This window comes from Lathyrus oleraceus, chromosome 7 (genome assembly GCF_024323335.1).
Source record: "Lathyrus oleraceus cultivar Zhongwan6 chromosome 7, CAAS_Psat_ZW6_1.0, whole genome shotgun sequence".
NCBI lineage: Eukaryota > Viridiplantae > Streptophyta > Magnoliopsida > Fabales > Fabaceae > Lathyrus > Lathyrus oleraceus.
Window position 1 is genome coordinate 300,834,729 of NC_066585.1, and position 69,756 is coordinate 300,904,484.

Below are 69,756 nucleotides of genomic sequence, written 5' to 3' on the forward strand. Positions count from 1 at the left end.
TTTTAGACGATGGCGAGAGTTAAGATTGGCGAGGCATACGTCTCGAATCTTAACCTCAGGAGTGCATGGTATACACCATGTTCCATTTCCACCTTTACTGGAAAAGTGTTAAGTAAGAATTAAGTATTTTGGTTTTTGTTGTGAAAATGACTTGACCCTAGATCAAGTGTTGATGGACGTTTAATAGAAATTTGAATGAGTGTTTGAGAGAAAACAAAGTGGATAAATTTGGATGATGGCGAGAGCTAGGATTGGCGAAATATACATCTCGAATCTTAGTCTCAGGAGTGCGTGGTATACACCACGTTCCACTTCCATCTTTATTGAAAAGGTCTTAATTATGAATTGAGTTTTTATTAGAAAAAATGGCTCGACGTTGAATCAAGCGTTTGATGAAAGTTTGAAAGAAATGGAATGGAATAGGAGGGAGAAATGAATCGATTTGTTTATTGAGAAAATACTCGACGTTGGATCGAGTCATATTTTTGCATTTTTTGGAAATGGTTGATTTTATTCTTGTGTTAGTATCTAACTAAACAGTCAAACAAATAAAGAAATAAAACAGTACAAAATTATTACACATCGGGGAAGTGGGGTACATTTTGTCAAATGGGGATTCAAAATCATGAAATAATTAAATCGGGCCTAAACAACAAATGATGCAAAGTATGAGTGTAAGTGCAAGAGAACTGGCTCATTGTAAGAAAGCCCAAGAGTAAGCTATGTGAGGTTGATGGCGATGCTTAAAAGTAATCGACTTACAAGGGTATGGAAATGGGCTCGATATTGAATCGAGAAAAGTGTGATTTTAATAGTTTAAAATGGTTTTGAATGGATGATGAAATTAAAAGAAATCAAATCTATGTTATGATAATGAAACTATGAATACGGGAGAAATTAAAATAAAACATAAACATGAAAAAAAATACCAAAAGAAATAAAATGCCAAATACGGGTATCGAACCCAATCCACTAAAACCTAGAAACTACCCTCTCTCCACTAGACCATTTATCATTAGTTATTATTTACCACAACCCTTTGAATATATAAACCAGAAAGGATTGGAACAAAAAATATTAAAAATAAAAACTAAATAATAATAAAAAGATTTGTTGGATTACCCAAAAGAAACCCAGCCGCCTGGCTGTTGGGTTCTAGAGGTTAATGGGTTGGGAACTCTTAAACAAAATTAACAATCATTAATAAACACTATATAAAAAAAGAAATACTAAACATATTAAAATTTTTTTATGGTTTTTTAATAACTAAAGGGTTTGTTTGGCTTGAACTAAATAAAATAAAAACAAAAAACAAAAGCAACAGCAACAAAATGCTTCATCGTCCTCCTCTCTCCCAATCTCACTTTCACGAAATCAAAACTCACAATCTCCGTTTTTCTCTCTCGCTTCCCTCTACGAATCTCTTTCAATCACTCTCAGCAAAACTCTCTCAGTCGCGTCTCTCTCAATCTCACTCACACCAAACCCTCTTTCAATCGCGTCTCTCTCAAACATACAAAAGGTCATGGCTGAAACAAAAACAGGGAGCTCACCTCCGGACCTTCGACGACGACGACATTATCAGGTAACGATCGACCCTTCTCACTTCGCCTCTCTCAATCGATTTGATTTCCGGATTAAGGTTCTTGGTGGAGTTTTTCTTCGCCTCTTTTTCTTAGGGTTTTTTCCGCCTCCGATTTTGTCTTCGTTAATTTTTTTGTTGTTCTCCACTGATTCGCTCTCTCTATTTATGCTCACAGCTTAGGGTTTTGATTTGGTACTCAAAAGTTCAAAGAAGAAAAATTCCAGAAGTGCTTTTGTCTGCTCAGAATCAATTTTATCCTATTTGATGCTACAATTTGGGAAAGGTAATCTGAGCTCAAACTTTCTCTTTGAGTTTTGTCTCTATTGCCTAATCGGGATATTCTGGATTTTTAACGCTTGGGAATTTTCTCTGCTTTTTTTTACTGCAGTGAAATTGGTGAGAGTTGTTTTGATTTTGCCTTGATTTCAATGTTTTTGCCAAATCCATATTGCAATTGACCGTTTGCACGATCTCTGGTGGCTGAAAATGTTGAATGTGAAAGAAGGCTTCCAACATGACTTGAATGCAACAGCCAATGTTGAGCTTTTAGGTCCAACTTTTGCCTTCAGCAAGAAGTTCTTATTGGCTTGCCAGGACGCACCTATTTGAAAAGTGGAGTCTGAGATACTGTTTGCTGCTATCGCATCATCAACACTTGTTTGTAACTCAAACCCAAAGTCAATGTAGTTTGTAATTCCCACAACAGAATTCTCTTCGAGGGGGTTCTTCACCCGTCTTTGAACAACCATATGCTGATAAAATGAGGCAACAAACTGAGAGCTTTTGACAAGCTCAAGACTGAAATTGAAAGACGGGCTCAAAGGGCTGTCGGACGGACTTGAAGCCAAAGTAACAAAAATCATGTCTTGTAGTTCACATCATGCCGACACTCATTTACGGTAGGCTTCTTCTTTGCCCATGCCATCCAATGCATCGAAACTTGGTACATTTATGCAGAAACTCGTTGTGTTTGATGTTGCAGGAGGACATACTGAGTTTGGTTTGCGAGCATAAAGGTCTCGTTGTGTTTGATGTTGCAGGAGGACATACTGAGTTTGGTTTGTGAGCATAAAGGTTGGAAGCACCTGCTGCTGAACCAACAGAGACTGTTTTTGAACCAGAATTAGAATTTATCCTTTGAGGAGTACTTGGTGCACTTCCAGATATTTTCCTTCCTTCAAGGGGTCTGAATCATGAGAAATTGACAACCTTCCAAGAGATCTTGTTTCTTTGAGTAATGGATCCGGATTTTGTGAGCTAGATAGCCTAACCTTAGCTGTGATTTCAGTCAATACAGTTGTATTTCCACTTGAGGGTTTAGATTCTGCACTGCCGTTGATGAGCTAGAGCATATGCCATGGCTTTCTCGCGTTTTGCTGCAGCCTCCTGTCTCTTTAATATTTTGGTTTGAATTTCTTCAACAGATCCCAACACTGTCACACCAACCTTCTTCAATTTCTCGAACACGGGCTTCGTTTACAAGCTGTTGCTGAAGTTTCTGTTGTGGGGAGCCAAACAATTATCAGCGGTTACGGTGAGTTTTTTTGATGCTGTCATGTTCTTTCCAATTTTCTGTTGTGGCCTTTGTAACCGAAATATGGACTGCTGTGATATTGCAGGTTTATTTGGAAATGAAGAAAGGTTTCCTCTTGGCAAGCCTGGTTGCTTCAAAGACAGTGAGGGAGATAGCCAACAGATGGTGACATGCCAAAACTTGGCCCAGAACCAATGGCACGTGAAGGAGGAGTGGCAATTTGAGATTGCTGATATTAGGTACCGGAACAAAACCTGGGATACGTGATTACAACAAGCAGCACTGTAAAGTTTAAAATGCCGGTGATTAGCTTTAGTGCCTCAAATTTGTAGTTTACGGTTGTTTGTAATTAGATGCATATTATAATCCTTAATTTTTGGTAGCTGTAATTGTTGAGTTCCAAGTAACAACATCTCTATATGCCATTCCTTTGAAAACCTTGTTAACATCTTCTATGCTCAGCTTGTTGGGGAATCCCCCAGATCTGAAACAGCGGTGAGAATCTTAGCTAGAGCAATAGCATCGGGTCGAGTTCCGCTAGAATCATGTTGCGAAAAAAAACCTCCCTTGAGTCGTGCACCATTCCGATGTCAGCATAGCCACTAAATAATACAGCCCAATCAATTACATCCTTCTTGGGCATTCTATAGAAAAGATAAACTGCTTTTCAGCTGAAAAGCAATTCATGTACATGTCGATCAAAGTTGCAGAGAGAGTCAATCTTATTTCAAATACCATATTTCACTGCCAATTCATGAATCTTCATGCCTTATTCCAAATTGGAGGTGTAAGCACCAACTCGCAATGCACTAACCACAGTAACCCAGTTGGGTTATTGGATATTTGATTATAAAAATGGATATGGATTTTTAGGAATAATCCAAGACTAATCTAAATATCAATTTAAATAATAATAACAAATCAGCAAAAACCAAATTAAAATCAAATTAATCTATAATTCATTAAAATTACTTTGATATCAACTCTAACATTCATTTGAAAATTAAAATCAATTAGAGTTTGAATCATTAGTAAAATAAACAATTAAGATTAAATTGAAACTTGGAATTAAACTTAATTCGAACTTAAAATCAAATCGAAAATTAAAAAAAGTCAAATAATTAAAATTCATTTTATAATCAAAATACACCATGATCAAGAAGCTAGATAATGACCAATGTCTATCAATAAAAAAATGGATTTGGGAATGAATGTATGCAAATGAATTTCAGGCCAAGTGCCAAATAAAAATAAAAAATTCAGGACCAAAATCGGGGTATGACAGTTGCCCCTATTTAAGCGTCTTCAACTAGAGAATATGAAGCAGGACGTTCTTCATATGATCATAGTGGGAGATGGTTAAATACTAAGAAGACCCAGATTTTGATCCTGAATACCTATGACATGGTGTGATATGATATGATATGCATGACATGATATGCGTGACATGATATGCGTGGATGCATGATTCTCTTTTTTAATTTTTAATTTTCTTCCCTGCTAGGGATATGGTGGACCCTTGACAGGGGATGCTACTAGACAGACCAAGTTGTGGGGAATGCTGATGGTCCACAGGAAGACAGACAAGTGGTAAGAAACAAACTCGCTGGGGAAAACAAAATCCTGCTGGAGAGTCAAACACACACTGGGGAGTAATCGAAGTGGAATTTGATAAGCAGCATTCAGAGTACAAGAGATATCGGGAGTAAGTTCACATATGACTTGCCAGACCTGAATAAGAAAGAAAAATGCACAACAGGTTCAGACACAACAAACAGGTTCATATATGACCTGACAATGCTGGGGAATAATCATGGGGAAAAACTCTTCAGAACAGGTTCATATATGACCTGACACCGGAATAAAGCTCAACAACAGGTTCATACATGACCTGAATAGTATTGAACAAACATAGGGAAAAATCTTCAGAACAGGTTCATGTATAACCTGACACCAGAATAAAGCTCAACAACAGGTTCATACATGACCTGAATAGTATTGAACAAATAGATAAAGAATCTTCAGATCAGGTTCAAGTATGACCTGACACCGGAATAAAGCTCAACAACAGGTTCATACATGACCTGAATAGTATTGAACAAATAGAGAAAGAATCTTCAGAACAGGTTCAAGTATGACCTGACACCGGAATAAGGCTCAACAACAGGTTCATACATGACCTGAATAGTATTGAACAAACAGAGAAAAAATCTTCAGAGCAGGTTCAAGTATGACCTGACACCGGAATGAAGCTCAACAACAGGTTCATACATAACCTGAATAGTATTGAACAACATAGGAAAAAATCTTCAGAACAGGTTCATGTATGACCTGATACCGGAATAAGGGTTCAACAACAGGTTCATACATGACCTGAATAGTATTGAACAAACAGAGAAAAAATCTTCAGAACAGGTTCAAGTATGACCTGACACCGGAATAAAGGTTCAACAACAGGTTCATACATGACCTGAATAGTATTGAACAAACAGAGAAAAAATCTTCAGAACAGGTTCAAGTATGACCTGATACCGGAATAAGGCTCAACAACAGGTTCATGTATGACCTGAATAGTATTGAACGACTGGGAAATAATCTTCAGAGCAGGTTCAAGTATGACCTGACACCGGAATAAAGCTCAACAACAGGTTCATGTATGACCTGAATAGTATTGAACGACTGGGAAAGAATCTTCAGAACAGGTTCAAGTATGACCTGACACCGGAATAAAGCTCAACAACAGGTTCATACATGACCTGAATATTATTGAACACAGGGAAAAAAAATCTTCAGAGCAGGTTCATGTATGACCTGACACCGGAATAAAGCTCAACAACAGGTTCATGTATGACCTGAGTGGTATTGAACAAAAATTGGATTTGAGAATGACTGCGAAAACCGGATGTGGGTTTAAGGGCACCAAATACAAACTGGAATCAAAGGTCAAAGGATCATAAGATCGACAACAAGACCCGAGTCAATGCAAAATGAGCACGAAGTACATTTCGGCTATGCATGATTTGAACTTGCTTTTATGCATGATATATGAATGATCATGATTATGAGAATGCTGACACTGGGCAGACTGGGAGTTTGTAAAGGCTTTTTATGGAAGCTCATGATTCCTCAACACCGAGAACTCAACCAAATATTTTATGATAGACGTTGTCAAAGGAGGATTCTATCCAGTTTGATAGCCACAACTTAGCCAATGGATCCTTTTGGAGGATTAATGAATCGTGCTAGCATAATTTTCGGGCACTCGTCTTAAACTCAATAGTTGTTGACGTATGGCAGAATTTGTTTGGACAGTTTGAAAGCACGAAGAAATAGGTTCTGCCCCTCTGTGGCTCATCTTGCCCCAGTCTGTTGGGTCTTTGGAAATGTTCACCTTGAAAATGGGTTTGGAAACAACTTTCCATGAGATTACCTCGAGATGGCTTGCCCCAAGTGTTTGAGACTTGCAACGGTCCGAACTTGACTAAACAAATGCTGGAATGGCAGACTCTTGGTTGACTGTCTTTTGGATAGTTGGACTCATTGAGCTCTGAGGTGGCTTGCCCCAGTCTAAGTCTTGAAGCAAATTACTCTTGGCAAGATGGCCCTTAGGGTGACTAGCTCGAATTAACTGATGCTCAAAGTGATTTCCCCTGTTTGGACTTCTTTCACTTTATCAATTTCCTCAACTGTGTACTGTTGGAATTTCTTTGATTCTAAGTGTTGAATCGCAAATAAAATTGTTCATTCAAAAAATGGTAATTTTAATGCAGTGTTTATGCAAAAATTTGAAATCAAAATTTATTGATATGAACGGGTGAAATACAGTGAACGAGTCGTTGATAAGAACACAATGGTGATCAAGTCATTCACAGTATGCAAGTTGGTGTCATCACATGATTAACAAAAATCGTTTGGAGTCAAGTTAACACAACCTTGTTATAGTATGCTTTCAAAATAAACCCTGCCTCAATTAGGTCTTTTAAGGGTTATAACGTGGTCTGGTTCACGATTTTTAAACAAAAGGATATAAGGCTCAAAATTTATTTTTTTACCCACCCTTTCTTCTTGATGATCTCCAGTTCCTACGTTCAGTTAATTCGATACACGCATCCGACTTCCAAGATGGTTTGAAGGTGTGATGAGGGTTCAAGACGAATTTTCTTGAAATGGCAGTCACCTTATTTTGTTTTTGTCGAGGATTTAATGACCTCTTTTGATTGATTTGTTTTATCCCTACTTTTGCCTGGACCGCTTTTTTTGAAGCTTTCGGTCCATCGGGATGCCCTAACTTTTGCCTAAGTCATTTCGTGGTATTTGATTTAGCGGGCTTTTTTATTTTTTAAAGGTATTGACTGCCACATTATTGGTGGATAAGGATCAACCAACACTAATTTTAACTTTTCTTAACTTCTTCGACACTTTAACATGTGCGCGAAGGATAACATGTGGTTGAACCTAACTGGAGGGTGTTCATATGGACGATTTTTTGAAAGATCGAATGCATGATCAAACTATCTGAACACAACTACCCTGCCCCAGGTTAAGATTAAGGGTTTTAGATCCGAAATAAACACCAAATTCTAGGCTCAAAGTGGTTGTCTAGGGATTAACTCCTTATTTCTTCAGTGTTTGGGGATTTGAAACAATGCCTTACATCATCGACAAGGTTTTACTCAAAAGCATACCACAACAATTTCAGGTGTTTCGTTTTCATCATCCTCCTTCCAATCTTTGTTAACACAACGGTTTGATAAACAAAAGTGAATGAGAGGAGTATTTTTGTTTTTGTTTTTAACATAAATGAAAAACGAGTGAATACGAATGGATTAATTCAAAAGATGCATAAACATTTCATTAATCTTACCAATTCAAATAAAACAACAATGCTTAAAAGCAAATAACAACCAACATGCAAAGAAACTACAAAAGAAGTGTTGAAACAGCCAAATGATTGCCAGCTTTAGGGAATTGATTTCTTCAAACTTGAAGATTGGGATCAACCAGCTTTTTGACATGATGATCTTCAAATTCTTTTCTTTCAATCTCATCGTCGAACGCAACCCTCTTGGATCCACTACTCACTTCTCCTTTTCTTTCATTGGTATGGGTCGTGACATTGGAAATCCAAGGCGGTATCTCAATGCTCTTACCAGGAAACAATGATAGCTCGTTAGCCACATCCCTGACATCTTCCTTGTGGTACAAAACCTTGAGGGGTTTCAAGGGTCCTTTCCCTTTCTCATTACCTAGCCCAGAAATCAAGGTATATGTACCTGAGCCTTCCTCCTTGAGTGTTAGTGACCCTATGTCAATCAATCCTTGCAGCTTGAGCTTAAAACTCTTGCATTCCTCGATGGAGTGCCCCATTGTCCCAGTATGGTATTCGCACTTGACCTTCAGATGATCTTCTTCAAAGATTAAGCTCTTTTTGTTAATCAACCCTCGCACCAAGGCTTTCAGCGCTAAGCAAGAATCCAAGTCATGTCCCAATGCTCCTTTATGGAATTCACATGTTGCATTTGGATTGTACCATGGCAGGTACGGTGACACAGGTGTGAGAGCTCGAGGGGTCACCAAAGCATTTTGGATCAGTTGCGGGTAGAGCTTGCTATATGGCACCAGAATCGAGTCATTGTGATCCTTGTTCCTCTTGTTCTGATTCTGATTTTTGTTTTGAACCTGGCTTTGGTGACTTTGAGGAGCAATAGCCAGAGGATGTTGATGATGACGTCTTGAGGGAGGTCCATATACTGGTAAATGAGGAGTTGCCACATAGAATTTCCCTTGACTTGGGGTAACACCAGATGGATGTGGCGTAGTAGCTCTCTTTGTTGCAGCAGCGTATATTGGGTGACCCTCTTTTCTCAACAAGACTTGTAGGGTTTCCAAGACCCATCTCATTTGGCTCTTCAAAAGATTAAGTTCCTCCTTCAGTGCTTCTTGACTTTTCCTTAGCTCGTCCACCATCCCCTGAGACATGGTTCTTTGCTCTAAACGCGTGTTGAGAATCACTTTGCTGATCACGGACAAAGGATGGATGAGTTTTTTTTTGTATTTTGTCTGGAAAATGACATGCATCATGATGCGATGCAGATGCAATGGAATGCGAATGAATGCGATGCAAGCCATGCCTATTTGTGTTTTTTCTTCAATACACGGGTTCAAAAGTCCGAGGTACTGATAAATTTGATTGCTTTTCCAAAACGGGGTTCTCACCGGGTATGATCTAGGGCTTTGTTACAAAGGATCCCCAGAGTCATCGATTCACAAGAATGTTTGACGCTTACGGGAAATACTTTCCGGTCATCAACTCCATCTGGAGAATCTATTCTGAGCGAGGTTCTCGTATCGATCCTTACGAGGTATCCACCTCGGGAATCCATACTACGCAACCATCATTTCTAGTTGGCCAAAGGTTCAATGTTCTAAAAGGTCCTTAGAGTCACGGACCCTTTTGAAACATCGGCGCTTACGAGGTATACACCTCGGGCGACAATATTTGCAAAAGAATCTACTCTAAGTGAGGTTCTCGTACCGACTCTTATGAAGTATTCACCTCGGGAGTCCGTACTACTCAACCGTCGTCCTATCTTATGTTATTTTTTCACTCTAGACTCGGGTGTAGAGTCTTTCCCACATGGTTTGCAATCAAAATCCAAGTACCCAACACGGTGGAACCAATATACAACAAATATCAATATAACAATAAAGATATTAAAAAGCAACAAATAAGGGAAAAGCCACATAATTAAACAAACAAAGGCACACAAACGACCTAACTAGGCTTGACTCACTTAGGGTTGTTCCACTCCCCAGCAGAGTCGCCATCTGTCGCACCTCGAAAAAAATGGGGATACGACTTCAAAGCGAAGCGCGATCGCACGCTCGCAATGATGGACTGAACAGAGTCTCCACCGAACTTTATTTATTCCTAAAAAGGAAAAGGGAAATATCGATAAAACCCAGGACAAAAGAAAGGATAAGATATGGTCATCGCAACCAATATCAGGGTTCGGGAGTCGATTACGCAAGGGGAAGGTATTAGCACCCCTCACGTCCGTTGTACTCAACGCGAACCATTAGGTCAGTAGTGTGCGTTAGTGTTAGTTAAAATATTAGGCTTTTCGAATTATCAGGTGGGAAAGAAAGAATAAAAGAAAGGAAAATGTTTTTGGTTTTTTGACAAAGGACTAAACCTAAGTTTTTTATTAGTGGGCCTGACAAGATTTACAAATCCTGCTCCTACGTATCTCAAAAGAGAAATCAAGGCTTACGTAGTTCTGGGTAGAAAAATGTTTGTTTGTTGGTCGATTTTAGCAAAAGCTATATTGTATTAATCGACGAAAACATCGTTTTACCCAAAACAGATGAGGAGTGGACGCATACCACACATCGAACGGATTTATAGATCTACATTCGGAAAAGCGTCACTTATCTCTACTCAACAATCGTGGCCGAAACATTGTTTTGTATCACTTAAGACAATATATCTTTCATTTATGAAAAAAATATTTTGATTAGTCGCACGGCGGCGAGAAAAGAGTTTGATCGGTTGGATGCATTTTGAGTGATGGCGAGAACTTGGATGAGCGAGATATACATCTCGAATCCTAGTCTCAGGAATGCACGGTATACACCATGTTCCATTTCCACCTTTATTTGCAAAAATGTTTAATAAGCATTAAGTGTTTTTGAATTTGATTGAGAAAGGGTTTGAAGAAACCGCATTGACAGTTTTAGAAGATGGCGAGAGTTAAGATTGGCGAGGCATACGTCTCGAATCTTAATCTCAGGAGTGCATGGTATACACCATGTTCCATTTCCACCTTTATTGAAAAAAGTGTTAAATAAGATTTAAGTATCTTAGATTTGATTGAGAAAGGGTTGGACGAAACCACATTGACAATTTTAGACGATGGCGAGAGTTAAGATTGGCGAGGCATACGTCTCGAATCTTAACCTCAGGAGTGCATGGTATACACCATGTTCCATTTCCACCTTTACTGGAAAAGTGTTAAGTAAGAATTAAGTATTTTGGTTTTTGTTGTGAAAATGACTTGACCCTAGATCAAGTGTTGATGGACGTTTAATAGAAATTTGAATGAGTGTTTGAGAGAAAACAAAGTGGATAAATTTGGATGATGGCGAGAGCTAGGATTGGCGAAATATACATCTCGAATCTTAGTCTCAGGAGTGCGTGGTATACACCACGTTCCACTTCCATCTTTATTGAAAAGGTCTTAATTATGAATTGAGTTTTTATTAGAAAAAATGGCTCGACGTTGAATCAAGCGTTTGATGAAAGTTTGAAAGAAATGGAATGGAATAGGAGGGAGAAATGAATCGATTTGTTTATTGAGAAAATACTCGACGTTGGATCGAGTCATATTTTTGCATTTTTTGGAAATGGTTGATTTTATTCTTGTGTTAGTATCTAACTAAACAGTCAAACAAATAAAGAAATAAAACAGTACAAAATTATTACACATCGGGGAAGTGGGGTACATTTTGTCAAATGGGGATTCAAAATCATGAAATAATTAAATCGGGCCTAAACAACAAATGATGCAAAGTATGAGTGTAAGTGCAAGAGAACTGGCTCATTGTAAGAAAGCCCAAGAGTAAGCTATGTGAGGTTGATGGCGATGCTTAAAAGTAATCGACTTACAAGGGTATGGAAATGGGCTCGATATTGAATCGAGAAAAGTGTGATTTTAATAGTTTAAAATGGTTTTGAATGGATGATGAAATTAAAAGAAATCAAATCTATGTTATGATAATGAAACTATGAATACGGGAGAAATTAAAATAAAACATAAACATGAAAAAAAATACCAAAAGAAATAAAATGCCAAATACGGGTATCGAACCCAATCCACTAAAACCTAGAAACTACCCTCTCTCCACTAGACCATTTATCATTAGTTATTATTTACCACAACCCTTTGAATATATAAACCAGAAAGGATTGGAACAAAAAATATTAAAAATAAAAACTAAATAATAATAAAAAGATTTGTTGGATTACCCAAAAGAAACCCAGCCGCCTGGCTGTTGGGTTCTAGAGGTTAATGGGTTGGGAACTCTTAAACAAAATTAACAATCATTAATAAACACTATATAAAAAAAGAAATACTAAACATATTAAAATTTTTTTATGGTTTTTTAATAACTAAAGGGTTTGTTTGGCTTGAACTAAATAAAATAAAAACAAAAAACAAAAGCAACAGCAACAAAATGCTTCATCGTCCTCCTCTCTCCCAATCTCACTTTCACGAAATCAAAACTCACAATCTCCGTTTTTCTCTCTCGCTTCCCTCTACGAATCTCTTTCAATCACTCTCAGCAAAACTCTCTCAGTCGCGTCTCTCTCAATCTCACTCACACCAAACCCTCTTTCAATCGCGTCTCTCTCAAACATACAAAAGGTCATGGCTGAAACAAAAACAGGGAGCTCACCTCCGGACCTTCGACGACGACGACATTATCAGGTAACGATCGACCCTTCTCACTTCGCCTCTCTCAATCGATTTGATTTCCGGATTAAGGTTCTTGGTGGAGTTTTTCTTCGCCTCTTTTTCTTAGGGTTTTTTCCGCCTCCGATTTTGTCTTCGTTAATTTTTTTGTTGTTCTCCACTGATTCGCTCTCTCTATTTATGCTCACAGCTTAGGGTTTTGATTTGGTACTCAAAAGTTCAAAGAAGAAAAATTCCAGAAGTGCTTTTGTCTGCTCAGAATCAATTTTATCCTATTTGATGCTACAATTTGGGAAAGGTAATCTGAGCTCAAACTTTCTCTTTGAGTTTTGTCTCTATTGCCTAATCGGGATATTCTGGATTTTTAACGCTTGGGAATTTTCTCTGCTTTTTTTTACTGCAGTGAAATTGGTGAGAGTTGTTTTGATTTTGCCTTGATTTCAATGTTTTTGCCAAATCCATATTGCAATTGACCGTCTGCACGATCTCTGGTGGCTGAAAATGTTGAATGTGAAAGAAGGCTTCCAACATGACTTGAATGCAACAGCCAATGTTGAGCTTTTAGGTCCAACTTTTGCCTTCAGCAAGAAGTTCTTATTGGCTTGCCAGGACGCACCTATTTGAAAAGTGGAGTCTGAGATACTGTTTGCTGCTATCGCATCATCAACACTTGTTTGTAACTCAAACCCAAAGTCAATGTAGTTTGTAATTCCCACAACAGAATTCTCTTCGAGGGGGTTCTTCACCCGTCTTTGAACAACCATATGCTGATAAAATGAGGCAACAAACTGAGAGCTTTTGACAAGCTCAAGACTGAAATTGAAAGACGGGCTCAAAGGGCTGTCGGACGGACTTGAAGCCAAAGTAACAAAAATCATGTCTTGTAGTTCACATCATGCCGACACTCATTTACGGTAGGCTTCTTCTTTGCCCATGCCATCCAATGCATCGAAACTTGGTACATTTATGCAGAAACTCGTTGTGTTTGATGTTGCAGGAGGACATACTGAGTTTGGTTTGCGAGCATAAAGGTCTCGTTGTGTTTGATGTTGCAGGAGGACATACTGAGTTTGGTTTGTGAGCATAAAGGTTGGAAGCACCTGCTGCTGAACCAATAGAGACTGTTTTTGAACCAGAATTAGAATTTATCCTTTGAGGAGTACTTGGTGCACTTCCAGATATTTTCCTTCCTTCAAGGGGTCTGAATCATGAGAAATTGACAACCTTCCAAGAGATCTTGTTTCTTTGAGTAATGGATCCGGATTTTGTGAGCTAGATAGCCTAACCTTAGCTGTGATTTCAGTCAATACAGTTGTATTTCCACTTGAGGATTTAGATTCTGCACTGCCGTTGATGAGCTAGAGCATATGCCATGGCTTTCTCGCGTTTTGCTGCAGCCTCCTGTCTCTTTAATATTTTGGTTTGAATTTCTTCAACAGATCCCAACACTGTCACACCAACCTTCTTCAATTTCTCGAACACGGGCTTCGTTTACAAGCTGTTGCTGAAGTTTCTGTTGTGGGGAGCCAAACAATTATCAGCGGTTACGGTGAGTTTTTTTGATGCTGTCATGTTCTTTCCAATTTTCTGTTGTGGCCTTTGTAACCGAAATATGGACTGCTGTGATATTGCAGGTTTATTTGGAAATGAAGAAAGGTTTCCTCTTGGCAAGCCTGGTTGCTTCAAAGACAGTGAGGGAGATAGCCAACAGATGGTGACATGCCAAAACTTGGCCCAGAACCAATGGCACGTGAAGGAGGAGTGGCAATTTGAGATTGCTGATATTAGGTACCGGAACAAAACCTGGGATACGTGATTACAACAAGCAGCACTGTAAAGTTTAAAATGCCGGTGATTAGCTTTAGTGCCTCAAATTTGTAGTTTACGGTTGTTTGTAATTAGATGCATATTATAATCCTTAATTTTTGGTAGCTGTAATTGTTGAGTTCCAAGTAACAACATCTCTATATGCCATTCCTTTGAAAACCTTGTTAACATCTTCTATGCTCAGCTTGTTGGGGAATCCCCCAGATCTGAAACAGCGGTGAGAATCTTAGCTAGAGCAATAGCATCGGGTCGAGTTCCGCTAGAATCATGTTGCGAAAAAAAACCTCCCTTGAGTCGTGCACCATTCCGATGTCAGCATAGCCACTAAATAATACAGCCCAATCAATTACATCCTTCTTGGGCATTCTATAGAAAAGATAAACTGCTTTTCAGCTGAAAAGCAATTCATGTACATGTCGATCAAAGTTGCAGAGAGAGTCAATCTTATTTCAAATACCATATTTCACTGCCAATTCATGAATCTTCATGCCTTATTCCAAATTGGAGGTGTAAGCACCAACTCGCAATGCACTAACCACAGTAACCCAGTTGGGTTATTGGATATTTGATTATAAAAATGGATATGGATTTTTAGGAATAATCCAAGACTAATCTAAATATCAATTTAAATAATAATAACAAATCAGCAAAAACCAAATTAAAATCAAATTAATCTATAATTCATTAAAATTACTTTGATATCAACTCTAACATTCATTTGAAAATTAAAATCAATTAGAGTTTGAATCATTAGTAAAATAAACAATTAAGATTAAATTGAAACTTGGAATTAAACTTAATTCGAACTTAAAATCAAATCGAAAATTAAAAAAAGTCAAATAATTAAAATTCATTTTATAATCAAAATACACCATGATCAAGAAGCTAGATAATGACCAATGTCTATCAATAAAAAAATGGATTTGGGAATGAATGTATGCAAATGAATTTCAGGCCAAGTGCCAAATAAAAATAAAAAATTCAGGACCAAAATCAGGGTATGTCACTCATCTCAATAAATTCTATGAGATTGTCAACACACTTGGTCCTCTAGAAGTTAAAGAGGAACAAGTGTTCATGATATTGTTTCCTCATTCTTTGATCGAAAAAGAGAAAGAATGGTATCTTGATCAAGCAACTCAAATAATGACGGATTGGAATATGCTATAGGAGAAATTCTTTTATAGGTTCTTTCCACATAACAGATTTATGGAGGCCAAGATTTTAATTGCGGTATTTTCTCAAGGTTCAAGTGAATCTCTTAATGAAGCATGTGAGCGGTACAAGTCAATGCTAAGAAAATGTCCCAATCATGGTTTTGATGAACTTATTCAAATCCTTATCTTTCACAATTGACTTCAACCGCAACTAAAACTTCTTTTGGATGCAACTGCGGGTGGTTCTTTGATGTCTAAGAATACAGAAGATGCAATTATTGATCGAATGACACTAAATGATCACCAAGGGAAACACAATATAGGGCCTACTCAAAAGAAAGTTGGAATTATTGAGTTGGGGACAAATGATGTAATTTTGACGCAAAACAAGTTGTTATCTCAACAAGTAGAAGAACTTACAAAGCAAATGTCAAAGCTTCCACAACAACTCAAAGAGATGCACGAGCTTCCTATAAAACATCAACAAGTTGCTTCTTGTGAATTGTGCAATGGAGATCATCCTACCGACTATTATCCTCCGGTTAATGAAGAGGCAAATTATATGGGAAATCAAAATCAATACCAACAAAGGCAAGCACCGTACCAGAATAACTCTGATTATCAACAAAGAGGAAACAATGCACAATATGGCCAAGGGTGGAGACAATAAGGAGGACCATCCAATAGACAAAATCCTTATCAGAATCCTCAATCCCAAGAAAGACCTTCTAAGATTGAGGACACTTTGAATCAATTCATGCAGATGTCTATGGAAAATCAAAAGAGCAATGAGGTGGCCATCAAGAATCTTGAAACTCAAGTTGGTCAATTAATTAAGCAATTAGATGATCAACAAAAAGGAACATTTTCTAAAAATACTCAAGATAATCTGAAAGAGCATTGTAAGTCCATTCTAACTCGTAATGCTAGAGAAATTGCCAAAGGAATTCGTGATGATGTTTAGAATGTGAAGGTTATGGTAGAAATAAAAGAAGAAAAAGATGAGGTTGAAGTAGAAAAAAATAAAGAGGAAGAATTAGTTGAAAATTAGAAACTTGAAAAAGAAGAGTTAGAAAAGAAAAAGAGAGAGGAAAAGAAGAATAAAATTCAAAAGGAGAAGGAAAAGATGAAGAGTATTCCAGTTTAACACTTACCTTATCCACATGTTCCTTTCAAGAAAGACAATGCAAGGCATTATGCAAGGTTTATGGATATATTTAGTCGTTTGCAAATAAATATTCCATTTTCTGAAGCTCTTGAACAAATATCAACTTGTGCTAAGTTTATGAAGGATATTCTCACAAAGAAAATGAGGTATACAGATCAAGAAGCCATCAATCTTGATGCTAGTTGTAGCGCAATCATTCAAAGAACTCTTCCACGGAAAGAAATCGATCCTGGGAGGGTTACATTACTTGTCACGATAGGAAATGCATACATTGGCAAAACATTGATTGACTTGGGATCTAGCATAAACTTGATTACATTGTCCGTTGTTTAAAGGTTAGGTAACATTGAAATGAAATCAACAAAGATGACATTACAATTGGCCGAAAAGTCTATCACTCGTCCGCATGGAGTAACTGAAGATGTTTTAGTTAAGATGAACAAGTTCATGTTTCCTATTGATTTCGTTGTTATAGACATGGAGGAGGATGATGATGCACCTCTAATTCTAGGTCGACGTTTCATGAAAACCGCAAAAATGACGGATGATATTGATGATGGCTTAATGAAGGTTAGAGTTCAAGATGAAGAAGTGGGTTTCAACCTCTTTGAAGCCATGAAATACTCATACGATAAAGGAGATTGCTTCCGGATTGATGCCACAGATAAAGCCATAATGGATGTAAAAAGACAAGTTCATTTATCCACTCCACTTTAGAAAACTCTTACCGATGCACTCAAAGTTCTTAATGAAGATGAAGAAAAAAAGATTGAAGAATGCTTAAGATAACTTGAGTCATTGGAAGAAATTCCTCCTCTTGAAGCCAAAGTTGAAGAATTGAAAGATGAGTCAAAGAAAGATGACTCAAAAAGTTAATTGAAGATGCTACCCTCACACTTGAAGCATGTGTTTCTTGAAGAGGGTGGTCATAAACCTATGTTTATTAGCAATGTATTATCCAACAATGAAGAACAAAAATTGATTTAAGTTTTGAAGAAAAATCAAAAGGCAATGGGTTAGGAACTTTCCGACTTGAAAGGAATAAGTCCAACTTATTGTATGCATAAAATCATGATGGAAGAGGATTACAAGTTGGTAGCTCAATCACAACGTCATTTGAATCCTACTATGAAAGAGGTAGTAAGCAAAGAAGTAGTGAAATTATTAGTGGCCGACATGATTTATCATATTTCGGATAATGTTTGGGTTAGTCATGTGCAAGTGGTACCCAAGAAAGGATGGATGACAGTGATTACAAATGAAAATAATGAGTTGATTCTGACAAGAACTATGACGGGATAGAGGATGTGTATAATACCATTTTCCCTTACCGTTTATGGATCAAATGATTGAAATATTGTTTGGTCAAGAATTATATTGTTTCTTGGATGGTTATTTCGGGTACAATCAAATTACCGTCAACCCGGAAGATCATGAGAATATGGCTTTTACATGTCCTTTTGGTGTTTTTTCTTATAGAAGAATGTCTTTTGGGTTGTGTAATGCTCCTGCAACTTTTCAAAGATACATGCAAGCCATCTTTTCTGATTTGATCGACAAATGCATTGAAGTCTTCATGGATGACTTCTTTGTAATTTGTCTTTCTTTTGAATTATGTTTGAGGAATTTGGACACTGTATTGAAGTGGTGTGTGGAAACCAATCTAGTTCTAAATTGGGAGAAATGCAACTTTATCGTAACTGAAGGCATAGTTCTTGGTGACAAGATCTCTTCCAGAGGCATCGAAGTTGACAAAGAAAAGGTTGAAGTGATTGGGAAGCTTCCACCACCATTGAACGTCAAAGGAATCAGAATCTTTTTGAGACATGCATGATTCTATCAGAAATTCATCAAAGACTTCTCAAAAATTGCCAAACCATTGAGCAATCTGCTCAACGAAGATAAGTCTTTTGATTTTGATAATGCTTGTTTAATTGCTTTTGAGGACTTAATCATTTCTCCTGATTGGAAACTTGATTTTGAACTAATGTGTGATGCAAGTGATTATGCGGTTGGTATAGTTCTTGGTCAAAGAAAGATAAAAAAAAGCATGATATACACTATACGAGGAAGGTTTTGAATGAAACTCAAATTAATTATGCTACCATAGAAAGAGTTTCTTGCTATAGTGTATGCATTGGAGAAATTTAGGTCTTATCTCATTGGTTCAAAGTTTATTGTTTATACTGACCATGCAGCGATAAAATACTTTCTCAACAAACCTGACTCAAAGCAAAGGCTTATTAGATAGATTCTTTTGTAGCAAGACTTTGATCTAGAAATTCGTGACAAAAAGGGTTCAGAGAATTTGGTGGAGGATCATTTGTCTAGGTTGGTGAACGTTGAGGTGACCAAGCAGGAAAGTGAGGTTATGGAGGAGTTTTCAGATGAAAAATTACTCATGGTACAGGAAAGACTGTGGTTTTCCGATCTAGAAAATTACAAAGCAACTGGGATAATACCTGAGAATTTGACTTGGAGCCAGAAAAAGAAATTCCTTTCTGATGCAAAATACTATGTTTAGGATGAGCCTTACTTGTTCAAGATTGAAACTGATAATCTTCTATGGCACTGTCAAAATTCACCTTATGGTGGTCATTATAATAGTATAAGTAAGGAAATAAAAGTTCTTCATTTGGGATTTTATTGGCCTTCCTTGTTCAAAGATGCACATATGCATGCTCAGAATTGTGATAGTTGTCAAAGGATCGGAGGAATAAGCAAACGAAATGAAATTCATTTATAAATCATGTTAGAGGTGGAAGTTTTTTATTGTTGGGGTATTGATTTTTTTTGTCCATTTCATGTGTTCTTCTCAAATGAGTACATTTTGGTGGCGGTCCATTACGTTTCCAAGTGGGTTGAAGTGATTGCTTCATAAAAAGCCGATGGAAAACGATGATCAAGTTTCTAAAAAAAATATATTTACCTATTTTGGTACTCCGAGAGTGTTGATTAGTGATGGCGGTTCACACTTTTGCAATTCACAGTTAGAGAAAGCCTTGGAGCACTATGGTGTTAAACACAAAGTTGCATCACCATACCATCCGCAATCAAATGGCCAATCTGAGGTGTCTAATAGAAAAATAAAGAAAATCTTGGAGAAAACAGTGTTTGCTTCAAGAAATGATTGGTCTCTCAAGCTTGATGAAGCTTTGTGGGCGTATCGTACCGCTTACAAAGCTTCAATTGGTCTTACCCCTTTTCAGATGGTTTATGGGAAAACTTGTCATCTTTCGGTGGAATTAGAGCATAAAGCTTTCTGGGCATTGAAGTTTGTAAACTTTGATCTCAAGTTATCCGGAGAAAAGAGGAATTTATAGTTGCATGAAATTGATGAGCTGGGACTTCAAACCTATGATTGCAATAAGCTCTACAAGCAAAAAATTCAGAGGTATCATGACAAAAAAAATTCAGAAAAAACTTCAAACTCGAAAAGATGATACTATTGTTCAATCCTAGATTAAAACTGTTTCCGAGTAAATTAAAGTTCAAATGATCAAGTCCTTTCCAAATCAAAGAAGTAAAACATTACATAACAATCGTGTTGGAAGATCTCGTTTCATAAAAAAAAATTGAACAGTAAATGGTCAAAATGTTATTAAACTAAATTTAAAATATATTTATTGCGTTTCTAAAATCAATCTCTTACCCCTAGGATGACACATCTAAACTATGTGGATAACTCCTCAAAATAACTGATTTTTTCCACCAATTTGTTTTTTTATTTTACAAAAGTTGATGGTTTATAAGTTTTAATAACTTGTTTATATATATATATATATATATATATATATATATATATATACTATTAAATCATACATTAATTAATTACACTTATTTATTTCAAATACCACGCATTAGTTATTTCGTCCACCTCACTAATTTGTTGTTGAGTCATCTCTAAAATATTAAAGATGAGTTACTATTAGTTACTAAATTTGCCATGGGTATTTTTACTCAATAAACTTGTCACATTTACTAATAGTTTTCTTGCATTTCAAGAATAATGAAGCCACGAGCAAACAAAACTAAGTTAGGAAATCACCAATTTCCTTGATGTTTTCATTTCCCATTTCACATGATTATTAATACAGAAAACACAATCAAACAATGTCCATCTCAGACTTACACATAAAAGCACTCATTCAACAATAAAACAAAAACATAAAAATCAACATAAGATAAACACAAATCTATTACCCATCACAAGGCCTTTCTGACTAGGTAGAAAACCCTTTCTTCAAGTTTTGAATGGTGGAAACATCAGTCTTAAAAGCCAAAGCCAAGACATTATCACTAATAGAAGTATTAAACAACGTATTAGGAAGTGAAATAGTGCCAGCATTAGCACTGCCAAAGGCTGATATAGCAACAGCAGCAGCCTTATCATCAGCATTATATTGAAAATGAACGAGACCCTTTGGAAACACAAACAAATCGCCGGTTGAAAGAGTTTGTGTGAAGAGTTTATTCGTTGTGTCGACGAATCCAACTTGAAGTGAGCCTTGAACAAGAAAGAGTAGTTCAGCTGAACGTGGGTGAATGTGTGGTGGATTAATGCTTTTAGGTTGGAATTGAAGAGAAGCATAGGACACACTTTGTCCATTCAATGATGGAAATTCTATCATGGTTGCTTTTAGTACTTTGAAAGGTGGCGGGCTTGGGTTTTGTGGTCCGACGAGCACGCGAAAGCCCGTGTAAGTGAAGAAGTTTGCATCGATTGGGCCGGTTATTGGGCTTATGAAGTCGGTTAGTATGTCCGGGTCGCCGGCCCTTGTTATGGTCACAAGGGTAAATGTGTAAATGATGAATGAGAGAACAACTTTTAAGGTATGGGAAGACATGTTTTTTTGTTGAATTATAATGTTGAAGAAAACAAAGATGTGGTGGGATTTGAGGAATGTTATGTGTTTATTTATAGGAATGTTTTGCAATTGTATGGTTTGTATTGTTATGATGTATCTCATGCAGGCCTTTACGGTCGACGAGAACACCAATGGATTTTTACAAGAAAATGTTGCATGTAGTTTGCAGCTGTTTGATTGTGTCATTTAGCAATGAAATCACACCAATGGAAATTAGCCATGGGAAACTATTTTGTTTTTTAGTTATTGGTTTTATTAATAATTATAGAAATAATACTTTATTTCATGTTATACATGTTTTGTTATGGAGGATTGTAATACAGGTTTCAATCAAAAAATAGGATAGTCATTTGGGACCTTACGCCCAAAGTGAGAAAGGAATTTATACTATGTTCCAATTATTATTAAAACTAGTTTAAAATATAGCCTTAAACTCAAATGTTTGTGTCTCCCATTTTAAACTCAGGCTTTGTATCCTTATTTCATAGTAATTTCTAAGACTGCCTTTTCCGCCTTCATTTTTTTTAGATATATTTTTCTTTTAATACGTGATAATGCCTTTTTGGCATGTAAACATAAATTGTCATATCATTTTATTAAATGATTCATTTTTGTAAATAAATAAATTTATTAAATTAAATATGTTTGTGATTTTCCTAAATATATTAAATTAGTCGCATAAGATAAAAAAGATGAAGATTCATAGCTAAATTTAAAATTTGTCATTAAAACTCAATATTCGTCAATAAAATTGTCCTAGAAGTTGAACATTCATAATTGAACTCAGAATCCATCCATCAATAAGATCAAGAATCCATTACTAAAATTATCGAAGAAGATGAATATTCATATTTTAACATAGAATTTAGACTTAAATCGTCATTTTATCCCCGTAAGTTGGCGCATTTGAATTTTTTTTTAATGGAATCCCTAACTGTTGATTTTCTTTTGGAGTTAGTCTCTGACGTTAAACTTCTTTTGGCTAACGTTGATGATGTGAAATTATTTTTCCATTTTCCTTTTTTTACACTCTTTTATAACGTGAAAAGTACATAGTAATGGTTTTAAAAAGGAGGACTAAATCCAAAATGGGAATGATATTTTAAATTGAACTTCTTCTTCCTCCACTCAAATTCATCTTATTACAGGTTATCATCCATTTCTACATAGTGAAGCATGGCTACGTCCTCATTTGGAAACTCTACTCCATTTCAAATTCCTATATGTGGTTGCAATTGCATAATGAGGATGTACATGTTAAGTTCCATTGAAAATCCTAAAAAGAGATATTGGAAATGTGCAAATTCGGGGGTGATGTTCAATGTTGATTGTTCATCTATTAATGGCAATGTTCATTACTGATTTTTTATTATTTATCTGATTTTTCCAATGTACTACATTCGTAAGCATTATTTGGTTACAAGTTGTTCGTATGAGATGATGAACTTGAGCCCTGCTAGTGAACCCATAAATTCAAGCGGTTAGAATTTCTCTGAGGTTGCGAAGGATTTAGGTTGCATTATTAAATAACTTGAGTCTAGAAAAAAGGAGAAGATGAATACGAAGTTGGAAAACGAAAGGGAAAAAATCAACTTGTTTAAGTTTTTGTTGACTGTTTCATGGAGTGTGTTCATTGCTTACAAGAAATGGCGTTGAATGTCATTTTAATGATTCTATATTTTTTGGTTTCCGTCTCTCTAACAAGGACAATTTATGAAGATGAAGATGAAGTTTTGAATTTTATGATTTTCGTCCCTATAAATTTGTGATTTTTTTGCTTTCATCCATGTGTCTTAATGAACTAAAATTAAGATTTGCACAAACTAATAATGTGTTACATAACCATAATACATATAGTCCATATGAACTTGTCATACAAGTTTGTGTTATGTCGCAAAATACAACAAAAATACATCATAACTAAATCAATAGGATGGTTCATGTCTACAAAGACAAAAGGCATAACCAGATCTCAAAATATATCATAATTAAATCATAATTAAAATTCACTGAGAAGTTTAATGTCCACAAATTCAAAGGTTGTTTTGGACCACTTCCTTCTCCCTTGAAGTTTTTGCATTTAAGGAACCTTGCTTTATCACTTCTCCTCAACTTCAATTTTCTTGCTACTTTTGGTTTAATTTTCTTCTTCTAAATAACACAAACATTAGAATATTAGAGGAACAATTTGATATAATAATTGTAAGAGCTTTATTGGTTTAAGAAACTCAACTGGAATATAAATTCATATTATATATAAATGATCACATCATCAAATCCATAATTTGTATGCCTCCTCTAAACTTCTTTTTCAAATTGGCATATAAATGCCTAGGACATAACATGTGCTCTACCCTCTCAAACATTTCTTCAAACACAGGGATTAGTCTCTACAAATGAGTTTCAAACAAACAAACAGGTATCAATTTCAAAAATACATAACAATATCAGAGATGAAATTAATGTCAGAATCAAGGATGAAATCTAAATTAATATCAGTATCATATCCAAAATTAATACCTGTAATAAAATATTTGAGAAAGTACCTTTTGTTGGTCAGAAATGAAAACTCATTTTTTTTTTCTTGACCAATGTCCTCCAAAATCAAAGTAAGGAACCACTTTCATGACTCCTTTGTTTCAGTTTCACAAACACCAAAAGTTATGGGACAATATTTATCATTTGGACCTCTACCAACAGTAATAAGAAAAGTCTTTCCATATTTAGTCTTAAGATGACATCCATCAACTCCAATGAACAGCATGAAAGATGTTGTGAACCCCTTCTTAAGTCCATAAAAATAAAAATAAAAACTACCAAACTTTGGTTGTATTGTTGCTCTAACCCTTGCCACATTAATCTTGCAATTGTTCCCTGAATTTACTCTCCTTAACTCTGCATAGTGTCTCCACAACATGTTGTATAGTTTGGTTGTATTACCTTCAACCAAAGCTTTTTCAATTTGTTTGGCCTTCCATGCTCTGTTCTTAGTTATGCCAACAAAATAATTACTCTTAATCTCAGAATCAATATCATAAATCTTAACACCATCAGAAGATATTATTCTAGCTGCCACAGTCTTAGCAACCCACTTGAAATTGGCTTAACTATTATTCAATATCCTACCACATGTGAGTACCAACCCATATCTTTATTATATGTGTGTGCTTATTCTCAACTTTACTTACAAGTGCCAAAAACTCACATTTGCCCTTGCAAATTACCCTTACTCTAACTTTCTCATTTTTACCCGACTTTATCTCTCTCCCATTTAACATTAATCATTCAATAATTGCTTTTTTAAATTCATCAAGTGATATAAACTTCAGTCCCACTTTGAACTTGTAATTATTGTCCAACTCCTCCATCAAAAACCTAGGATACTTTAGTTCCTTCTCTTCATCTGAAGCATCAGGAGTCACTGCCAACAAGCTCATCACTAGTGTAACACTTTGATTTTGATTAATTTTATTTTGATTGAGTTTGGAGTGTTTTGACTTATTTAATTATTTTTATTTAAGTTATTTGGATTTCGGATAGAATTTTATTATATTTAAAATTAGTGTAGAAATGAGGAATGTTAATTAAATATTTAACTAGAATTTAATTATATTTTTAATAATATTTTAATAGAGAAATTAGAGAAACTAAGACTTTGGGGAGATAAATAGTTTTTTAATAAAATAAGGAGGTGGGTGGATTTAGTGAGAGTTGAGGGGAGTTTGTAGAATAAATTAAAATAAAAGGAAATTAGATTTTATTTATTTAAATAAGAGAAAAGGAATGAGAGAGTGGTCAATACGTGTTTTTGTGGAAAGAAGCAATAGAACAGGAAATCCTAGGAGAGCTTTTGATGGAGAAGAGACGCCATAACCAAAGCTTTACCTTTGCTACAAATTCGAGGTAAGGGGGACTTTTCATTATATGGGTTTTTTTAAGCATGAAGGATAGAGAGAAGTCCTTATCCTCTTTCCTTTTTCCTTTCCCTTTCCTCCATTGTTGAGGGATTTAAACCTTGAAAGGGTTTGTGTAAAACCTATTAGGTTGTTGTTTAATCATGAATTCGTGCTCTGTTAATTATTGGGTTTGATGTGAATGATTATGTTGAATTATGAGTTTGATGTTCATGAGTATAAATGATAATTTTATAAATATGATGATGATTTTCATGATAAATTGATGATTTAAATGTTAATCTATGAGTTTTTGATGATGAAAATGTTATATGATTGATGGTTGATGTTTGTTGTGTGATTGTGGTTTTCTTGAATAGAAATTGGAGCTTCGAAAGTGCTTCAATGGAGAAAATGCAAAAATATGTGTTCTGCACAGCAATGACGGGTGTCACGGGAGTGACGCTCCAACTGTCATCGTGCTTCGGGAATACGTCTACTTTGACGAAGCTGACGGGCGCCAGCTGGAAGATCAGTCGACCATCAGTGACCAACAACAAGCACCATTGCCAATCTTTAGCAAGATGACGGGAGAATGTGAAAGTGAGGTGACGGGTGGGCGTAACGCCCGTCATGCCTAGAGGGCTGACCGTCAGCCCTCGTTTGACCGACTACGGGTCGTTCTGCTCGATTTTCGAGTGGTTTCTGTATTTGATGGTTTTTGATGTTGATGATGAGTAATGATGAGAAATTAATTATTTTTAATTATTATGTTGAGTTTATGATAAATTCCTCATGAAGAATAAAAATGTTGAGTTATACTGAGATGTTCGATTTAGAGGAACCATTGGCGTAGCCTTGTATTGGCGATAATTATGTTGAGTTTTAGGTTCGAGAGGAACTAGTGACGAGTATTTCATTTGTATTATTATTGCACTAATGCATCATGTATATCGGAGATATGTAGGACTTTAGTCCAATGACGAGTTAGGACTTCAGTCCAGTGACGAGTAGGACTTCAGTCCAATGACGAGTAGGACTTTGGTCAAGTGACGAGTGGATGCTTCAGTAACACACCTATGAATATCCGAAACCTTAGTACCACATGAATTGGAGTAGAGGAGATGAATACACTGCATACATAATGGCATTTATCAATGATTATTGTTGTGGTTGAATTATATGATTGATTATTATGTTGATTGTACTATCCTTTTTGTTTTATGCATCATTATCATATGTGAATGTATTCTCACCCCCTGTTTATCTTGTTGTTGTTTCTTTACGCCTGCAGTGCAGATACTTGGGTAGAGAAGCTTTAGATGTTGGTTGTGTTGGAAGATGGCATTGTTGTCTTCTTTGTTATTTATCGTTTTTCAGTTGTTTAGTTTCCGTTTGTCGCTTTGATGATGTAACACTGGGATGGGAATATCATTTTTTGTTTTGTGTTCTACGAGTTATTGAATTATTTGTTTTATGATTTAAAATTAATTTGATTTCTATTTTCTGGTGCAATTAATAAAGTTATGTTGAATAATTATTTATGCTGCTATAATGTGATTTAAGTGAGTTGTTATGCTGAGAAAATGTGACACCCTTTTGAGTATTTTATTCTGCATATTTATAAACTAAGTGTTTTAAGATTAGGGTGTTACATAGTTAGTATCAGAGGAGGTCGATCCACTCATTCTAGGTTTTGTGAACTTGTTTATACCCTGGTATGCGACATGGGTGCAAACATTGTCGATGCTTGAGTTTGTTAACAGTTAGTTGCTTGACTATTTATGATTAGTTAACTTGTTTCTGTTGGTTATGCATAGAGAAATGGTTGGAATGAACAATCATGTGATTATTCATGCTCTTGAGGCAATAACTCATGTGATGGCGCAAGAGAATGAGGTGTTACATGCGAATCAGAATCAGAATGGTGGAGTTGATGAGTTTCATGGGCTAGGAATGTTCCAGTAGAACAATCTCCTACTTTCAAGGGGAAGTATGATCCTCAAGGTTCTCAAGCTTGGCTTCAGGATATTGAGAACATTTTCATGGTTATAGCATGCACTGATGCGCGGAAGGTGTTGTTCGGAATGCATATGTTGTTTGAGGAAGTTAAGTATTTGGGGGAGAATACCCGTGAGAGGATGGAAGTTGATAATGAGGAAATTACTTGGGTTAATCTCAATAATGAGTTTTTGGACAAGTATTTTCCAGGTGATGTTCATAGCTGCAAAGAGATTGAGTTCTTGGAGCTGAAGAAGGGAAATATGATTGTGGTTGACTATGCAGCCAAGTTTGAAGAGTTGTTGGGTTTTATCCTCACTATAATGGTGTGGAAGTCGAGGGTTCCAAGTGCATGAAGTTTGAGAGTGGTTTACATCTTAATATCAATCATTTTATCGGCTATTAGGAGATTCATCGATTCTCAACATTGGTTAACAAATGAAAATTTTATGATGAGGATAGTAGAGTCAGGTATGCTCTCTACAAGAGTGTGAGTGAGAAGAAGAGTGGGAGTCAAAAGCGCGGTAAGCTGTATGTGACTCAATCGCTAAGAGGAATTAGAAGTCCCAGCATAAGGTCGCAGGTGGGAGTGGATCAAGTGGGGGAGGGGGTTCTGATTCTCTGAGATGTTTCAAGTGTAGAGGGTTAGGTCATCATGCTGCTAAGTGAAAGAGCACATGTCTAACATGTTTCAAGTGTGGAAAGCAGGGACATCATGTTGTTGAGTGAAAGAATGAAGTTTTTAGTTGTTTCAACTATGGAGAACTAGGTCATATCAGTACCTATTGTAAGAAATTAAAGAAAGCACCAGATGTCGCACAAGCTAGTGGGAGGGTGTTTGCTCTTAGTGGTATGGAGGTCTCGGAATCAAATTATTTTATTTGAGGTACGTATTTTATTAATGGTGTCTCTCTGATTGCTATCATTGATACGGGTGTGACACATTCGTTCATCTTACATGATTGTGTTGAGAAGTTGAATTAGGAAGTGTCTCATATGAAAGGTAGTATGGTCATTGACACCTCGGACAATGGTTCTGTAACTACTTCTTGGTTTGCCTTAATTGTCCCTTGACCATTTATGGTAAAGACTTTGGAGTTGACTTGATATGTTTACCTCTGAATCAACTAGATGTTATTCTAGGAATGAACTGGTTGGAGTTCAACCATGTTCACATCAATTGTTTTAATAAGATCATGTTGTTTCCCAAGTCCAAAGAGAGTACAAATTTGAGATTCATATTTTCCAATAAAGTAGATACGTCCTTGAAACATGATGATCATGTGCTCGTGATGTTTACCTCCTTGAGAATGGAGAGTGGAGTTATGATTGTTGATCTTCCTATTGTGTGTGAGTTCCCTAATTTTTTTCTTGAGGATATTAGCGATTTACCGCTGGAGTGTGAAATGGATTTTGTCATAAATTTAGTATCGGGTACTAGACATATGTCAATGGCACCGTACAGAATGTCTAAATCAGAGTTGAGCAAGTTGAAGAAGCAATTAGAAGATTTGTTGGAGCAGAAGTTTGTCCAACCTAGTGTATCATCGTGAGGAGCACCGGTGTTATTGGTTAAGAAGAAAGATGGGAGCATGAGGTTATGTATGTGTCATACCCCAAAATTTGCCCATCAATAGTTCAAGACATTTTTCAAGGGCATTCCGACTCATTTTATGGCACTGATCTTAAAGGGACAAAGGCCCAGCTCACGAATGGCCCAATCCAGAAAATGGCAAACTGGCATGTTCGCTACACGCTCGCCTAGCGAACGTTACGTTCGCTACACGCTCGCCTAGCGAACGTTCGCTACACGCTCGCCTAGCGAAGCAAACGTTCGCTACCAGCTCGCCTAGCGAGGCTGACAGACAACAAAAAATTTCGGGCTTCGTTCTGAGCCCATTAGGTCATGAAAAAGGGCATTATAAATACCAGCACTTCAGTGATGAAAAGGAGGACGAAAAAACAGAGGAAGACGGACGGAAACCCTGGAGGCTACTTTAGAGAGTTCCGAGTGAAGAAACCCTGAAGGCCGCTTCCCCGCCCCGAAGCTACCGCCGCCCAACTCAATCCGGCTCGCCAATTCAAGGTTGCAATTCGATTGCAAACAGGTTTGCATTACTATTATCGTGTTATTTTCTTAATTTGCATGTGATACCGCTTTATGTTCTTAACTTGTATGTGATAATATAATTGAATTCATAAACATATTTGAGGTTTTGCATGTGAATTTAAGTGTGCCTGGATATTGTGAATGCTGAACCATATAATTATGTGTTGGATGCCATAAGCCATGCCGCAGGTTGAAGTCATACTGTTCTGAAATTCAAAGCCCGCAGCCGCTCGCTAGCACATCGCTAAGCGAGCACGCAGCGAGTGTTCGCTAGACCTTCGCTAGGCGAAGCAGAGGCGAACAAGGGCAGCCGCCAATATTTTGTTTGTTATGTCTTATGCGTATCTGGTCGATTCTATGTTAATTATACACTGTTTTCTTGCTGCTGTTTTTCTTTTACGGTGTAATCCTCGATTGCACCCGGATTTGGTATGCTAACCCGTTTGTTGAATTTTGCAAAGGTTCATATGTCCCCGAAAAAAGATCGCCGTTTAGGTCTTCCACTTTATTTGTGGGATACCCTTGGGGAGACTCACCCTAAATTGCTTAATTAATTTTAATGTGTTAATTTTAATGTATTAATTTTAATGTATTAATTTTAATGTATTGATTTTAGTATGGACTTAATTACTTAATTGACTTTAAAATATGACCTTTAAATAAGTGATCTTGGACCTCTCTTTGCTGCCTTACGGTATTACGGTATAACGGTCATGTCCCGCGAATGTGGGGATACACTTAGCAATGGCCCTTCGATTAAATCATCATAAAATAAATCATAGTCCCTCGGATGTTGCCTTCGAAAATACGATTTTGTCCCTCGATGACCCTTCGGTGTAGCCTACGGTTAAATGATGATCGTCCCTTCGAATGCTAAGGTATCCTTACAACTGTTGCCTTCAATGACCTATCGATGACCCTACGGTGACCCTTAAACATCCAAAGGGTAAAATTACTTACTTCTCAATAGTAAGGACAGTTTTACCCTCATAAGGATAGGAAACGTTCATAACGACCTTAGGAAGGTATAACTCTCAATTACTGGATCCTAACCTAAAACATTTTCCACCCCTCACACTTTACACTTTACAAATCCTAGAAAATCACCACTTGGTATACATTCATACTAGAATCATTACCGAGTTATATTTTTCTAAACCATTTTCAAAATTAAATGAGATAAATACTTTGTATACATTCATACGAGAATCATTACAAAGTTAAACTCTCTTTCAAACATTTTTTAAGCAATTCACCGACACTTTTTAGACAAAAATATAAGTGATCCAGCAATTAAGAGCCCATGGATAACCATGGATACAAAGGGTGCTAACACCTTCCCTTTGTATAATGTACCTCCCGAACCCAAAATCTATTGAGGTCTTTCCTGTTCTTTTCCACCTTTCCTTATTGGATAAAAGAAAAGTCGGTGGCGACTCTTGCTATCCGCGACATTGCGATAAAAAGCAAAACACCCCAAGTCAGTTCACCGTATGACAGAACTGGCGACTCTGCTGGGGACTTTAAAAAGAGAGGTTACCTTAAAAACAAGATCACTTATTCCAAATTGTCTGATTTACTTTTAAGGGATTGCTTGGGTATTTTTGAGTGAAAGATCCTACACCCGGATCTAGTGTACCTTAGGTAAGTAGCAATAGATCATCGCGACTATCCGGCGTATACTGGAATGGTTAAAATGATGGCTACGGTTAATGTGACACTTTGGATGTCCTGATGTTCCTCATGTTTACTTGAGGAAAAATTTGGCATCTGCGTGGTGTCATCAAAGCATTAACCAGACCTTTAGAACCCTAATTGACTCATCCTAGCCATTAGAAAGTAGTGAGATAACTGACTTCGGTTCCGACTGGGGTTGGTTGAGACTCGATACTACACTCTTTGAGATTGGACTTTAGGAAAGCTTCGGTCAACCACTTGGTGTTGCACTGAGGTGGACTTGAAGGAAGGTCAATGATTGGAGATCCTTTTAGAACCCGGTTACTATTCTAGGACAGGTTGAACCAACTAAACTTCAGTGGGGAGGGTACTTACCTATGGAACTCATGCAAGCCTTAAAACCTAGGAATGATGGTTGTGTGACTTGCTTGTGCTTGTTATTTATTTAACCTCATAACATCATAACATCATAACATCATGACATCATAACATTGTACTAACCATTTCAAGGACTTAGGGATTTAACTTTGCTCTGTTTTGTATGAAAAAAAAAACAAAAAAAAAAAAACAAAAAAAAAAAGTTTCCCTTTTTGGTAGTTTATGCAAAGTTAAATTCCAAAAGTCCTTGAAAACATTTCATACATTGCATAGCATAACATTGCACAACAGGTGTTCTAAAGGGATCAATGTTCTCACGGTTTTCATGCAAGCAGAAAAATGGACCTCGGGCAAACTGTCAAAGATCTCCATGCTCAGAATGCTCAACTCCAGAAGATGATCTTGAACTTATCCAAGGGGCAGGAAGAACTGAAGGCTCTCTTGCTCGAGAAGAAAAAGACAAGAAATCTGTGAGGCACATTAACCCGGGAAGAAGGCAGTTTACGAAGATCAATATGACTTTAGCACAAGCACTGCAGGGTATGCTAAAAGCAAATTTAATTACCCTCAGAGATCCTCCGGCAAAACCCAACATTACTTCTCCTAGGTATAATCCCGATGCCAGGTGTGCGTATCACTCCGATAGCCCCGGGCATAATACGAACGATTGTTGGTCGTTGAAGAATAAAATTCAGGATATGATCGACGCCGGAGAATTTGAATTGGATCCGCCTGAGACTCCTAAGGTCATCACCGCTCCTCTGCCTAATCATGACAAAACTCTTAATGCTATAGAGGATGCTGACAGCGATTGCGACCTGGATAGCTGGGTCTACCCAACAATTGGTGACGGACTCAATAATTGGAAAGCTGAAGACACTATCCCGATTTCCTTTAGTCGGGAGTAATTGTTATTGCTATTTTAACATTTTAAAGCATTGTGTCTATGCCCGGGGCACAATAGCTAATTTTTCAAGGGTTTTGTCATTTTCATAAGCATATTCATATTCAATAAATCAATGGACTTTTTTTTGCGCTCTTTATCTTTCCTGTCATTTTTCAAACAAGCTATGTTTTCTTGCACACACTCACGTAACAATTTGCCGATCCATATCCACTCTGGATCCTGTTGGTAATGACTCTGCTACTGTTCGTTATGACTTTGAAAATCCGATCTACCAAGTCGAGGATGGAAGCGAGGAAGATTGTGAAGTCCCTGGAGAACTTGCCAGACTGGTACTACAAGAAGAAAAGACCATACAGCCGCATGAGGAATCAATTGAAATTATAAATCTGGGTACTGAAATAAACAAGAAAGAAGTCAGAGGTTTCTTGGGGCACTCGAATTACATTGCCCGATTCATTCCACTGCTACCTGCAAACCCATCTTCAAATTACTAAAAAAAAGAAAAATCAAGAGATGGTATGGAATGATGAATAACAAAATCAGGAAATATCTCCAAGAACCTCCAATCCTGATACCACCAGTTGAAGGAAGACCTTTAACTATGTATTTGACCGTGTTAGAAAATTCAATAGGGTGTGTTGGGGCAACATGACGAGTCTGGTCGAAAAGAGCATGCCATACACTGCCTTAGCAAAAGGTACCGACTGTGAAACAAGATACTCACAGCTCGAGAAAGCTTGCTGCGCTTTGGCTTGGGCTGCTCGCCGACTAAGACAGTATATGTTGAATCATACCACTTTATTGATTTCTAAGATGGATCTTATCAAATATCTATTTGAGAAACCTGCTGTCTCCTGAAAGAGTTATCACTGATAATGGTACTAAACTGAACTCTGCATGCAGTTCAAAATAAAACACCATAACTCTTCTCCGTACCGGCCAAAGACGAACGGCGCCGTGGAGGCTGCTAACAATATCAAGAATATAACAGTAACGCACAAAGACTAGCATGAGATGTTACCTTTTGCTCTTCATGGTTACCGCACTTCGACAGGGGCAACCCCTTTCTCTTTAGTCTATGGAATGGAAGTTCAGATTCCCTCTCTAAGAATCATGAAAAAGGCGGGCTTAGATGAGGATGAACGGATTCAGACTCAACTCGATCAGATAAATTTGATTGAAGAGACTCGCGGCTGTTTGTCATAGGCAGATATATCAGAAGCGCATGATCCAGGCATTTAACAAAAAGGTCAAGAGACAGGTATGTCAAATTGGCGACTTGGTGATCAAACGTATCATTCTACCACAAAGTGATCCCAGGGGCAAATGGACTCCCACATACGAAGGGCCGTGTGTGGTTAAGAAGATATTCTCTGGTGGAGCCATGATACTTGCTACAATGGATGGCGAAGATGTTCCGCATCCCGTGAACGCAGACATAGTCAAAAAATACTACGCATAAAAGAGACCCGCTAGGTCGACGTATCTAGGCAAAAGTAAGGGCATCCCGGCGAACCAAAAGGGTTCGGGCAAAAGTTAGGGATAAACATATAAAAACGTACACCCGGCAAGTCGAAAGCCTGAAAAGGCGGCTTGGGCAAAAATTAGGGATAAACATATAAAAACGTACACCCGGCAAGTCGAAAGCCTGAAAAGGCGGCTTGGGCAAAAAAGGGTATCCTGGTGGACTGAAAACCTGAAAAGGCGGTCCAGGCAAAATTAGGGATTAAAGCGTATGACTATGTCCCGTCCTCTGTCAGCTTCATCCAAGTTCAAGGGACTGAACAAGCCAATCACTTCTATCCGACAGCAGGAGATGAGATGCTTGAAGACATAATGACAGTGGTGGAATTAGAATCGATAGGACTTTTTCTGCATAGCTTTCTCTTTGTTTGCCTGACAATTTCCTCTTACCAGGATTTCTGTCTCCTTGTACACAAATTGCCTGTTCATAGGCCCTCTTTCAAAATCAGTACAATTTCATTTCCAAAAAGATGCTTTTGTTTTACTTTCTCTGTTTTGTTTGCGTAAACATCCATTGATTTAACTTGAATTGATATATGCATTTGAATATGATCAATGTTTACCAAAAATACATGCCTAGAATAGTAATAGCAATTACTACACGACTTCAGGATCGAGGAGAAGGTCTAATCATGCTTCCCAATGAATCCGTTGCTAATTCTATTCCCCAACAAGAACCAGCTATTGCCCAGCAGAGGTCGGCATCACCAGACATACTGGTCATCTCTTCTATCCCCAGCCAGGCTCTGTCGAATGTTTCTACCATCAGACAGAAATCAAATCCCCCAGCTGAGACAGGGTCATCAATACAAATATCTCCGACCCGAAGACTGAGATTTGTTTCCCCAGTAGAGTCCCCTGGAAGAACGTTTCAGACACATAGTGCATTCATTACATCATTTCACATCACATACCTACATACAATTTTTGTTCCGCATCATATACATTACATCATTTCACATCACATACCTACATACAATTTTCGTTCCGCATCATATACATTACATCATTTCACATCACATACCTACATACAATTTTCGTTCCGCATCATATACATTACATCATTTCATAACATATACATGTATACAATGCTCTCATTTATTCCAAACGCATAATTCGCTCATTACATCATTTCACAGCATACGCATGCATACAACATTTGCATCTCATGCATCATGACATGGCATGAAGCTAACTTTATTTTTCAGGTTAATCATCCTCCTGACACAGTCAAAACAAAGGTCCATTCAGACGGATATCCTCATCAATTACATTCAAAATTCAACTATAACCCTCAGACACTGCCTAGCATACGGTATATTCCGAGGTGTAGTCTAGCGTACGACTACTTTCTTCTTCAGATACATCTTTCAGATATACTCCATGTCAACATTCATTTTGACATCCTCCTAACGATGGCATCTATAAGCCCATCCCAGACATTTATCGCAAATACAGCATACACAAATACTATCAGATATAGCCTAGCGTACGGTTCATCCTGATTCATCTCAACATATGACTCCTTCAACTCAAATACGATCTAGCGTACGATCCATTCTGACCTTCAACAACTCAGATACGATCTAGCGTACGATCCATTCTGACCTTCAACAACTCAGATACGATCTAGCGTACGATCCATTCTGACCTTCAACCACTCAAAGACAGTCTAATGTACGACCAAGTTAGACCTTCAAGTCAGATTCTGCAAATACAGTCTAATGTACGACCAAGTTAGACCTTCCAGTCATCAAATACAGTCTAATGTACGACCAAGTTAGACCTTCCAGTCATCAAATACAGTCTAATGTACGACCAAGTTAGACCTTCCAGTCATCAAATACAGTCTAATGTACGACCAAGTTAGACCTTCCAGTCATCAAATACAGTCTAATGTACGATCAAGTTAGACCAGATTCTGCTCAGTGACAGTCTAATGTGCGACCAAGTTAGACCGTCAAGTCCTCGGATTCTGCCCAGATATAGTCTAATGTACGACCAAGTTAGACCAGATGCTGCTCAAATACAGTCTAATGTACGACCAAGTTAGACCAGATTCTGCTCAGTGACAGTCTAATGTACGACCAAGTTAGACCGTCAAGTCCTCGGATTCTGCTCAGATACAGTCTAATGTACGACCAAGTTAGACCAGATTCTGCTCAGTGACAGTCTAATGTGCGACCGAGTTAGACCGTCAAGTCCTCGGATTCTGCTCAGATATAGTCTAATGTACGACCAAGTTAGACCTTCAAGTCCTCAGATTCTGCTCAGTGACAGTCTAATGTGCGACCAAGTTAGACCGTCAAGTCCTCGGATTCTTCCCAGATATGGTTTAATGTACGACCAAGTTAAACCTTCATCTTCTCAGATGCTACCTAGTGTACGGTACATTTCTGAAGTGTAGTCTAGTGTACGACTACCCCCTTTTATCATCAGATTTAGCCTAATGGACGGCTCATTCTGCTCAGATATGGTTTAATGTACGACCAAGTTAAACCTTCATCTTCTCAGATGCTACCTAGTGTACGGTACATTTCTGAAGTGTAGTCTAGTGTACGACTATCCCCTTTTATCATCAGATTTAGCCTAATGGACGACTCATTCTGCTCAGAGATGGTTTAATGTACGACCAAGTTAAACCTTCATCTTCTCAGATGCTACCTAGTGTACGGTACATTTCTGAAGTGTAGTCTAGTGTATGACTACCCCCTTTTATCATCAGATTCAGCCTAATGGACGGCTCATTCTGCTCAGATACGGTCTAATGTACGACCCAATTAGACCTTCGTCTCCTCAGATGCTACCTAGTGTACGGTACATTTCTGAAGTGTAGTCTAGTGTACGACTACCCCCTTTTATCATCAGATTCAGCCTAATGGACGGCTCATCCTGCAACTCCAATACAGTCTATCATAAGACCCATTTGGATCTTCAACTCAGAGACGATCTAGCGTACGATCCATTCTGATTTTTCATCCTCGGCAAAGTCATCTGCCTAACGAACAGCTCACTCTGGTATTCAGATACGGTCCAGTGTATGATCCATTCTGATCCCTTATCCCCAGCAGTATATAGCATACTCCGACTCCCCGGCGAAGTCGACAGCATAATGGATGACTCACTATACGGTCTGATGTACGACCCGGTGTGACACCCATGTCTCCAGATATCGTCTAACGTACGACACAATCTGGAAATCTCCTCATCAAACTTCCTAGATGGCATCTTTAAGCCCATCTCCGTCAAGACTGATGGACAAGCGCAAATTGTTGGGGCATTCTAGTGTTCAATAATCTTTCACCTCCAGACCACGAACGGCACATACCATTCTGACTCTCTCGGTTCAAGAATATTGAACAGGGGCAGCTGTCATACCCCAAAATTTGCCCATCAATAGTTCAAGACATTTTTCAGGGGCATTCTGACTCATTTTATGGCACTGATCTTAAAGGGACAAAGGCCCAGCTCACAAATGGCCCAATCCAGAAAATGGCAAACTGGCATGTTCGCTACACGCTCGCCTAGCGAACGTTACGTTCGCTACACGCTCGCCTAGCGAACGTTCGCTACCAGCTCGCCTAGCGAGGCTGACAGACAACAAAAAATTTCGGGCTTCGTTCTGAGCCCATTAGGTCATGAAAAAGGGCATTATAAATACCAGCACTTCAGTGATGAAAAGGAGGACGAAAAAACAGAGGAAGACGGACGGAAACCCTGGCACGGAAACCCTGGAGGCTACTTTAGAGAGTTCCGAGTGAAGAAACCCTGAAGGCCGCTTCCCAGCCCCGAAGCTACCGCCGCCCAACTCAATCCGGCTCGCCAATTCAAGGTTGCAATTCGATTGCAAACAGGTTTGCATTACTATTATCGTGTTATTTTCTTAATTTGCATGTGATACCGCTTTATGTTCTTAACTTGTATGTGATAATATAATTGAATTCATAAACATATTTGAGGTTTTGCATGTGAATTTAAGTGTGCCTGGATATTGTGAATGCTGAACCATATAATTATGTGTTGGATGCCATAAGCCATGCCGCAGGTTGAAGTCATACTGTTCTGAAATTCAAAGCCCGCAGCCGCTCGCTAGCACATCGCTAAGCGAGCACGCAGCGAGTGTTCGCTAGACCTTCGCTAGGCGAAGCAGAGGCGAACAAGGGCAGCCGCCAATATTTTGTTTGTTATGTCTTATGCGTATCTGGTCGATTCTATGTTAATTATACACTGTTTTCTTGCTGCTGTTTTTCTTTTACGGTGTAATCCTCGATTGCACCCGGATTTGGTATGCTAACCCGTTTGTTGAATTTTGCAAAGGTTCATATGTCCCCGAAAAAAGATCGCCGTTTAGGTCTTCCACTTTATTTGTGGGATACCCTTGGGGAGACTCACCCTAAATTGCTTAATTAATTTTAATGTGTTAATTTTAATGTATTAATTTTAATGTATTAATTTTAATGTATTGATTTTAGTATGGACTTAATTACTTAATTGACTTTAAAATATGACCTTTAAATAAGTGATCTTGGACCTCTCTTTGCTGCCTTACGGTATTACGGTATAACGGTCATGTCCCGCGAATGTGGGGATACACTTAGCAATGGCCCTTCGATTAAATCATCATAAAATAAATCATAGTCCCTCGGATGTTGCCTTCGAAAATACGATTTTGTCCCTCGATGACCCTTCGGTGTAGCCTACGGTTAAATGATGATCGTCCCTTCGAATGCTAAGGTATCCTTACAACTGTTGCCTTCAATGACCTATCGATGACCCTACGGTGACCCTTAAACATCCAAAGGGTAAAATTACTTACTTCTCAATAGTAAGGACAGTTTTACCCTCATAAGGATAGGAAACGTTCATAACGACCTTAGGAAGGTATAACTCTCAATTACTGGATCCTAACCTAAAACATTTTCCACCCCTCACACTTTACACTTTACAAATCCTAGAAAATCACCACTTGGTATACATTCATACTAGAATCATTACCGAGTTATATTTTTCTAAACCATTTTCAAAATTAAATGAGATAAATACTTTGTATACATTCATACGAGAATCATTACAAAGTTAAACTCTCTTTCAAACATTTTTTAAGCAATTCACCGACACTTTTTAGACAAAAATATAAGTGATCCAGCAATTAAGAGCCCATGGATAACCATGGATACAAAGGGTGCTAACACCTTCCCTTTGTATAATGTACCTCCCGAACCCAAAATCTATTGAGGTCTTTCCTGTTCTTTTCCACCTTTCCTTATTGGATAAAAGAAAAGTCGGTGGCGACTCTTGCTATCCGCGACATTGCGATAAAAAGCAAAACACCCCAAGTCAGTTCACCGTATGACAGTATGGATTATCGATAGTTGAACAATGTTACTATTAAGTATAAGTATCCTCTTACTAGAATTGACGACCTTATGGATCAGTTGGTTGGAGCTTGAGTGTTTAGCAAGATTGATCATAGATCAGGTTATCATCATATTCGAGTAAAGTCAAAAGATATACTGAAGATTGCATTTAGAACTCGTTATGGTCATTAAGAGTATTCAGTCATGCCTTTTGGTATGTCTAATGCGTCAGGAGTATTCATAGAGTATATGAATAGGATTTTCCCCCTACTTGGATCAGTTCGTTGTGGTGTTCATAGATGATATTTTGGTGTATTCTAGGTCAGACAAAGAGCATGCAGAATACATATGAGTTATGCTGACAACCCTGAAGGACAAGAAGTTGTATGCTAAGTTATCCAAGTGTGAGATCTGGTTAAGAGAAGTAAGTTTCCTTGGTCATGTAATCTCCAGTGGTGGAATAGCAGTATATCCGTCTAAGGTAGACACAGTGTTACAGTGGGAGACTCTTAAGTCAGTTACTGAGATCATAAGCTTTATGGGTTTAGCTAGTTACTATAGAAGGTTTATAGAAGTCTTTTCCAAGTCGATTTTTCCTTTGACTCAGTTGTCCCGGAAAGGATAAGCTTATGTGTGGGATGTTCAGTGTGGAGAAAGTTTCCAAGAGCTAAAGAAGAGGTTGACATTGGCGTCATTTTGTATCTTACCAGATGTAAGTGAATCTTTTGTTGTATATTGTGATGCTTCTAAGATGGGTTTAGGTGGTATGCTTATGCGGAAGAGTCAAGTTGTAGTGTATTCTTAGAGACAACTCAAAACTCATGAGAGGAATTATTCTATCCATGATTTGGAGTTGGTATCAGTGGTATTTGTGCTTAAAATTTGGAGACATTATTTATATGGTTCGAGGTTTGAAGTTTTCAGTGATCATAAGAGTTTAAAGTATCTGTTTGATCAGAAAGAGCTGAATATGAGGTAGAGGATATGGCTAGAATTTTTTAAGGATTACGACTTTTAGTTGAATTACCATCTTGTTAAAGCTAATATGGTAGCAGATGTGTTGAGTAGAAAGTCCTTGCATATGTCGACGCTGATGGTTAGAGAAATGGAATTGATTGAGCAGTTCAGAGATCTTAGCTTGGTGTGTGAAATAACACCATAAAGTGTGAAGCTAGGTATGCTAAAGTTGACTAATAGTGTGCTAGAAGAAATGAAAAAAGGTCAGAAGTTGGATTTGGGATTAATTGATCGATTGTTACTAATCAAGAAGTGGACTTCAATGTAGATGAGAATGGGATTACAAAATTACGGGACAGAGTTTGTGTGTCAGATTTTCCAGAGCTTAAGAAGAAAATTCTAGAAGAAAGTCACAGGAGTAGTTTGAGCATTCATCCCGAAGCCAATAACATGTATCAAGATCTTAAGAAGATATTTTGGTGGCCAGGTATGAAAAAGGATGTTGCAGAGTTTTTATATTCTTGTTTGACTTGTCAGAAGTTGAAGATCGAGCATCAGAAACTATCTGGATTGATGCAACCTTTAAGTATTCTTAGGTGGAAGTGGGATATCATTTATATGGATTTTTTAGTGGGTTTTCCAAAGACCTTGAAAGGGAGTTATTCGATATGGGTTGTTGCGGATAAACTGACTAAGTCAACTCATTTTGTTCCGATAAAGATTAGTTACCCGTTGCAAAAGCTAGCAGAGATTTACATTTATGAGATTGTGAAGTTGCATGGAATTCTTCAAGAATTGTTTTAGATATATATCTGAGGTTCATGTCAAGGTTTTGGGAGAGTTTGCAAGAAGCCTTGGGAATCAAGTTGAGGTTGAGTTCTGCTTACCGTCCGCAGATTGACGGTTAGTCAGAGAGGATTATCTAGTCTTTGTAAGGTTTGTTGAGAGCTTGTTGAAGGAGAATAACGATCCAAAACGCAACGGAATTTAAAATTTCTCCTTTAATGATCCTTATGAATGGACATGATCAGTGATAGAATCGTTACCTCTTGTGGCGATTGTAACCTTTGATGCAGGTCTACGGAGCGATCACGAACGTTGAACGATGACAACGCCTCTACTCAGTCCACACGAACGGAATCCTTCAATCTCAGTGCTAGCTGCTACAAATGAAGGCTTTGAGTGAGAGAGAGAGAGAGAGAGAGAGAGAGAGAGAGAGAGAAACGAAATTGCAACTGCACAAATGCTTCTACACAAGGGTTCTATTTATAGAACCACTTGTGTGGGCTGCAAGCTGAAAAGCCCACTTAAGTGTAAGTGGCCCATATTTTATAATATGCCAAAATCACTTAAGCGTGTGGTACCTTACCATATTTCGTATTCTACTTAAGTACACCGTACCTTACGATGTTCTACAATTCACTTAAGTGCACCGTACCTTACGGTGTTCCTTAGTTACTTTATCTCTCATCAATCCGTACTTTGTGTGTGACCCTGTAGGTTTTCGCGGTATTGGCAATTATATTAAATCATGTATTTAACATGATAAACAGTGAGCGGTATCTAGCAACACATCACTGCTACCCAAGACACGAAAATGTCATGTGATCTGACAAATCCTTTTGTGATAATACTTATGTGTATAATTACCTTTTTGCCCTTATGTCTATATTGAACACAAAGCATAGACTGTGTCATCCTTGTCCAGTTCAATATTGGGCCCATAGACATTTATCCTGTTACGCAGGATGGGAAAATTCCATCTAGGTCACTCATGTCCCTTAGCATGCTTCGTGGAGTACCTATCAACTATCTTTATGGTCATCCAGTAACGGACAACGTTTTATCAACAATAAAGCACTCGACTCTACATCTAGGGTCCATAGTGGTTTCAGGTCGAAGGGTGGTATACACCATTATCACCATGAGAATAACTTATGACACTTTGCATAACATTCTATATAGTATTCTCATAGCGGGTCAATCCAGTATAAATATTACTCTTAATATTCATACCTATGTTTAAGACTTGATAACTCCTTATCCATGATCCATGAGATGTGATCATCAGTTTATATACATAATAGTCTTAATGCTTTAATGTTATCCCACTTCTTAATAAAGCTCGACTACGGATACTTTAAGAATAGTGTCCTTATATTTAATGTGATCTCATGATTAAGTCACACTTGATACATTAAATGGACTATCTATTCTATGGACTTTATTAAACAAACATAATAAAGAAAAAGCCTTTTATTATTAATAAATAATTCGATACAAGTACCAAAAGTATTGGCCTCTAGGGCTTACACCAACACTTGTGTCTTGGAGCAATGAGGCCATTGGGATAATTTTTTGTCGTTAATTGAGTTTACATATAAAAATAGTTTCCATTCACCTTTTAAATATTTGTATGGTAAAAGGTGTATGACACCTATGCGTTGGTATGAATTAAGTGAAAGTGTTGTGCATGGACCAGAGATTGTTCAACAAACTAGTGAGAAGGTTAATATGATTCAGGAAAAGATGAAGGCATCGCAGAGAAGACATAAGAGTTGTCATGATAAGTGAAGGAAAGCTTTTGAGTTCCAAAAGGGAGATCATGTGTTCTTGGGAATCACTCTAGTGACTAGTGTTGGACGTGTGTTTAAGTCTCGAAAGCTTACGCCTCTTTTTATTATTCTGTATCAGATCCTCCAAAGAGTAAGAGAAGTTACCTACAGAGTTTCCTTACCACCGTCTCTTTCAATTCTTCATAGTGTCTTTTATGTGTCTCAACTTAGGAAGTATATTCATGAATCGTCCCATGTGATCCAATTGGCTGATGTTAAAGTGAGACATAACTTGACTGTTGAGGCATCACCCTTGCGGATTGAGGATCGAGAAGCAAAACACTTGAGAGGTAAATAGATTGTTTTTGTTAAGGTGGTGTGGGGAGGACCTGCTGGAGGAAGCGTGACGTGGGAGCAGGAGAGCCATATGAGATAGTGTTATCCTAATTTGTTTCTTTCATGTAATTCTCGAGGGAAAAAAGTCTTTAAGTGGGGGTGAGTTGTAACACCCCAATTTTGATTAATTTGATTTTAATTGAGTTTGGAGTGTTTTAGACTTATTTAATTGATTTTATTTAAGTTATTGGAATTTTGGTAGAATTTTATTATATTTAAAATTAGTGTAGAAGTGAGGAATGATAGTTTAATATTAAATTAGAAATTGATTATATATATTAATAGTTTAATTAATAGAGAAATAAGAGAAACTGAAACTTTGGGGAGAAAAATGTTTTTTTATTAAAATAAGGGGAGAGTGGAATTAGTGAGAGTAGAGTTTGTAGAATTAATTAAAATAAAAGGATATTAGGTTTTATATATTTAAATAGGAGAAAAGAAGTGAGAGAGAGGTCAGTACGTGTTTTTGTAAAAAGAGACAAGAGAATACCAAACCCTAGGAGACCTTTTGAAGGAGAAGAGACTTCATAACCGAAGTTTCAATCTTTGCTGCAAATTCGAGGTAAGGGGAAGAATGTTCATGATATGGGTGTTTTTTAGCATGAATGGTAGAGAGGAGTCTTTATCCTATTTCCTATTCTCTTTCCTTTTACTCCATTATTGAAGGACTTAAACCTTGAAGGAGGTTGTATAAAACCTCTTAGGTTATTGTTGTTTAATCATGAATTCGTGTTATGTTAATTGTTGGATTTGATGTGAATGTTTGTGTTTAATTATGAGTTTGATATTCATGAGTATAAATGATAATTTGATAAAATATGATGATGATTTCATGATAAATTGATTATTTAAATGTTAATCTATGAGTTTTTTATTATGTAAATGTTATATGATTGATGGTTGATGTTTTGTTGTGCGATTGGGTTATCTAGAATTAAAATCCGAGCTTCGTAAGTGCTCCAACGGAGAAAGCACGGAAATTTGTGTTCTACACAGAGATGACGGGCGTCACGAGAGTGATGGTCCAACTGTCATCGCGCCTGGGGAAGATGTCCACTTGGACGAAGCTGATGGGCATCAGTTGGAAGATGGGCTGACTGTTAGCGGTCGGCGACGAGCGCCATTTCCAATCATCAGCGAGATGACGGACGAATGAGAGAGAGAGAGGTGATGGGTGGGCATGACGATCGTCATGCCTATAGGGTTGACGCTCAACCCTTGTTTGACCAATTTTGGATCGTTCGACTCGATTTTTTAAGTGGATTTTGTATTTGATGGTTATTTGATGTTGTTTTGATGTTGATGATGAGAAATTAATTATTTTTAATTATTATGTTGAGTTTAAAATGAATTCCTCGTGAAGAGGAAAAATGTTGAGTTATGCTGAGATGTTCGGTTCAGATGAATAATTGATATGGCCTTGTTTTGGCGATAATTATGTTGAGTTTTAGGTTTTAAGGGAATCAGTGAAGAGTATTGGAGTTGGAGGTTGAGAAGAGTATTGCATTTGTATTGTTGTTGCATCATGTATCATGTATATTGGAGATAGGTAGGACCTAGGTTCAATGACGAGTATGACTTCGATCCAGTGACGAGTATGACTTTGGTCCAGTGGCAAGTGGATGATTCAGTAACACACCTCTGAATATCCAAAACCTTGGTACTACATGCATTGGAGTATATGAGATGAATACATTGCATACATAATGCATTTGTGATTGATTATTGTTGTGGTTGAATTGTATGATTGATTATTATGTTGATTCTACTATCCTTGTTATTTTATGCATCGTTAACATATGTGAATGTATTTTCACCCCCTATTTGTTTCGGTATTATTTCTTTACGCGTGCAGATACTTAGGTGGAGGAGTTTTAGCTATGCTTGTGTTAGGGATGGCATAGTGGCCTTCTTCACTATTTATTATTTATTATTTGTTTAGTTTTCATGTATCGCTCTGATAGTGTAATATTGGGATTGGAATTTTTTTTCTGTTTTTTGTTTTTGCGAGTTGTTGAACTATTTATTTTATGATTTAAAATGAGGTTGATTTCTATTTTATGAGACAATTAATGAAGTTGTGTTGAATAATTATGTCCATTGCTATAATGTGATTTCAGAGAGTTGTTGTGTTGAGAAAATGTGTCACCCTTTTGAGTATTTTATTTCACATATTCTATAAATTAAGTGTTTGGGTTTAGGGTGTTACAACTAGCATAGTTAATGTTCATCTCATTATCAACATCACTAGATGAACGAATATTATCAACAACAATTGGTAATTTCTTTTGAGTGTTCTTGTGCTTTCTTGCTATAATTTTTACCCTGCTATCATCAATTAAATCAAAGTCATCATCCAACCCAAGAGCCATCTCATCCTCACTATCATCAAATGATATACCATCAACTTCAAAATCGCTATCATGATTATCCTAATATTCATCTTCTTCAACATTATTTCCAACATCACCTACTTCATCAACATTAATATCACCATCATTTATTTCATCTTCTACAACATTAACTTCATTCATGTCTTTAACATTATGCTCAACATATGTGCGCACTACACATTTCATTTCAATGACTTATTTATAAACCTCATCAACATCACTATCACTAATCATTATATTCTACATGTCTACATCATTGTTATACCACCATAACCAATATTTTGAATGATCAAATTGAATAATCTCTTTCACAATACCAGTAGCTTTAAAGAAAATCCACTTATCATGATCAGTGTCTACTACATGTTCATGTCCCCCTGTGTAATATACTGCATAGTCTCTAACAAAGCTACCCCCCACAATAAAAATTCAAACTAAAACTCATCCCTGAAAAATTTCAAAAACACACAACGAAAAGAACCAACTCTTATAATTTGAACTGCGAGAAATATATAATCGGGATAATCGAAGAATCTTTTGCTTGAATCGTTTGTCTTCCTCAATCGCGTTCTTGAATTGTCTACCACATTCAAATGATACATTCTTCTACCTAAGTCATGTACCACATTGGATCCTCGTCGTATTCCTCATGCAATCACCTCCCACGAAGCTTCCTATTTTTCCTATTTTAAAATGCTAATTTGTAGGGATTAAATATAAAAAGATATTTGAGAATTTTTTTTATGGGAAACAATTGAGACCACGTCATAAAAGAATGTTCGGGAGAGAGAAAAATGGAAAAATAATTTCACATCATCAATGTTAGTCACATCGTCTTTTTTTTAACATAAGTATAACGTCATAGACTAATCCAAAAAAAATAACAATTGGAGACTCCATCTAAGAAAAGATTTAGAGATTAAAATATGTAAAAAAAACGCGTCAATTTAAACCGACGAAAAGACTATTCAAATCTAAAATTGATTATTAAAATTGTAGAAGAAGATGAATATTCGTTGTATAGAACCAAAATCCATCACTAAAATCAAAGGTTACCAATAACAGCTACCATTAAAGCATTTAAAATCAAACAATTTAAAGTTCTTGATTTTTCATGAATTATGAATGTTGATTGTTGGCTACCGTAAAGTAACTAACTGATATGCGTTTTTTAGATAGCTAAAACAATGTTGCATGAGGTTGGCCTTAGACTCCAACCGCCTAAAAACAGACCATCAAATAGTAACCAATTAAATGGTGTTTTATGAAACTTATAATTTTAAGTAACCAGTTGACAATTGAATTGAGTTCATTTCTTTCCACTTTAGTATTTAGAGAGGAATTGTTTTTCGCTTATAATTTGGTATAAGTATTTTAATGTCCATATTTTTGGAATCACCGGTTAAAAAACGTGTATTGGAATGTATGTTTTTGATGAATTGTTTTTGAGGAAAATAAAAAAAATGAACAAAATTTTCCATTTTAAATAAATATTCTTATTTCATTTATTTTTAGAATGAAATGAACATTATTATTAGTTGATTTATTCTTATAACTATTAATTTAGACCGTAGATTTTTTTCCACCTTTGGAAAGATTACTAATTTGTCTGCTACAAAAGTATTTGTTGTTGATGCATCAATGTTATTTGTGACTGGTGTAGTAAAGCAATATATTGACTTATGTCCAAGTATTTTATTTTGGTATTAATGTTGAAGCTAAATTGAGTGGTTAATCAATAGAGGGTATATAAACTTGAATTCCTCCTGCCAACACACTTCTAAATTCTAATACAGATATTGAAGCAATACTTACAAACCAATATATTGATCCTAAACATCTACTTAAAGATGTATAAAGACGTAAATTACATAATAATAACTATAACTACAACGATGGCTGCAAGCCAAATGCAACAAATGGCTGATACACCATACTCCAATAGATATCAAGTATGGACATCCCGAACACAACCTCCAACATTGACACGGCAATACCGATAATAATTTAAAAATTTGAATAAATTAAACGTAAACACAAATGTCGATGCAGGTGTTTGATGCCGACACTGAAATTGACACACATTTTTTCAGAGTTGTCGGTGTTACATACTAGTAACATCAACCAAATTTCGATTCAGTATACTGCACAAGTGTTCAACTAACATCCATTTATGAAAACCAAGAAACTTATGAGAAGAAAAAAAGTTTCCATATACAGTTACAACTTCAAAAAGATAAAGAGATCTGAGCTAAAAATAAATAAGTCGTCGTTTTCTTTAATTACACTTTTGGTCAGTTGAGGCAAAGAAACATCCCATACACTGGTAACCACATGCAAATTTTAAGGAGCTCTATCGAAAGGTGCTGTATCATTATAACAAACATCCCATACAGATTCCATATAATCCTTGGCAGTTGAACCAGAGCAAAAAGGATTTGAAGACAGTGATGTCAAAACTCTTCTTTTGATGCATTCCTTCAAGATAAATTAAATTTAATTAATTGCTCTCTTTGAAACAATGAAATCTAAAAATAATTGCTCGCTGTGAAACAATGGTTTTTTGGCTGAAGAGATCAAAATAAAATATCTTTTGCACCAAAGAAAATACAATGAAAAGGGTAAATTTACTCAGTTCCTCAATTTTTCATTTTATCCACCATACGATTGTCATCATCCATGAGAACAGCCCATTGTTGAATGGAAAAACTGAGTAAACAAGACTCGTGTAGAAACGAAGGAGAGTGCGAAGGGGTCACCTGATATGTTTAAATCGGGATTTAATCACAACCGTTAACTTTCATTTAAGGGTCATTATCTTATTCTCTCATCTCTCACTATAAGACACTCCTCTCATTTGATATAAAAATAAATATAAGAATCATTTAAAAAATATCTAATTTTCCTTTCCATTCATCTCAGATGATATTTTAGCCATAACAACTCACACAAGCCTTGAGCAATGGATATGAATTCAGATTCTACAGAAGATCTTACCACCACTTTTTTTTGCCAAGTAACCAAAATACTTCCTAGAAACATGCAATATCTAGAAGTTGATCATTTGTCTACTAAGTCTTTCTTTGAGAGTTAGAAGGCGGAGGGAGGTAAGGCTGTTGTGGCTAGAGGAGGATTTTAAAACAGATAGGAAGAAGAAAGCTTATGAATGAGTTTTTTTTTATTATGATAGTATTATAATAAAAAGACAAATAAAAAGTCCAAAACTCATCTTCAATATATTAGTTCCTCCATATACGAGGGTTTAAATTTCAAAGAGTGCTAGCAACACACAACTTTTGACCACGCGCTCTTTTAATTGATTAAAATTCATATGGGCTCCACAAAATAATGTGGGTCCCATCCCATATAAATTTGGAGGGACTCATGAATTTTAACCAATAAAAGAGAGTGCGTTGAAAAGTGTGTTTTAGAGAATATATTGCTAGCATTATTCTTAAATTTTATGCAAAAAATAAACCTCCATGCAAGGGGAGGCTATTATCCCTTCCACTTCCATTTTCTCTGTACTTTGCTCCCCATTGCTCTTTCTTCTTTTCCTTCCTAACTTCTAAATAAAACCTAAAGAATTCTCATAGTCTGCATCAGCATAAGCTTCTAGGCTCAATTTACCTTGTGTAAATAGTGTCTCAATTAACACCAAGTGCAGCATTTTGTACGCAGTTCAAAGATGAGGTTCTCTAGTATCATGATAAGTCGCTAACTACAAATACATAGGATGGGATAACCGGTCAAGTGTGGGCAAGAAACAAGAGCCGACCAACCAGTCCTTGGCACATCCTGTGCCTACTCCGGATTCTACTGTTGCTTCTCCCAATATATGGTTCGAATCTACAGGATTGGAGGGTGGTTTGCAAGGTCCTAATTTGTTGTTGTATATTGCTCTGCTGCCGTTTTGTTTTGCAATTCATTATTTGACACTTTGATGAATTCAGTGTTCCGTAGGTCAATCAATAATTGGAGGTAAGTAATGCATATTTAGTTTTAAGGAGATTTCATTGCATCAGCAGCAGATCTGGGATAAAATAAGGCATTTGGTGTATGAGACACAGTCTTTTCAAGAAAAGTTTCATTGTAGCTTTGTTTCATTGATATTTTTCTCCATTAACTGTTCTTTGTGTTTTCTTTCATGTTAAGGGGAACCTTTATCCCTCTAATCCTATAAGTTATATTTTCATCTTCCTAAGTTTCTATGATTTTCAACGAAAAGGAGAAAAAAAGGAACTTTAATCCCTCTAATCCTATGAGTTCTATTTTCATCTTCCTGAATTTCCATAATTTTCGATGAAAGGGAAAAAAAAGTTGGCCAGTGCGTAATGTTCAAATTATCATAGCATATCTCAAATAAAATACTTTGAAACATTCAATACTAAAGCAAGTTACTCAAATCTAGTAATTTCTCTAAAGTTGTTGCACATTATATCCAAAAATATTCAACCAAAATAAATGTTTAGAATAAATGAAAGAAGGAAAGAAATGGTGTACTTGTTCATGCCCTCGTATGTTTATAAATCCTCGTAGAAGTTCCCGTTTGAAATGACAATCACCACTTAGATGACCAGCCCTTATCTGTTTCACATAATCATCAAGAAAAATTGATTAATGAAACCAATACATAAAACTACATCAAAGTTAATATCAATAAAAGGAGCATTGTTAAAAAGAAACCTCACTACAAGCATGATGTGCACAATCAGTCCAATCCAAGTTTGCAGCTCGACAGTCATCAAAGGCATGAATTAGCTCATGAGTTATAGCCTGGTTAACATCATCTTGCATTTCTGTTCGATTTCCACACACAACTATCTGTTTCCAAAAAATGTAGAAAAACAACCATAATAGAATAATCATAGGAAGGAAGCATGGAATACATCATTATTCAACCACTAAATGGGAAAACAACAACAACTGACATTATTTTCTCCATAAATGTGTGAGTGAAATCAGCTTTTTATGCCAACAAAACTTGCTTCAGCTCAACTCAAACTTGCTAATGGTAATATGTACCGGCATAAGAAACGGCACACCCTCCTTTCTAAGGTGTGATTGTCTACTTTTCAATTGTATAACTTTGGTGACTTTCTATTTATCTATCTCTTAACACACCATTACCTCTCATCCAAACAATCTTAATTTAATCACTATTCTCTCTCATAAATAGACTAAAGTCACAAAATCATGGTGTTAGACAATCAATTCCCTTCCTTTTTTATAACAAAAATCATGCTTAGATAAATAACTTAATTTAACACTCATAACATAAGCATTTATCATATTAGTGCTTATGTATCAGTTATTCTAATAACAAAAGACAAGACAGAGTCAAATTGATTTCATATAAACTATTTTCATAAGCTATACCAAAGAATATGTGAAAATACACTGAAAATCATCTATGAACATTTCATAAATTCTCTCAAACAAATTCATAGTTATCATCGTCAACAGATATGAATTATTTCTTGATAAAGAAATGAAAAAGTGTTTACCCACCCCTTCACCGGGAATGTAACCGCCGGCATGAAACTTATCACACTTGATAGCTTTGAAGAAATTGTCTTGAACAGGACACCCAGCTTTCTCCAAGTGTTCCCTCAAGAATTTCACGATTGGAGCTGATAATAACATAATAACACGATGAATAAGCTATTAGAATTGTAGAGAAAATAAACCTAAAACCAGAAAATGCAATAGTAACACTAATAGAGAAAGGGGAAGAATTGAAATACATTTGAGACTCTTCTGAATCATGCGTTCGCAATCCTTCAGAGCTTTGTCGGCATCGGCGGAGGAGAATGCGGCAATCTCTTCCATCCGGCGCCGGAACTTGATTTGGGGTTCCGCTTGAGAAATCGAGTTGAGCAGCAAAAGAGTTTGAATTTATGTTCTTTTCAAACAATAGTTCTATTTTTTCTTAAAATCCTCTTCATTATTTATTGCATTTATTTTATTTTATTTTTCTAAATAATAATTATCGATGAATATTTTAATAAAAATTCAATTAATATTATCTTAAATTTTATAAATAAAAATTAAAAAATAACACTAATTAAGAGTGTAAAAATTTATATTAGAGTATGTTTGACTCTTTTCTAATTACAAAATCTATTAAAAATAAACATTTGATATTTAAATATCAGGACAAATCACATTTTTTATATACCACTAACATATTAAATAAAAATAAAGTTTGTACAAAATAGGGAGGGCGTAAAATCTGATTTAGTCAAAACCATATAAAAAGTATTTAGTATTCTAATCATAATATAATTATTACAACAATAAAAACGCACATAAGAAGATATTACCTAGTGAATCTTGCATACAGGAATGAAATAAGATAATAAAAGAAAGGTGTTGTATGAGTCTTCACAAACTTTAATTAATGGTGAATGAATCGACCGCCAACACGAACCAACTCATGTACCAATAACTCCGTCTGAAAAATCACAGCAAGCATAATAGCTTTTCAAGCTAAACAAGCCTATATCACAACGAACCATAACAAGGAACGGGGACGATAAAGTTGTGAAATAGAACAAAATCGTTGTTGTGGTAGCGTCAACCCAATCGCTTTGATTGTTGAGAATGTATCAAGTGTGAGTTGTGTGGGTAATAGTCTCGCATTGGTTGAAAATGTGAAGACTTTAGTATTTTTAAGTGAGAGAACTCATTCACATATCACCTTAAAATTTTGGGTGAATATGTGGTGTGTCTCTCACAAAGGTGTTACTCTAAAAAGAATAAGTCTCACAATGTTCAATGCTCCCTAGTGAAAAACTCCCCAAACAAATGGTATCATGAGTCTTTGGTTCGGAAAGGGATCGGCTTACTTGTATCGAAAGTCAACGGCGACAGTGTGGTGAATAAGAAATGTTCCCTTGAAGAGTGTAAAGGGCGCCAGTGTGGTGAATAAGAAACGTTTCGTGCGATATAAGAGTTTGTAAAAGTAATAAGAGCTTTCACTTGAAGGGGGGCATTATGGACTCACACTTGAGGGGGAGTGTTGAGAATGTATCAAATGTGAGTAGTGTGGGTAATAGTCTCACATTGGTTGGAAATGTGGAAACGGCATTTATAAGTGAGAGAATTCATCCATATATCACCTTAAAGTTTTGGGTGAACGTGTGGTGTGTATCTCTCACAAAAGTGTTGCTCTAAAAAGAATAAGTCTCATAATGAACGATTCAATAAAAAAAAACTTTTCACGCAAGCTCATACAACCTCTAGAAAACCAATACACATGACTCAGTCGACCACAATCTGGCAACGTGAGCGAGCTATCTGTGTGAGAGAAGAACGAGAATCCAACAACCACTTACCGATGGCGTCGATCAGAGAGTAACTACTAGGAGAAACTGTACGGCGACGTCCGTCTGAAAGTCAATGTCAGAAAACCCCAAAGGTAACACGATGGTACAGAGGAAGGACTTATTCGCACCACTAAACAGCTTAGCTACATGTTGAAACTGAAGATTTGGATTTTGGAAAAGAAAGAGTGGTGTTTGATCATGAACGAGGGATTAGAAATGACAATTTTTCTTGTAGCTTGTTTGATGTAGAAAGTGATCATGAGATAAGACAAAATTTATAACATGAGACTGGACAAAAACATAAAATTTTATTCTAAGAACAAGTTATAAAAAAAGCAAATACTTTATTTTTATATTTTTTACTTAAAATATAAAATATATCTCTCTCTATCCCTCCCTCTCTCCCCCTCTCTCTTAAAAAAGAGTATTATAATAAAAAAATTGTTTATTGCATAGAAAAATCAAATAGACAAATCAAACAAAGTACAATTAAAAATATTTAAAAAAGAAAAAGTCTAATGCATTTATCATTAAACATAATAGAGTACAAAAAAGTTGTCTTATGCTATGTAACTTCCAATACTTTTGCATGATAGCGCACAAAAAGTTGTCTTGTGTCATGTAATATCCAATACTTACCTATTTTGTATAATAGAGTTCAAAAAATTGTGTTATGTTATGTAATATTCAGTACTTACTACTTTGCGAATTAAACGCATTCTTATAGTGTTTATATCCCAACAAACCATACATAAACATCATATTTTGCAACTATATGTTTGTCTGAACAGACCCCTAAATCAATTAACAACTATATTTAAATTGAGAAATATTTTGTGGTGCCTAAAACTGTCAGAATTTTACCTATATATTTATCTAGATGTATTTCTATCCGGACAAAGTATGTATAAACAACATAGGTCATAGAAAAAACTTATATGTATTGAGCGTTAAAGGTTTATCGTGGTGGATGTAAAGTGCGAAAGGTACAATCAAGAACAGCCTATAGCATGGGATTTTAACTTGTCACCCCGACACTTATACTTGATATCCCTATATTTAGAGAATTGTTATCATTATACCCTTTTATAAATATTGGAATTTTTTAAAATTTACATGTTTTTATGGAAAATTTGTTGTATGTACCGAAATATTTTGAAATTTCAATTTTTTTTATCGCAACAAAGACACATGTACCGTAAATTTAGAATTTTCTGTAAAAATATATCGAAAATTATAAAATTTTCGGTAGAGTTCTGGAGTATTTTACTAGAAATTATGAAATTTCCGAATTTCCGAAAAATAACACAAAATTCCAGAAATTTTAAAATTCCTGGTATGTGTCACAAAATTTCAAAAAATACTTAAATTTTGGTATTTTCCATAAAAATCTATTCAATTTTTTTCTGCATAACTGATTCGATAAAAAACTACTTGGTATAATATATACATATAATAAAGATTGTTATATATGCAAGATTACAAAATGAAATAGGATGACTTACTAACTTCATCTTCCTAGTGTCTAATATGTCATGCATATGTTAATTCTCATGCTTTTGCATCTTCAACACAGTTCTGTCTCCAACGGTCAGTGACAGGAGGCAATGGACTATTAGATTTCAACTTTACCTAAACCCAAAGATTGTTGTTGACATAACCAACAACAATGATGTTATGTTTGCTCGTATATATAGGTGGAGCTAAGGTAAGAGGGAAAAAGGTAATGTTAAGTCTCTTTGACAAGGAGACAAATACGACATTGTACTTACAAGCAATAGGGTAATCCATATCAAGAATCGTCATCCATTTATCAATACCCTGAACATCCAAGTGTTCTGCTCATAAAGCATTCCTAACTTCAGAGACTGTGTCATAGAACCAATTGGAAAATAATTGAGGGTGTTGATGAACTTAAGTATCTAACTGCGTCTGAATCAAAGACCATGACTCTTCTTCATATCCAAGTAAAGTTGCAATAGCCAGAAAATCATAATTTCTATGGTCACCCACATCAATAATGTCATCAATGTATGTATGTAAGAAATTAGGAAACTGAGACAAGTAAAGATGGCTCAAAGATGCAGTGGACGGTTGACTTTGACCCGACATACTTGACGGTTGACTTCCAATTGGTTTCGTGATCTCTTTGTAGTGTGACTCCCCTGCGATGCCTCATCAGGCTCTCACTATGAAGGATCACGATGCACATCACTCTCTTCACCATTTTTACTCCTTTTATTCCCTTTTTTTGCCTTGTACTTCACTGGATAGAAGTTGTGGACGGATGTGTTAGTTCCCGGACTTTTTTCTTCATCACCCTCTGGACTACAATATCCAAAGTACTTAAATATATCTTCAACTCTTCACACTTTGTTTCTAAATTCAATCGTGTACCATTTTCTTCATGAATGACATCATGCTCTTCAATTTGTAATTTCTTCCAAAAAACATGAATTGATTCTAAAGGAACATGATTGCCTTGTATTTGAAAATCGGCAAGTTAACACGCACATGGTAACCCATGTGTTGTTCTAATGAAACAATCACACACATGTTGGCTTGCACCAACAAATTTTACCATTTCTAGTTCCTTTCCAGTATGTTGTATACATTGTCTTGAAACAAAACCATACAAGTTGGTATAGAACGGAGTGTTATACCGATGCTCAGTGTTGATAATACTTTTGTGAAACAAGACCCTAATTGAACCTAGTTGCAACTTCAACATGGTATTCACAGCATCCCAACTTCGGTATAAATCTCTGTGATTTGTAGTCAACATGTTTTTTAGTCTCTAATTAGCAGACTTCATCCTAAAAATCATAATTACAAATATATGTTAAATTATGTTTAGTAATGTAATAACATCAAAATGACGTCCATGTACATGTTTGTTGCTGTGTTCCCTAAATGAGTGACTCTGTTAGTCCAAGCAGCAACAAACCTTTCTTTATAAAGTTTCAACTATGTTTCACTCACTTGCTTAACTAATAAAGAAATATCAGCACAAACAGTCTCAAAGTGCTTCAAGTGTTTGACAAACTCAGTTTCTCTATTAGCATACATGATGTTGTTCCATAGATCCATGACATGTTCTTGTCTTTCTGATTTAACATACTCTTTACATTTTATACTAACATTTTTTGAAAAATGAAACCAACACAACAAATGAGTTGAATTTGGAAACACAACTTCCATGGCACTCAATAACGCAGGTTTCCGGTCCATCACCACAATCTTCGGTAGAAAATTCTCAAGAGAGAACAACTCTTTGAGCTTATTTATTGCCCATTTGAAGTTCTCCTCCCTTTCATGTTCAAATAAAAAAGTCTACCAAAAACTTCAACTTTGTTGACGTAACACCAACAATCTCAAGCAATGATAGCCAGTACCTATATGATCACGATGCACATAATCAAAAATCTGATAAATCAAAGTATGTCGAAAAGATATCAAAAATTGACATCTGGCCATTACTTATTTGTCTTGTATGTACAAACAAAAATTAACACCAAATGAAATGTATTCAACAACTTCATTGAATCAAGATGTATCCAAAAAATATCGGCAACAACATTTGAGTCTTCCTTATTTCTAGTCCAGAACATCTATTTTTCTCTATGAATAAGACTCCATAACATTTATATTTCCGTTAGTGGACATCTCTTGCTCGCATTGTATGTAGCTCTAACTTTATACACCTCGGTAACACTAGTGACATTTTATGGATATTTGTCTTTCAAAACAGCAACTATGTATCGTGGAGTCATGTTGTACTTCGTCATGTGATTCGTAAAGTGTCTTTCAAGAACTTTTAGACGACCCAATATGCCATGACCTTCTAAATCCTTAGATAGTTTATGATTGTGCAACTCACACCTTACTATCACCTTCTAACCGCTACCACTTGGCGCAAATCTCAGTCTAAAAGGACATTTCACTTTCATACTATAAATACCCTACGAGGATTTATTGCTTTCAAATGTATTCTTCTTTTTATAATTTCCTCCTCTCTCACAATCCATGATCAATTTATCTTTTCTACCTCGCTTCTCATTTGCAGTATTAGAACGAACAGTCGCAACGATAATGCCATGATGTTTGCCAATATTTTGTCTTCATGTTAATACTTCAGATCAGAACTCAAATATTTGTCATTTACATCATATAAAAAATATACTATCACAATATCATATAGAGGCGGAAAAATATTTAAGATTTATTACATAAAAAACATATTGCGTCAGTGATGAAGAACAGTATAAAATCTATATACGAATATGTAGAAGACCCTGTTGACTCTGGACTACACAAATAAAGCATTTTTTTTTGTTTTATGCACTATTACCAAAAATTTGAAATACAGGTAAAATTTCTTATATACCGAAAAAATTTAGAAATTTCCAGTATTCCTGAAATTGTTAAATTTACGGATGTTTTAGTGTTTTTTTTTTCGAAAATTTCAATAATTTCCATTAAGGATTTAAGATTTTTTTAGAAAAATACCGAAAATTTTAAAATTTCCGATATTTCTTCACCGAAATTTTTGAAAAATCCAAGAAAAATGCAAGATTTTTCAAAAATACAAAAATAAAGTATGTACTAAAAATATCATTTATAATACCAGAATTTTCATTTTTTGGATGTTAGTATAAGGGAAAAATTTTGAAGAAAAATAAATTTTAATTGATTAAATAATAGCTGAGACATTTTCAGAATTCTGAAATTATAGGGGATAGGCAAGTTAAAACTTCCTATAACAACATCCTTCACATTGCGGCCTACAACTTGAAAAAATAATCTAAGAAACAGTAAAAATGTTGATTAGTATTTGAGTTAAATAATCATTTAAAACACTATTTCTTCAAAAATATGAGTATAGCATAAATTAAATAATAACTATTATAATAGTAATAGTAATAACTTCATCGACGGTTGCAAGCCAAATAATAATTCAACCAATGGCTGCTACACCATACCAGTACTCCAGTACAAACAAGCAAAGAAACAATGAGAAGAAAAAAGAGTTTCCATATGAAGTTACAATTTGCAAAAGATAAAGAGATCTCAGCTAAAAATAAATAAGTCACTGTTTTCTTTAACTTGAATTACATTTGTGGTCCCTTGAGGCAAAGAATGGAAATAATGGTTATTATGCCATAAACTGGCAAGAACAATGCGATTTCTAAGGAGCTCTATCAAAAGGTGCTGTATCATTATAACAAACATCCCATACAGCTTCCATAGAATCCTTGGCAGTTGAACCAGAGCAAAACGGATTTGAAGACAATGATGTCAAAACTCTTCTCTTGACGCATTCCTTCAAGGCAAATTACATCAAATCAGTATTGAAGTAGTTAGTCTATAACCTCCGTAATATTTAAAACAGTGTTAGACAATGATGAAATAATTGCTCGCTGTGAAACAATGAATCTGCAAATAATCTTTGGCAATTCCACTTCACCGAAAACGATAGAGTACAGCAGCATACAACCGTTATACAGGGCCAAAGGGGGGCACAAAATCATTAGCCACGACTAGACATTATCATTACTGCTCCCAAAACTGGTACGAAGTATCCTAAAGTAGTCTAAAGGAAGCATGATTTTGTGCGGTTATACTAGTTGTCTAAAATTTCTATATCTCTCCCCGCTTCTCTATGGATAAAGGAGTGAGATTTGACCAGGTGGGAAGTGATTTTGCAATGAGGGTATTGTGTAATGGACCACTGCTTGTTTTGAAACCTTAACTCCATCGCTCCTTAAACCCTTCCTGAGGGGAATCAAATGATTATAGAATAATAATATTGTAAAATACAAAGCTTAAGCCATCAAATTAATATAATGCTGAGATTCAATTTTAACAAACTTTGTGTATGCCACATATATCTTTTGCACCCAAGAAAAATACAATGAGAAGGGCAAATTCACTCAACTCCTCAAATTTTTCTCTTTATCCACCATAAGTTTGTCATCATCCATGAGAACAGCCTATGTGTGTTGAAAGGCAAAACTGAGACGAACAAGACTCGTGAAGAAACAAAGCAGAACACGAATGGGTCGCGTGATATGTGTTAAAACGAGATTTAATCACAACCGTTAACTTCTGTTTAAGGTTCATTGTCTTATTCTCCCATCTCTCACTATAAGATACTTCACTCACTTGATATGACCCCTATATAAAAAAATATTGAGAATCATCTATAAAAGATCTAATTTTCCTTTCCAATCATCTAAGATGATTTTTTAGCCATAACAACTCACACAAGCCTTGAGCAATGGATATGAATTCAGATTCTGCATGGCACCACTATTTTTTTGCCAAGTGACCAAAATAATTCCTAGTAAGATGCAATATCTGGAAGTTGATCATTTGTCTACTAAGGCTTTGTTTGAGAGTTATGGGGAGATGAACGGCACTTTGATGAATGTTAGGTGTTCCCTAGATCAATGAATGTTGAAGGTAACTAATGCGTATTTAATTTTAAGGAGAATTCATTGCATCAGCAGCTGACCTGGGATAAAATTAGGCATTTGGTGTATGAGACACGGTCTTTAAAGATAAGTTTCCATGTAGCTTTGTTTCGATGACTTTTTTTTCATTATCTGTTATATGTTTTCCTTCATGTTAAGGGGAGAACCTTTATCCCTCTAATCCCATAAGTTCTATTTTCATCTTCGTGAATTTCTATGCTTATCGTTGACATAGGAGAAAATAAGTTGCGCAATGCTTAATGTTCAAATTATCATAGCACATCTCAAATAAAATACTTTGAAACAATCAATACTAAAGCAACTTACTTAAATCTAGTAATTTCTCTAAAGCTGTTGCACATTATCTCCAAAAGTATTCAACCAAAATAAATGTTTAGAATAAATGAAGGTAGGAAAGAAATGGTGTACTTGTTCGTGCCCTCGCACAGTCATAAATCCTCGTAGAAGTTCCCGTTTGTAATGACAATCACCACTTAGATGACCAGCCCTTATCTGTTTTACATAATCATCAAGAAAAAATAATTAATCGAAACTAATACATAAAACTACATCAAAGTTAATATGAATAAAAGGGTCGTTGTTAAAATGGAACCTCACTACAAGCATGGTGAGCACAATCAGTCCAATCCAAGTTTGCACCTCGACAGTCATCAAATGCGTGAATTAGCTCATGAGTTATAGCCTGGGTAACCTCGTCTTGCATTTGTGTTCGATTTCCACACACAACTATCTATTTCCAAAAAATAAAGAAAAATACTATCACTAACTTGAAAACCTTATAGTATACACTCAAAACAGCTGTAATATACCATAGAATATGTGAAAATACACTCGAAACAGCTATAATATAGCAGAGAATTTGTGAAAATATCAGATAAAGAAATGAAAAAGTGTGTACCCACCCCTTCACCGGGAAGGTAACCTCCAGCATGAAACTGATCACACTTAATAGCTTTGAAGAAATTGTCTTGAACAGGACACCCAGCTTTCTCCAAGTGTTCCCTCAAGAATCTCACGGTTGGAGCTGAACGAGATGAATAAGCTATTGAATTGGGGAAAAAAACCTAAAACCAGAAGATGTAATAGAGAGGGAGAAGAATTGAAATACACTTGAGACTCTTCTGAATCATGCGTTCGCAATCCTTCAGAGCTTTGTCATTCTCTGCCATCCGGTGCCGGAACGTTATTCAGGGTTCCGATTGAGAAATTGAGTTGAGCAGCAAACTAGATGCAACGACTGGGGGCTTGTTGTTAGTTAGTGCACTTGATTCGATACTTTCTAGTATATTATTTTAAAATTGTGTATTAAAAAATCAATAAATTCTAATGACAGATTGTTTGAACTTCACTCCCACTCAAAAATTTAGATATTATTCTAGAAAATTTAAGGATACAACCATTAGAAAATTTGTGTTGAAAAAAACAATATTTTAAATTTTAAGAAATTAAATACATGTATTGAAAAAACTATTTTTATAAATAGATTATTAATTTGTATCTTTGAAGCATATATTAGTCTTAGCCTTAATTTATTATTAGTATACTTTAAGGATGATATATTTGTTAGACCCGTAAGTCATTCTAATGTGTGTGGATTCTAGAGAGAGCATATGTGAAGCAATGATATCTGATGTTTGGGTTCCTATTCAAGATCTACAAGCTAACATGGAGAGAATAAAACAAGTTTTTAGTGATTGGAATTTGAAGACGGTTAAAGGTATGCAGCAAAAGAAAAATAAACTAATGTGCAAGCTTAATGGCATTCAAACAACGATTCAGGAGGGTCGGGGCAAGTTAGGCTTGGAAATTTTGAGGAATATATTAAGCTATCAAGAGGAGTTGATGTGATTCCTACGTTCGAAAATAAAATGGATGGTGAAGAAGATCGCAATACAAGATTATATCATCTCACAATTGTGATTAGAAGAAGGAGAAAGTTCATTAGTTTGATCAAGAATAATGATGGTGAGTGGATTGAAGATCCTGAAGATATTCAAAAACTCTTCGAGAGTTGGTATCAGAATGTGTACACCACTGAGGTAAAGGTGGAAGATTGGATGCAAACCAACACCAGATTTCTAAATATTGAGAAAAATCAGAAGATGAAGTTGACGGAGAACTTAATTGTTAAGGAAATAAAAAAAACCATGTTTCTTATGGCACCTTGGAAGTCTCCTGGACCGGACGGGTTTCCTGCAAGTTTCTTCCAAAATTCTTGAAATATTGTTGGACCTAGCTTGTGCAAATTTATTCAAACCTTGTGGAATGATCCAATTCAGATATCTGAGGTAAATTTTACAGATTTGTGCCTAATACTAAAGTTCATAACCCTAAACTAGTGACGTCATTTCGGCATATAGGCTTGTGTAGCGCATCCTATAAAGTATTAAGCAAGAATATTGTGCAGAGATTGAAAATGATTATTGATCAAGTTGTCTCCCCACATCAAATGGGATTTATTGTTGGAAGAAGTATTCAGGATAACATCAATATAGCGCAAGAGATGTTACACAGTATGAATCGTCTAAAAGGAAGGCAAGGTTTTTTTGTTTTCAAAGTTGACTTGGCTAAAGCATATGATTGTCTGAACTGAAGCTTCATTAACAAAGTGTTGGTGGAGATTGGCTTCCCTGACCACCTCAGACAAGTGATAATGGTCTCAATTTCAACGGTTGAAATGTCAGTGATATGGAAAGCGCGCAAAGAAGGATATTTTAATACTAGGAATGGATTGCGACATGGGGACCCGATTTACCCATATATGTTTGTTCTCTGTATGGAAAAGTTATCACACCTAATATCTTATTATGTAGAAAGTGGAAATTGGGAGTGTATGAAGGCATTAAGACATATCCCAAAGATATCACATATTATGTTTGCAGACGACCTTCTCTTGTTTGGCAAAGCATCTAAATAACAAATGGTGGGGATCAGAGAGGTATTGGATGAATTTTGTGGGATTTCTGGTAAAAATATTAGTTATAAAAAATCAAGCATTCTCTTTTCTAAGAACATTGATCATTTGACTAGAAAGAGGATAACTCAAGTCGTTGGTCTCAAAGAAACAAAACAGTTAGGATTATACCTTGGCATAACCATTACAGGTAAGAGTCCTAAAGAAAGAGATTTTCAGCATGTTGTTGAGAAAGTCAAGGCAAAGTTAACAATGTGGAAAGCAAAACATCTCTCTATGGCAGGAAGACTTACTTTAGCTAAAGTAGTTCTTGAAGATATTCCAACTTAAACGATGATGAGTAATATGGTTCCTAAAAACTGCCTCAAAGGGATTCATCAAATTCATAGACAATTTATATGGCGATACATATAGGGAAAAAATCAATTCCATACGATTAGCTGGGACAAAATCACTAAACTAAAGCAAGAAGGTGGCTTAGGTTTAAGAAAACTCACTCTAATGAACAAGGCGTGTTTGACTAAACTTGGATGGAAGTTCTACAAAGGAAACAATGACTTGTGGTGCAAGGTGATGTATGGAAAATATGGTAGGAACAATCTACATGATGGGATCGGTGAGGCTAAAGTGCAAGACTCTAGCTTGTGGAAGAATCTTGTTAACATTTAAGACTCTTTTGGGAATCTGAGAAGGTGGATTATTGGAAATAGTGAGAAGATTCATGCCTGGAAGGATTATTAGGTGGATCAAGGTCTGATCTTAAAAGACCATATGCCAAATGGATCGAATGATATACAAACTACCAAAGTTGTTGAGCTTATTGATATTGATGGGGAATGGGACTAGAATAGACTTCATGACTACTTTAGTCAAGAAATAATGTAGAAGATAACGGTGATTCATCCTCCTATAAAGGGAAATTTGTAAGAATGTTTGCATTTGAGGAGAAAATAATGATGGAGCTTTCTCCATATCTGATGCCTATGATAAAATAACAAGCAGAGATAATGTTACTAACAACTCCAACTGGTGGAAAACTTGGAAAATTCAGGTACCCGAACGTGTTACCATTTTTGTTTGGCTGATGCAACATAAAAGATTGAAAACAAAACATACCCTGGCTCGCAGAAACATATATAACAACAATTGTTCAGATTGCAATGGGCTCAGAGAAACAATGTTGCATGCCTTGAGGTGTAAGTTATGAGTATGCCTAAGAGAGGGGTGAATTAGGACTTTTAAAAACTTATTTGGGTTTTGTATGGTGTATCTTTATTTTCTTGCTTGATGTGATAAGTGATGAAAGGATTAAAGGCGGAAAATAAAGAACACCGAGAATTATCCTGGTTCCCCTCACAGTCCGAGAGTACATCCAGTCCCCTTACGCAATAAGAGATTTCACTAATGTCAAAACTTTTGTACAAGCATGATCTCCACTTCTATACAGTGGGTTCTAACCTATCACCGAGAATAATCCTATTGTGATTTACAGCTTAAGAAAAGAAAACAATCATTCCTTTTCTTACACCATTGTTTCCAACAGTCCTGGATAACAAGTACAACAATCACACAATCTTATATCCAAAAATCCTTGAAAAATAAGATGTAGATACAGTAATGAATTTGAGCAATAATAAGTTTGATACACTAAATCCTGTAAGTAGGACTTCTTCTCTTTCAAATATGAAAGTTCAATATCATAAACTCTCTAAGTGCTCAATGGTGCTTTGGGAATGATATGAAAGTTTTCAAAAAGAATTTAAGTCTGAAACATGTGAGTTGAGAATTATGCAGAGAGTTTTTATAAAATATGCTTGAAAGAGGCAATAGTAAAAATGAAATGTGAATTCTATTTATATTGTGAAAACAACTATTGATAAAACATGGCAATGGTTGGAAAGTATTTCATAAATATAATGAGTTTAAAATTAGGAGATGTCATGAAAATGAGGAACTGAAGTAGTGAACACGATTAAGCATTTTTCAAAATTTCTTCAGGTGCAATCGATTGCACAAGACCTTCAATCGATTGCAAGGCTTGAAATTTTGAAATTTTACACTGCCGCAATCGATGGCAAGTACCTGTCAATCAATTGCAATGGTCAAAATTTTGTTTTCTTACTTACATTAACTTGATTGCAAGGATGCTACAATCGATTGCATGTTGACATTTTTTGAAAAAAAATTCTAAGTCCAAAACTTCATGAATGCATCGTAACTTATTTTCAACCAATGCTAGTAAAACATTTGAAAAATATTTTAATAAAGTATAGGGTGAATTTTTTCAAATGCATAATTAATTTATTAAGCACTTCAAGATTGCATGTGATAAGAATTTACATATACCTTGATTGTTGATCATAAGTAATTTTTCCTTCTTCTTGTTGTGTTAAAATGGGTACTCATTCAAGTCCTACATTGAGTAATGTGAAGAAAAAAGAGTAAAAGGTTATTATAAATATAGATAGTTAGTTTGATTTATTCACCATAATAATTATAGTCTTTTGGATGTATTGGGGATTTAGGTAGTTGTGTGTCTAGAGAGGATTTACAATTTTTCTGTACAAAAATTATGGTGGAGATGGTTTTCTATTTTTCCATCCAAAAATAGTTGTTGAGAGGTTTTTCTATTTTTCCGTTCAAAGATAGTTGTTGAGAGGGTTTGCAATTTTCCCCTCCAAAAATTGCAAGTTAGTATTAAATTTTTTATTGTGAATATATTTTATTTTATTTGTATCAATTATTGGAGATTTACTATGGTTATATTCCCAACGACTGGCATTAAAGCAAAAGATCCGATTAGGGATGACAATTTGATCCATCCTCAATGGGCACCCGAAAAATTACTCATAATGGGTAGGGTAAAAACCCAAAAAATGGGTACGGGATTGGGTAATTATCCACAAAAATAAGTGGATATGGGTGTGGGGATGGACACCTTGGTACCCACCCCACCTCATATCGTACAATATATATTTATGTATTTTAATTTATATTTATATATTTTAATTTATATTATTATATAAAAATATATGTCTATCAATTTTGAAAAGTTTATCAATGTTAAACCATTTCATATTTAATATAAGCGTTCGTTTATTTCAACGATAAAATTTTTAACAACTTTTTAGTGTTTTTAAGAACTTAAAAGTTGTTAAAAATTTATTAGAACGGGTAATGAGAACGGGTATGGATACTTACATACCCATAGGGCACGGGTACAGGTGCTAACTCTGGCGCCCAAGCAAGTATGGGCTCGGGTACATGGATTTTTTCAAATCACGAGTATGGGGATGAGTACTATAATACCCTACCCAAACCATGTCCATTTCTTTCCCTGTTCCGATCAAGGGAGAAAATCACAGGTTTGTTATCATCTTATTTGATTTAAATTATATTTTCTTAAACAATATCATGCCTACGTTGAAGTTGGATATTCCTTTGTTTGATGGGAGAATGGATTTCCCCTTATGGCAATGCACGATACAAGACTATTTGGTCCAACAAGGTCTTGATTATGCTTTGGAAAAGGAAAAACCAAGTGAGATGAAAGATTCAGATTGGAATTCAATATAAAAAAAGATAATGAGTACAATTCGATTGACACTTGCTCCACATATTAAAGTGAATGTGTTGAAAGAAACCTCTCCAAAGAAATTGTGAGATTTGTTAGAAAGCAAGTTTGCATCAACCATATTAACCAATAAATTGATGATAAAAATGAATTTATACTCATTGAAGATGGAAGATGGAGGTAATTTATTTGATCATATTAATAAATTTAATGAGTTGGTATCTAGAATCATGAATGCAGGGGAAGATATCAAAGATGAAGAGCAAGTGCTACTTTTGTTGGCTTAACTACCCAAATCTTACAAATCATTAGTGCAATCAATGTTAGAAGGGAAGAGCATACTACAGTTAGATGAAGTAATGAAATCATTGAAAGAGAGTAAACAAATGATGGGTATTTATCAATCTCCCGAAGAAAATCAGGCACTAGTAGACAAAGGATAACACAAAAAGAACTATGGTGATCAGTATGGTAAAAGTTTTCAACCAAGAGATATGAGCTTTGTCAAGTATAATTATTGTCAACCATTTTGTCACATGCAATCTGTATGTCCATAATTTATAGAGGACGTGTGGAGCAAAAAGAAGAAGACATAAGAATTAAAAAGTGCTCATTCTGTAAATATGGTTAGTTGTGTAGATGATCGTTTAGCTTGGATGAACATGACTATGAAGTGAAAAGATATGAGATTTTGAATGAAGGGAGGATATGTTGTGTTAAAGTGGCTACTCATCCAAGTTCCATATCGAGTAATGTGAAGAAAAAAGGAGTAAAATGTTATTATAAATATAGATAGTTAGTTTGATTTTATTCATCAGAACAATTCTAGTATTTTTGGTGTATTACGGATTTGGTTAGTTGTGTGTATAGAGAGGGTTTACAATTTTTCCAAACAAAAATTATGGTGGAGAGGATTTTCTATTTTTCCATCCCAAAATAGTTGTTGAGAGGGTTTTCTACTTTTCCGTTCAAAAATAGTTGTTGAGAGGATTTGCAATTTTTCCAGTCAAAAATTACAAGTTAATAATAAATTTATTTATTGTGAGTATGTTTTATTTTATTTGTATAAATTATTAGAGATTTACTCTAGTTATATTCCCAACACTTCTTTGATAATATGACTTGAGCTTTAAAAGCATTGTCTTCATCAAAACTTGTTGGAAGTTTGTCTTCACAATCTCCAATTTTTTGATGATGACAACCATATGAACAAAGAAGATTAATTTTGATCACAATCATCCCCCTTTCTCTAGGAATTATATGTTTAGATAACTCCCTCTAACTTTGACAAATCATACTAACTTTGATTTTTTCTGAAATTGTTAGATTACAAGCATACACATATATAATATCTTATTCCCCTTTGTCATTATAAAAAATAAGGAAAAAGTATAATTGAAAATAATAAAAAAATAGAGAAAGTAAAGAATGGTCAAGAAAAAAAATTTAGAAACTTAATAGAAACATATTATCTTAAACAAAACAATCAACCATAAAAAAAAAGTACAATGACGCAGTCTTAGAACATAACAAGAACATAAACTTAACTTTAATAAAACATAAACTTAACAAAAACCTAAACTTAAACATAATAATAATGATAATAATAATAATAATAATAATAATAATAATAATAATAATAATAATAATAATAATAATAATAATAAAGAAAACACATTAATTTTGGTTCATGAAATCTTGATCAAAGTTGTCTTGAGGATATATTTGGTTAAAGTTGTTTGGTGGAGCATTTTGTGGTTGACGGGATGGATATTGGTAAGGAGAAATTTCAGAAGGAGGAGCTTGAGTATGAACGTAGAGGTTGGTGATTTTGGTAGATATGGAGTGATGAATGTAAGCCATAAATCAAAAACATGTCTCATGTCTTCAGTCTCTTGAGGAGGTTGTTGAACCGGAGGAGGAGGATTTCTCAACTTCATCATCTAGATATCGGATAGTATTTTCCTTGTAGTTATAAACCACACTCATCTTGTTGTAGCAAATATGAACAATAATTTCCCAATATTCCATTGGCATTGGATCTTTCTTAACAAGATTGACCTTTAAATATTGAAGAATTTTAGTGATAAAAAAAGTATAAGGAAGTTCCTCCGAATTTTGATCATGGGAGGCAATGTGCTCCAAAATCATATAAGTTCAATTAATTGGAATACCATGCTTCATAGCAAATGGAATTTATATCTCAGTGTCAGTAATAATAGAGTGATTGGAAAACCTTGGCACAATAATATAGTTCAAAAAACAGTGCAATAACTTATCATCAATAAATAGATTTCCAGCAGACCAAGATATCCTATCAGGAAGCTTACTACCCATATATTTTTTTACGCTTCTGAAAAATTTCATGCTTAGATTTTCTTCAGATACTAAAATAAAATTCTATTTTTTCGTAATTTTGTATAGGAAGAGTTTTGTGCATAGAAAACTCTAAGCCTTCACGGGGTATATCCAAAATTCTTCCCAAAAGTTCATAATCAAACTTTAAATATGTTCCTTTAACAGTAGAACTAATAACACCCTCATGGTAAGTCATGTTTGTGTATAAGGCTCTCACTAGGTCAGGAAATATGAAATCATTCATGCAAACCAATCTATCTATTTTCGGACTTACTAAAACTTCTCCAATTTTTGGGCCCTATGTATGTGAAGTTGGATAGAAAGCATTCAATCTATCCAATAATCTAATTGCTTCTAGTCTAGCAACAAGAGAAAATGTTTCCTCAAAATATATCCCTTCCTCTTAATTATAGCTTTGGGCTACTAATCTTGCCTTGTTCCTTACAATGATCCCATTTTCATCTAGCTTATTTTTGAAAATCCATGTAGTGCCAATAATATGTTTATCTTTTGGTCTAGGAAATAAATCCCAAACTTGAGAAACAAAATCCATATTAAGACAAGCATATTTAAGATTTAAACGAGTAGATACTCCATGATTTATGTCTCTAATAACTTTGTCAATAGGATGATCTCTGTGTGTTCTCCATTCTCGATGAAGGTCCTTTTCATTTGACTCTTGTTAGATTGATTCCTCTTTGTGTTCTAAATGATCATCTTTGTTAACTTTGGTAGCATCTTCCATAGGAACTTTTAAAATATCATCATCATCATCACAAACAACTATATCCTCCTTAGAGGTGTTAGATTCATCAAATGAAACATGAATTAATTTTTTTTAGTTAAAGTTCTTTTATTATAAATGTTATATGATTTACTAGTAAGAGAATAGCCAAGAAAAATATCTTCGTCGGACTTCTCGTCAAACTTACCGAGATTGTCTTTGTCAATGTTGAGGAAAAAGTATTTGCATCCAAATATATGAAAGTGAGCAATGTTTGACTTTCTTCCCTTGAAGAGTTCATATGGAGTCTTTTTCAAAATTGGTCTTATAATAACTCAATTACTTACATAGCATGTCATGCTTACCGCACCCGCCCAAAAATATTTTGGTAGATTTGAATCACTAAGCATTGTTCTTGCAAGTTCTACTAGAGACTGATTCTTTCTCTCCACCACTCAATTTTGTTGTGGAGTCATTGCTGCTGAAAAATTATGAAAGATCTCATGTTCTTCAAAAAAAAAAACTCTTCAAAATGTGCATTTTGGAACTCTCCACCTTGATCGCTTCTTATGAAGATATCCTACATATATATATA

The 69,756-nt window shown here is 35.7% G+C and overlaps 3 protein-coding genes across 3 annotated transcripts; all 3 read right to left on the bottom strand.

Moving 5' to 3' along the window:
• Nucleotides 1-20,831: 20,831 nt before the first annotated feature.
• Nucleotides 20,832-21,630, bottom strand: LOC127105878 (germin-like protein 9-3). The gene has a single exon (XM_051043090.1). It carries the CDS (start codon nt 21,592-21,594, stop codon nt 20,971-20,973), a length of 624 nt encoding a protein of 207 aa, XP_050899047.1. The 5' UTR covers nt 21,595-21,630; the 3' UTR covers nt 20,832-20,970.
• Nucleotides 21,631-47,916: 26,286 nt separating this feature from the next.
• On the bottom strand, nt 47,917-51,697 carry LOC127100937 (mitochondrial inner membrane protease ATP23). The gene is made up of 5 exons (XM_051038247.1): nt 51,511-51,697; nt 51,275-51,396; nt 50,450-50,587; nt 50,267-50,350; nt 47,917-48,241 (listed from the first exon to the last, which is right to left on the bottom strand). Exons 1-5 carry the CDS (start codon nt 51,593-51,595, stop codon nt 48,107-48,109), a joined length of 564 nt encoding a protein of 187 aa, XP_050894204.1. The 5' UTR covers nt 51,596-51,697; the 3' UTR covers nt 47,917-48,106.
• A 6,302-nt stretch (nt 51,698-57,999) lies between these two features.
• On the bottom strand, nt 58,000-60,747 carry LOC127100939 (mitochondrial inner membrane protease ATP23; the record flags this gene model as incomplete). The annotated part of the gene is given in 5 exon segments (XM_051038248.1): nt 58,000-58,417; nt 60,000-60,083; nt 60,184-60,321; nt 60,494-60,615; nt 60,700-60,747. Coding segments are annotated over 5 exon segments (527 nt in total), but the record flags the coding sequence as incomplete, so codon positions are not given.
• Between the last annotated feature and the right edge of the window lie 9,009 nt (nt 60,748-69,756).

Coding starts and splice junctions, on each gene's coding strand:
- LOC127100937 (XM_051038247.1), bottom strand. CDS start 51,595: ATGGAAGAGATTGCCGCATTCTCCTCCGCCGATGCCGACAAAGCTCTG. Junction 50,351..50,449: donor CACATCATGCTTGTAGTGAG/GTTTCTTTTTAA, acceptor TATGTGAAACAG/ATAAGGGCTGGTCATCTAAG. Junction 48,242..50,266: donor ACATACGAGGGCATGAACAA/GTACACCATTTC, acceptor TTTATCTTGAAG/GAATGCATCAAAAGAAGAGT.
- LOC127105878 (XM_051043090.1), bottom strand. CDS start 21,594: ATGTCTTCCCATACCTTAAAAGTTGTTCTCTCATTCATCATTTACACA.